Source organism: Telopea speciosissima, chromosome 5, assembly GCF_018873765.1.
Source record: "Telopea speciosissima isolate NSW1024214 ecotype Mountain lineage chromosome 5, Tspe_v1, whole genome shotgun sequence".
Lineage (NCBI taxonomy): Eukaryota > Viridiplantae > Streptophyta > Magnoliopsida > Proteales > Proteaceae > Telopea > Telopea speciosissima.
Genome location: NC_057920.1, coordinates 38,703,753 through 38,775,841, shown reverse-complemented (window position 1 = coordinate 38,775,841; position 72,089 = coordinate 38,703,753). Strand labels below are relative to the sequence as shown.

The following is a 72,089-nucleotide window of genomic DNA, read 5'->3' as shown; positions in this document are numbered from 1 at the left end:
TTTTACATCTAGCTGCTGCAAATCCCATCCAAGGTTGATTGCAGAAGATAATAACACGCGAACAGTATTTAACTTTGCAACAGGTGCAAAAGTTTCCTGGTAATCAATGCCGTATGTTTGAGTGAACCCCTTGGCCACGAGTCGTGCTTTATACCTATCCACAGTGCCATCCACCTTCTGTTTCACCACAAACACCCATTTACATCCAACGGTTTTCTTCCCAGGTGGAAGAACCACAAGCTCCCATGTGTTTTTTTTTCTTCAAGGCCTCCATTTCTTCCAGCATAGCTGCCTTCCACTTTCCATCTGATAGAGCTTCTTGCCAATTATTAGGAATACGAACAGAAGAAAGAGAGGAAACAAAAGCACGAAAGGATGGGGAAAGAGAGTCATAAGAAACAACATGAGATATGGTATGCTGAGTGCAAGTCCTGACACCTTTGCGAAGAGCAATAGGTAATTCAGGAGAAGGAACATTACCAGGTGGAGAGGCAGGTTCTGGATCCGAGTTCGGAAATTGGATGGGTACTAGAGCAACAGTTGATTGAACCTACTTATATTTCCTTGCATAGGTCTTCACAGTACTGTCATCAATCCTCCTCTGAAATTCACTAATAGTCCTCTGGATAGGAATCTGGACCGGGGTAGGTTGCTCCCCCTGAATAGAGATAGTCTCCCCCTGTATAGGAACCTCTCCCCTGACTCAGGGGGAGTACTAGGGGCAGGCTGAACTAGTTCAGACTCGTGGTAAACAAACTGAAGTGGAGGTGGAGAGTCAATAGTCAACACATCTTCACTAACTCTCTCCCCCTGAAGAGGTGGGGACACATAATATGAAACACTTTCATGAAAGACGACATCCATGCTGACAAAAGTCCGGTGGGATGGAGGGAATAACATTTGTACCCCTTCTGTGTAGTAGAATAACCCAAGAAAATGCAGCGGAGACTACGGGGGTCAAGTTTACCAGGGGACCTTGTATCCTTGGCATAACAAACGCAGCCAAATACATTAGGTGGGAGTGTGGGACTATAAAGGAAGAAGAGCCAAGTAATAGCTCAATAGGGGTTTTAGAATGAAGAACCCGACTGGGTAGCTCAATAGGGGTTTTAGAATGAAGAACCCGACTGGGTAGCCTATTAATTAAATAGGCTGCAGTAAGGACAACATCTCCCCAATACAGGGAAGGGACATTGCGAGCAAACAGAAGAGCTCTAGCCACCTCCAAGAGGTTGCGGTTTTTCCTCTCAGCCACACCATTTTGGGCTGGAGTATCGACACAGCTGGTCTGATGGAGGATTCCATGGGCAGTAAGGTATTTTTGGAACTGACCTTCCATATACTCTGTCCCATTGTCACTCCTCAAAATTTGAAGAGTGGCATTAAATTGGGTCTTAGCCAACTGATGAAAGTGCTGAAAACATGAAAAAACTTCATTTTTTGTGTGCATAAGGTAGACCCAAGTGAACCTAGAATAGCAGTCAATAAAAGTGGCATACCACCGATGACCAGAAAGGGAGGCTTTTTCAAAAAAATATATGAGCCTTTCCTACTAGGACCCCACACATCAGTATGAACAACATGAAATAAGGAAGATGATCTTTTATTAGAAATAGGATAATTTGAACGTGTCTGTTTAGCCAAGACACAAGGCTCACAAAAAAAATCTTCTTATTACAGTCTTTAACTAATGCTGGAAATAAAGTTGATAAAGTGCCTAAAGGGGGATGGCCTAGCCTAGAGTGCCATTTGTGTAATTCAGAAGAGAAAGATGCCAGGTGACAAAGCTTAGAAGGTAAAGCCTGTGTAGGTGTAGGATCTCCATCAAGCAGGTACAATCCGCCATGCACTTTACGCGATCCAATCATCTTCCCTAAGTCTAGTTCCTGAAAAACACAATGAGTAGGAAAAAATGTCACTTTACAATTCAGGGATTGGTGATACTGCTAATGGAAAGAAGGGTAGTTGTAAATTTTGGAATATGCAACACAGACGACAGTGTAAGAGAAGGAGAACAACCAGTGGATCCTTTCCCTGAGATGGAGGAGAGGGACCCATCAGCAATTTTTACTTTATCCTTACCAGAAGCAGAAGAATATGTATTAAAAAGACTGGAAGAACCTGTCATGTGATCAGTAGCACCAAAGTCTATGATCCAGGGAGTGGAAACTACTGATGCACAATGACCAACAAAGGAAATACCTGTACGGGCAAAGAAGGAACCGGAATTGGCAGCAGATGTGTTCAACAGACGTCGGAGAGCCTGGAGTTCTTCCTGGGAGAAGCCAATGTCAGCAGTGGGAATTGGAGCTACACTTTCAGTGTGATTGGCTTTGTTTTTAGGCTTAGCACGACCACGTTTGGCCTTAAAATCAACAAGCTTCCCATGTAATTTCCAACACTGAGCCTTAGTGTGATATGGTTTGTGACAATGATCACACTTCACAGGCTCTTTGGCAGTAGCAGTAGCAGTAACACTGTCAGAAGAAGTATCTGGGGTGGAACCAGTAGTCTGTAAGGCTGATCTCTCAACTTTGGGAGTAATCATCATGGCAGCCCTTCGTGTCTCTTCACTATGAACATAAAAAAGGTCTCCTCTGAAGTGGGGAAAGGAACTCGACCAAAAACTTGCACCCGAATAGGATCATAATCATCATTAAGGCCAGCCAGGAAATCACAGACACGAAACTGGTCAACATAAGAGTGATAGGCAGTAATGTCAGCAGTAGTAGTAGGTTGAAACCGAGAATAGTGATCCAATTGTTGCCATAAACACTTGAGGGCAGCATAGTATTTAGTGACATACATCTCCTTCTGAGTAGTATTTTGGAGTGTCTTCCTGATTTCATAAACTTGAGCACCACTACCTGAACGACCATAAGTTCCCTTGACAGCAGTCCATAGCTGAGTAGCAATGTCAAGGAGGAGATACTGACTGGAAAGGTCAGTGGTCATAGAATTCAAAACAAATGACATCACCATAGCATCGTTGGCGGCCCATTTAGTACGGGCAACACCTTCTTCAGTAGGCTGTTTGGTGGTGCCAGTAAGATGGCCAGTGAGTCCTCTACCAACCACGGTCAAGGATAGTGATCTAGCCCAAATTAAATAATTCGTACCATCAAGCTTAATGGCAGCAGCATAAGGAAGAAAGTCATTCCTAGTCTGACCATCCCCTCCAGAAGTAGCAGTAGTCATCTCTGAGTCACCCATAATTCAGCCAGGTAGAAATTGATCCACTAATTTGAAAAAACAGATCTTCAAAAAAACTGAATCGAGTGTGAAGGATGGGTTTTGAAGTTGCAGCAATTTCAGTCGTCAGAATAGGCTGAAAAATAGATCGAGTGCTCCTTTAGTAGTGGGGAAGAAGTCCTCCAAAAATTAGCTCCTTTGGATGAGTTAATAAGAAACCCTAAATTTATCAAAATTTAGGAAAAAACCTGATTTGCAGAGAAATCGCAAGTTGGAATCTGAATTAAGTTTGATCCAAAGCTGCAGTCTTCAATCAAGGAAGGGTGTAGACCAATAATGGCAGGAACCAATCTCCAAAAAAAAATAGAAATCAAACTGTAGTTGAAGAAGTAGCTTGATCTCCAAGGATGGAGGGAATCTGCCGGCAGATTTAGGTCACACCAGTTGTCTTCGATCTTCAGTGAGGTGTCATTGAGGGCAGCAGCTAAATCTTCATTGGATCACCTCAAAGTTGCTGCCCTGAATGAGATAGAGAGTCTGAGAGTGGTGGAGAAGAAGAGAACTAGTAGCCGAAAGAGTTGGAGAAGAAAAACCAGAAAACAAAAAAATCGAGAGGGCTGCTCTTCAGATCAGAGGTGGCTCTGATACCATGTAAGCAGCACTGAATATGAATGCTTGAATGACTAGAATCGATCATCCAGCCCCTTATTTATAATAACCACAAATCATAACCAAAGTATGAATGCCCCCCTAGTCTATTCCTATTAGGAATTCCCACTCCAATTAGGAATCCCAAATAGAGGTCGGATAGATGGAAAAATACAGAAAAGAAATAAAAAATAAAACATAAAACAACTAAAACAATAGGACTAAATTACCCCTATCGGGTAAAGTAGCCCATCTCAGCACCATGCCAAGTGAATCAAAATAAGGTCCTTTAGGGTTTCCAAGGGTCCAAGTCAATGATCATGATTGATGTAAACCATTAAGGTCCAGTTGACTTAGTCAGTCTACACCAGAGCCACCTCTCTTAGGTTTTCCAGTTTAAGTCCATAGGTGATTGAGTTTGAGTATGAACATTTGGATCATTACATCCTAGGATCATCTAGATATTATAGATGAAGCACAAGACCTAGGATACATTCAAGCAAACTATAAATAAATATTCTATTTCCAGCTTGAGTTGCTTGAATCCTCATAGATGACTCAACTCTCTACCAATCCATGACAAAGTCTCTTGAGCAGCTTCAGATATTCCAGTATGATGCTTGGACTCAACGGCATACTTCTTCAATGCTTGGAACTTGTATACTCAATAAAACACTAGGAAGAGCATTACAGTTTTTTCATTACATAAATAGAATGTAATCACCAAAACATAATATCCATTTAATCAAAGATTGTACATATGGCATGGTTTGCCTCAACACCTAGTTGGCCAGGTGGCACCTTAACAACCATCTTGTTTCACTTTACTGTAGTTTCTATTTTTCCGGAATAACAACCTGAAGATTGAAATCTATGTCTTGCCTTTTGTTTAGGTGGTCAGCATTCTTTATTTTCTATCTGCATTGGGACGATTGGCCTCGGGTGCTACAATAGCTTATGCTGGTATGCATGACCCTACTTCCCATTCTAATTTCTGGCATGACTAAAGCTAAAAACTCGCTGACAATATTAATTGCTTTCTATCAGATTTCTCATGCTTCTATATATCATGCAACTGTGCACTAGTAATTGTAGCTCTTTTATATTTTCGTCATATTTATTGAAGCAGTTCTTTTTATTATGTTTTTTCTCTTGGAAATTTGTGGAGCCAATGCTGCTTTCCTTTCCTGGAATACCCATGTCCCTTTTTCCTTTGATGTTTGATGTGGTGATGCTGATAAAATACAGAATTGAGCTTATTTTAGTGGAAATAAGCATTAGGGTGAGTTATATGTGTGTCGGGCCTTTGGTTCAATAGGGTTTCTTTGTAATAGGCCACTTTAATGGGCCTAAATTATGGGTAGAGGGTTAATACTTGATTAACTTTATTAGTTTAGTTTGAGTTGTTTTATTTCATTAATTAATTGTTATTTACTTGGTTGTTAAGGATAGGATAAAATTTTGCCCGAGTAAAACTTCTATTCTTACTTTGGATAGAGTATTATTCACGTGAGACACACATTCTACCTAGTTAAGGTTGAGTTTTAATTATAAGGGATCTTTTCCTATTATTGATAGAGTTTCCTATTTCAAGTAAAATTTCCTTTCGTATTGTAAGTACACTTTTAGTTTCTATATAAACAGTGTATGGCTGAAAGCCTCCCCATGCTTATTGAAAAAAGCTTGGCTTTATTCCTATGTTCTATGTGATTAAGAAGCTTTTGTGAGATTCAATAGCAACCCTTGGTGAAATGCTAAGTAGGGCTGATGTGATTTCAATTAGTTCCAGGTGAGATGCTTGTATCTTTCTTCCATTCTTCTTCATCTTATGCACCATCAAATCATTTCAATATTTTCTGGTTTTGTTACTGTTCTTATGCATACCCTACTTGCCAAGTTTCAATTTCTCCATTGTTTCCATCCGTGATTCCAAATCTGATTTCATATTTGGTAATCGGATTACATTCTATACATATTCAGAGTTTCAAAATTTGATCTTGTTGCTGTTTTCTTTGAGTCCTACTTCAAGTTGGATTCCTAGTTCTTCTCTATTTTAAGATCAGATTTGATTTTCTGTTTCAGATTAGTATCCTTGTATTATTTCTGAAATCTGTTGGCTTTTTCATGCACTTTTGATTACTGATTTGAGCCCATTAAGATCTGCTATTGGTAGTCAACTCTGGAATTCTGTTTTGAAGAATCCTATTGCCATTAGGATTAGTCCATAATTCCATATCTGACCATCTGATTTAAGTCAGATTTTGAGGAGTTATTCTAGACCATTAAAGTGGCATTCAACTAGAATTTCATTCCAGTCTAATTTGTTGATTGTTACTTACAGGATCTCTTCTAAATATCATCTTTTTCCCTTCGCTGCAATTCTGGTTTTTAACTGAGTTTCTGAATATAATCTCTTAAGCTTCTAGAAACCTATCTCATGGATTTAGACTCACAGCATCATAGTTGCTGTATGTCAATCAATTGACGGCTTAAACCTACATAAGCATATTTTGACTTGACCTTGCGTTATAGATACTTTGTTTAATGCCTAAGTGTTTCTTGTTCCCACCATATATATTTTCTTTTGGTTTGTCTTCCTTCTTTCATCTTCTTGTTTTAATAAATTCCTTTCATTGCTGATCAAGAGAAGGAAAATAATCCCTGTTGCACCAAGATAGGGAATTGAAGTCATACTAGGAGTCTCTTGGAAGAACTCTAGTTTTGTAGGATTCTAAGAGTTAAATCTTTGTCCAACAAGGACTCCAATCTGGCTGGCATTTTGTTTGGAGAAATCTTGGTCCTATAAGGGTCGAGTAATCCTTAATCCAAATAGGACTAAGATGAGGAATCCTTATGAAATTAAGAAAATCAATGGAGTATCATATCTCTATTCTGTTAACCATTAGAATAATAAATAACAGCAGATCAAGTAATGAAGATCTATATTGAAAATTCAAATTAAAAGAATAAAGAATTATTGAGTTTCAGGTCTAAGAGTTCAGATAGAATTTTGATAGGAACATCATATCAGATGTTGGAACTAGATTAGTTGCATAGAATTAGAATCAGATTTTGCGAATTTTAAAAGTACCAGATCTGACCTATTCATGTACTGCTGTTCAAGATGAAAATTACGATCAAAACCACAAATATGATTGCTGGAAGTTGAAGCATCAAGCAAGAACTGAGATCAAGAAGAAATATGATTAGGAATCCATCTAATGTGTGAAGAGAATGCACTCTTCCACTAAGGAATCTATCCGGGCTTTTCTTGAAATCCATCCAAGCACACCATAATCCCCATGGCATAGCAGAGAAGAATCTCAACTTTATATTCTTCAAATTTGTCTCTTATGGACTACTTACAAGCCTACATATAGAACTGCTAAAATATGATTCCAAATTGGAATAGAAAAGCCTATTCAAGTACTACTCATAACTAAAGCTTAAAAAGCATAATCCTAACATAGGTACTGCTTCTGAATAGAAACTAAAAGCTAGAAAGAAATAAATTATTTAGATCCAGTGGTAAACTAAAATAGAATTGATACTGATACTCCTAATATAAAATAAATTCTATGTTCATAGTTACTAGCCATAATAAAGGCCCATTAAGGAAGCCCATTAAAAAGAACATGATGCAGATCCTGGCTGAATCTTATTGACCCTTCTGGCAATCTAGACCGAGATGAACTGGGCCCAATTGGGTTTTTGGGTTCATTAGGATATTTTAGTTTGTTCATTTATTTAGATTTTTATTAGTTGGATTTATCTCATAATCTTCTGTTTTAGTTTTAATAGGCTAAGGAGCGAGAGAGTTTGAGGCCAAGTTTTATTTTAGTTTGAGTCAAGTTAGAATGTAGTTGTGGTTAGAATTGTTTGGTCTAGTTAGGCGTCTCTTTTATAACATGCTTGTAACCATCATTTTATTCAGGTTGGAATGAATGAAATTTGGTCTTTGTTTATTGTTACCAGAGTGGTACGATAGCGTAGCAAGGTCGTGTGACCTCTTCTCTCTCCTCCTCTGAGATCTCTCTTTCATCTCTTGATTTTTTCTCTCTCTCATCTCACCTTCTTCTCTCTTCTTCTATTCTCATCTTTTCTTTCTTCCTCCCCTGTTGTGTTCTCTTTCCTCCCTTACCCTCCTGAAACTGCTCTAACAGGTAACAGCTATCTTGGAGGTAACTAAAAAGATTTGAACCAATAAGAAAACGGACTATGAAGAAAACTAAATCTGAAACTTCTGGTAACTTACTTCATGGCTGAGCTGAAGGTAGCTGAATCCACTTCAAATTGAGTTGGCTGACCTGGAGGCCAACTTGGACAAGTAGCAGGACCAGATCCGATGCTATCTCACTCAATTTGGCTTGCTAGAAGTCAAACTTGAAGAGAAGTCACTGGAAGAGAATGTTCTATTTTCTGAACTCAAATTGCCCTTTTTCTTTTTTTTTTTTTCGATTTCCTTTTCTGCCCATGTCTTCTAAATTAAGGAAACCGTGCCATCTACATCAATTGTAATAGGGTACTCTCCTGTATTAATTTTATAATCTTCAAATTCCTCCACTCGATACTTTTTGGGGAACATATAGACATACCATATCAGGTATGACCATGATCACTTTTATGTGCTGTCACATATCAACTTGGGCTGCTTCTATATCTAGATCAACCTGGAAAATAGGACGATTTGAAGCTCCCTGTAGACTATCTATGTTTGAGAAGAAAACAAAACGAAGAAATAGAAATATTGAAACAATAGTCCCAAACTTATGGAGACATTAGTCTTTACATCACAAGCTCATATATGAAATTTTTCCTATTTTTTTCATCTAATTGTTTCTATTAGAAAATGAGCAATTATTCTAGTACTAATTTTACTACAAATGTAACAAATATGAGTCTCTTCCAATTAAATGTTGAACATTCTTCTCCATCCAATAACTGCATGGTCAAATGATCTTATCTTTGTATCTTTCTCGACTGTTCCATGTTATTTTGGTCTCTAAGTGGAATTAGATGGTTCAGGATCATCTGATTAAGCTGATGTTTTGGAATAGGGAGTCAGAAGTTTTCATACCAATAGGAAAATATCTATTGATGAATATGGCAGTAGGAATTAAGGGTGCCAAATTGAAACCGGAACCAAAAATCGAAACTGGATCTGGACCGAATAGCGTTCATGGAGTAGAGCCACTGAGGAAGGTAATGGATTCAAACCACTTTACTAAAGTAAAAGATTGGTTCGTACTACATACACTTTTCATGTGTATGTTAGGAGAGAAATAATTTTTTTTTACTAGAGGAGTGAAAATGCCTTCTCATTAAACTTGATTAATTATAAAAGAAATATTATTAGTACATTTTTCTTAATACTAAAGCTGCTGCTGTCATTTAAAAGTGAATATTTTTTCAATGGAGGGGAAATGGAACTGAAGTTGGAACCCCGGGCAGGACATATGGCATCTCCAACACTTCAGAGAAGTGTGTGATGTTTGCCATTCAATCCTTTCTATTACTTCTGATTTGGGAAAATCTCCCTCTTTACATTATTAGCTTTAAGCATCCTAATATTTTCCCATTTCTTAATCTGAAATTCTCATTTTTGTATTTTCTGAAACAGGGTTATTCTTGTTCTGTGCGTGCATTTTGGCCCAAAGCTCCAAATCAATCAGTGCCTGCACAGTGCAGTTACTTGGTAGAAGAGATGGTGCAGGCCCTTTGCAGAACACCTTGTAGTCATTGTGAATAGTGCATTCCTAGTCAGATTGTACAGATATATACAGGTAATTTCTGTTTCTTTGAGAAACTGCTCTAACCGGCCATTCTTGCTTTAAATGAATATTGGATTGAGAACGTCATCTTTGAACAAATAATTTCAATGCAATTCCAAAATGCGAGACATCTACTTTTTCATATGTATATATGGATGATATATTAGTGACATGTGATGCGGTGTGATATCCAACTCTTGGATTTCACACTGCTCACAGGCCCAAGGATAGGTGGAAAACAGTTCTGAGCTAATATAGAATGTAGAACTGATAACGTAATCCAGATCTAATATCAGAATGTATATATAGTTCTGAAACAGAGTGGAGTTGTTGCAGTTCAGATCTGAAATAGAGAATCTCTTGCTGTGGTCTGTGAAGAATTAACAAAGAAGAAAGTTCTGTCAGCCACAACAGCTGCAGGTATGAGAGAAGAATTAGGATCACGATCTCTTTTCAAAGAAAACAACTCTTCCACGAATTTCATGTTTTTTTTTTTTGGGGGGTTGGTGGTGGGGGGTGGGGGGCAGGGAGGAGTCCGGATCCTCTGCCGTACTGCAGGGTGTGCGGTGCACATCCTGTGGCACAGCAGAGGTCATGTTTGCCAGCATGGCAGATATGGCACACATGGCCTCTGCTGTGCCACAGGATGTGCACTGCACACCCTGCAGTACGGCAGAGGATTTTTATTAGGGCAGGGAGATTACATCTCCATAAATTAAAAAGGAAATAGACTTTCACTTAGTGTGGACTTCCTATAAAACCAAAAGAATTAAAAACAAGAGGCTTTTAAACTTGTCCTACAACTAGGATTGGCTCCAAAATTAATCTAGATTAAAAGACTAAATTTGTGTATCCCATATGAATAGAAAATTTAGGTCTTATAATTGAGTCTATTACAAATAATACATATAATAATATTTAAAATAAAAACCCATAACTAAGTACTGTCAAAACATGCCCTAATGTTGCACTCTAAATGTATTATGCTGTCAATTACTTCAAAATGATTGGCCCCAAATTTGCCCTAGTCCAAGTCACTGGGCTTTTCTTGCAGCCCGTGTGTGCCCTCAATCCCCATCAGTATGCCCATATAGATAGCAGCAGGTACAAGTTAGTGGTGTAACTCCATTCATTTTGGGGATGCCCGAGGACAGCTTGGAATTAGCTTGAAAGTCATGCTAATCTTCTGGTCCTACCGCACTGATTCCAAGTATGAAAGCAGGGTCAAGCATATTTGATGTCCCCAAATTTTCTTGAAAGTAAGAGGGTGGGGAAGAGGAGTAAAGTGTTAGATATTAGCATTTTCGTCTATTCCAATGGTGTTCTCAGGGTGTTCTTCCATACGGCAGATGTGGATGGTCTAAGTAGTTCTATCTTGTTGGTGTGTATTGAGAATAAATCTTTGATAGCTGTTCTTAACCCGATTACTGGGTTTGCTTTGTCTTTTAAATTGTTCAAATTCCATAATTTAAGGTCTCCACCCTATGAGAAGCCCCTTCTAAAGGCCTACAATCTTCATCTAGAGGGCATAGGGATATAGCTTCTTGACAACAAATTTATTTGGCGGGAGCGTTTCTGATCTGGAAGTGTTTTTTTGCCCTTTTATTCGTGGGGAGTACTTCTATGAAAGTGGAAACACGTTTTGTAATAGGGTATAAGAAGTGTTTCTGAATCTAAAAAGCAGAAATGTGTTCAGAAAGAACTTTAACAGAAGCGCAGAAATATGTTCAGAAAGAACTTTAACAGAAGCACTTCTGGCATCACTTAATATGACATCCAGTTTTGATATCTTTTTGATTAATACTAGGTGTATTATTGTAGTTGGATTCACATTCATCACAATCTACTATAATCGTTTAGAGTAAAAAACAGAACATAAAAGGTAAGAGAAATTTTAAATTTCTTATTAAGCACTAAATCATGGTAAATAATGGCTCAAAGCCATGATTTTATGTATCTCTCTATACATCATTGTCTCTATCTTTTCCTTCTAGTTACAGCAAATAAAAAAAAGGTAGATCGCTTTTTCTAAAACTGTTTTGTGGAGCATTATAGAACAAAAACTGTTACTGATGAAGTTAGAAGCAGTGGCTCCACCACTCTTATCATCAATGAGATGATCAAAGAAATCTTCATCGTCATCTGCAGCATCCTTGCTGCTCTTATCAACCCCTAGTAACAGTTTAACAAGAAAATCATCAACTAGAGGAAGGCAGTTCCGCATGAGCAGTATTAACAAAGAGCAAGCTGAATAGTAGCCGTCTATGATTGGCAGAAGATAGATGATATTAAGCATCTTGTTTCCTATTTTTGATGTTTGCGAATTTGCATGTATTCCAAGGGTTGCTAATGAAATGGTAGATACCCTAGCAAGGAGGGCTCAGTCCGTAGTGGGTCTGTGTGGCCTAATTCCGGGACATAGGAGTGTTACTCGTTTTAATAAATAGACTTTTTTCTACAAAAAAAAAAAGCAAGAGCAAGCTGAATAGTTAGTCTTCTATGATTGGGCAATAACATTAACAACACCATTTATTTTAAACCTATCTAGAAATAAACAAGGCCAGATGGCTTTCCATCTCAGCAATTCATTCATTTCCAATTTATTTGAACCCGATGAACCAAACATCAACTTCAAAGAGCTAAATGAACATATAATTTTGAATTGAGGCATGAAATCTATCAGAATCTCTCAAATTGCTTTAACCAGGGTATATAACCTCATGAAATTATTGGAGTCATGGGATCATCTCTTGGTGTAACTCATCCCATGAGGATGAGAAGAGATCAAAGTTAAATTTAATGTTATGATAAAAGTTATCAAAATCATCTCTTTTGTTCTTTCCATATGAAAATTGGGGAAAAAGAAAAGAAAGAACTTCTCTTCCCATCACATGGAAACAGGAAACCATCCCATACTCAAATATGCAGTGGAAAGAAATTGATTTCGGGTTTTTTTTTTTGCATCCCACGAATAACAAAAATAAATAACCGCTAAAGAATCAAATAGAATTTACTAATCTGTTGAGCTTCAAGTGTTGTTTCTCGTCCAGATAGTGGTTCTTCCTCCAATGAGCATACCAGGTAAAACAAACTTGAACTTTCTTTGGTGGTTGCCAAGGTTCTTCAAGTCAATCCAAAAATCTCTTCTATTCTTCAAGTAAAAGTCATGGGTTTCTAAAACCCTAATTCTCAAAACTGGAGACCAAGAAGGAGAGAGAGAGAGAGAGTGATCTTCATCTAAGGGGGAGGGAGAAAAATTTCAACCAGTAGTGCTGGTCGTCCCCCTCCCCCTTGTTTATTTATATGCAAGGCTCTAAAGAGTCCCACTTGTAAATCCCAGTGAGAGTCTGGCACTCTCTCTCCTCCTTGACTTGAACCTGTTTAAACCTAGTGGGCTTCAAATTGGTGAAGAAGAAGAATCTTAAAGGGAATGATAAATTTTATTTATTTTCTATTTAATGGATAAATAAAATTACACCATATCCATTAAATTAAATAAACTAATTAATTAATTAACAAATCCCAAAATTCTCCTTACATAATAATAAACCATTATGTACCAACCCTCCACTAATCAACATCATCATTATAGAATCTAGTGCATGTACACATGTACTGTCAAACCACATTTCATAGTACATGTCCATATCAGAGTGTCCGTGTATCTGATCGGAATCCGCAAAACGCGATCAAATATTTTTAATTAATCTATCATTTTATGTGAAAATAAGTTTTGCAAAAGCCATTTTTAAATCTGTATTGGATTTAGATTTTAATCCGACCATCCATAAACAAACTCTATCTTAATGTTCCCTAACCTGGTAGTGGGGACCATGTTGAGGAACTCTTTCACTCATAAAATGTTTGCACATTCCCAGAACACTGGCTTTGATGCTCTTGAACTTCAGTCATTGATGATCCAAAGAATACGTTCACATTTTGCAGTGACAAGGTCCTCTCAGGTACTGGGTCTCGGTGACCCATGTCTATCCCAATGTTACATCTGACAATAATACATGAGGGAAGCGACAAAGTAGATTCTTCATTAATGCACATCATTAGTGCATTCGCATTCGTACCCTGACATCAAAATGCCTAGGCATACACAATGCGACGACCATATGATAAGGGTGCCCAATCCAAACCCTACTCGTGACTACCATTTAAGTAAAACTTACGAACAAATAATGCTCAAAAATTTTGTATTGCATGTGATAATATTAAACCGAAATGTATAAACAGTTCAATGCACATCATTATGTGCACTCGCATTATGTGATAATATTAGGCCAAAGTAGATTCTTCGCCAATGCACATCCTTATCTTCACTCGTATTCGTACCCTGACATCAATATGTTTAGGCATACCCAATGTGACGATCATATGATAATGGTGCTCAACCCAAACCCTAGTTGTGACTACCATTTTAAGTTAAACTTACAGACACATAATGCTCAAAAAGTTTATATCGAATGTGATAATATTAAATCAAAATGTATAAATGGTTTGATACAATGTAAACCAGAACGAACTGGAACAAACGGGTTTGATGGACACAGAAATCCAATAAAAATAAGGGCTCAAATGGCAATAAAACAAGAGAGAGAGAGAGGCCTAAAATTTGAGAATTTTAGAGAGATCAAGTGACCGACAAATAAAATTTGGATACGAGAGGAGAAAAGAGGTAGTTTGCAAATTGAGATCTGCAACAGTCCTATTGCACTGAGAGAGACTAGTGAAGATCCATAGAAACTAGTAGAAGCAGGGAATTCATCAATATGTGGTTATAATGTTAAGAGCTTCATTCACCAACAAGGAGAGAGAGAGAGAGAGAGAGAGCCACTTGGGAACAAGGTTGTCAAGGCGTCTAGGTGGTTTGTCTTGGGGAGCCTTGGTTGGTGTCGCCTTGTCGCATGCCTTAAGTTTTTTTTCACCCCTCGACTGTCTTGATTTGCCTATCTAGCACCTTGACAACTATGCTTGGGAAGATGCGATGAGGTTCGTGAGGAATCAAGTCTCAATGTATATTTTTATTTTATACTTTTGATTAGGGGTGTCAATGGGCCGGTTCGGGCCGGTTTCGGTTCGGGCTTTTCGATTTCGGTGTGACTTTTATAGAAACCGAAACCAAACCATTAAGAAATGTTCGGTTTTGGTGCGGTTTGGTTTCGTGTCGGTTTCGGTTTATGATAACGGGTTGATATCGGTTTGGATTCGGTTTGGTACCGGTTTTATATAACTAGTAAGGTCCGGTTAGTGCTAAATTTTCTTCTCTTTCTCTTTTAAGTACATAAAATATTTCAAATACAATGCATCTTTGTATCCTATGTCGTATGGCCTATGGATACAATTGGTTGGGTAATCACTAACAAAGGATATGAGATAAAGTGAGAAACTATCACAACACATTTAGGGGGCAATGGGGCATTAGGCATTTATTGATTTACTTATTTATCGGGTTAGGTCGGTTCGGTTTGGGTTCGGGCTACCGGTGCACCGTCGGGCTAGCCCAGCCCAAACCAAACAAAATCGTTTGCCTCTCTGGATCCACAAACCGAACCCGAACCATTAAGAGTTCGGTCCGGTGTGCTCCAGGCTGGTTCGGGCCGGTTTGGGCCGGTTTCATCGGTTCGGGTTGGATATTGACACCCATTCTCCCAAAAGGATCCTGAGAACAAAGAAACAACTCTTTTTTCCTTCTCTATTTGTGTTTCTTTTCCATCGCATGATGTCTCCAATATCGGTCCATACGTCTAGCTCTTGAACGCTATTTCTAAAGTCCCTTGTAGTCATTGTTTGCGCTTCTTTTAAGCATCATGCAATTCCATAATCCATATTGCCCCAAACAAGAATATGATTTAAGAATTCATCCAACCTCTCCATTTGTTGGTGTGTAACTACCTTTGAAAATTATGATCAGGAGATCCTAGGATGGGTATTTAAGAACTCTTGAAAAGATAAAAAATCTTGATTAGTTGACATGAATTTGTAATTTGAGGAGAAAGTAAATGAAAATCAGTAATCCATTGGTTAACATTAGAAATAACACATAGAGGGTTAGGAGTGGGTTACTAAATAAACAATGACACCATTCCATCCAAATGAAACTAAAAATAATTGAGGTTACAACAAAGATTTGATGTAAATGCTTACTTAAAATCTGAAGGATAGACTGAAACAAACGGAAGTGGAATCAGCTTTCTAAACTTTAGTTCGCATACTTAATGGACCTGCAAACAAACCATACTTATTTAGAGAAAGTACAAGATAGAAAGAGATGCCAATTTGATTCATCTACATGTTTACACAATATGCACGTTTGATTGACCTGTATAAACTGATTTATTCTCTTTTTAGTAGGTACTCCGATTATTAAAACTTTCTAGAAAAACAATTTGAACTTGGAGGGAACTCTTTAAGTTTCCAAATAAATTTCCATAGTTCTGAAAAAGATGAAAAATGACCTTATATTTGAAGACAATAAAGAAGCAATTATACACTTAATAGTCGGTACGAATGCTGTGCAACAAGTCAATTAGCAAAATTGGCAACATTTAGCTTAATAACAAAATAGAAGTTACTATTCTTGGAGGAAATACTGAATATATTAGACTATGGTAGAATTTTCCTAATACTATTCCATATCCAAGAGTCTCCTTTAACCTTAATGCTAGGATTTAGAAGAGAAGAAGACTGAAAATACAAACTTTTTAAGTAACTGAGCCCATAGAGATGATGGGGATGATGATAGTAACCTCCAAGCTAATTTAATTATAAGGGAGTGACTGTTAATTGGATTTTAGAAACACATAGGGAAGATATCTAAATAACCCAATCATATCACACGCCATTTCTCACTAAATCCCAAGAATTTTCCTCTTAAATAACTCCATTCAAAACAATATCCATAAATATGCTTTGGACATATCTAATTTTAGAGTCATTAATCAAAGCCCTTTTCCTCTTGCATTTTCTAAGAGAGTGTAAGATATCATTAACAATAATCACATTATCAGTAATCGGCCTACCTTTATTTAGCAATTTAGAAATTATCTTTTAAGAAACTGTACAAAAACTTATGGGTTGAAATTATTATCAGATAAAGATTTATCTTTTCTCGGGATCATAGCCTAACAACATATGGTTAGTCCTACCTAAAAGGCAAGAAATTAGAGGAGAGGAAAATAAATCATGAACAAACCATCCATATTACATCTCAGGTTTAACTTCTTCATTCCCAACAGTGACGGAAAATTACTGCTGGAATCGCATCGTGTCCTTGAGCTTAATCAGCCCCAATACCAAAAACAGTTTCCTTAATTGATCTTTGTTTCTAATGGCATGGATGTAAGAAGTAAATTTTCAGCATTAGTAATCATGGGGTCAAATAAACTTTCAATAAAAGAAGCATCTAAAAGGATTTGAATTTGTTTATATATCAAGCACATAAATAACAGGCAAAACTCTAGCAATTGAGGTGAGAGTATCACTCAACATCAACATCAACATCAACATCAATTAATGTTGATCGAGATACTTACTTGTCTTTTTAAGACTGTTAGCCATTAGATGCCAAAGTCTAGTGTTACAATCTTCATTAGAAATATACAATTCTTCAGCCTCCAATAACTAAGTAAGATTCTTATTATAAACATCATAAAGCAAATTCATAGTTTGAGGGGATTGTTCTCGGGACTCCAAAAAAGTGATATTGGTCAAAATAGAGATTGTTTTATATGAATATGACGACGAAATACATCCTTATTCCAGACTGTAGGCTCTGTTTGGTTGCAAAGGGAATTAAAGGGAAGGGAAGGAAAAATTTTCAAACCTAAAAAAGAAACTTTTGTAATCATTACCCCATGTGATTGTATAAACTACTTTGATTGTATAAACTACTTCAATTTCTTACCATATATAGTAAATATACATTTTACATGTAATATTTATTTTACATTTTAAACCAAAGGGAATTGGATGTAAAGTAAGTGGAATTTAATAACCAAATATGGAATGATTTGGAGTTATTTATATTGTCACATGGTGTCACATGGGGTAATGATTATAACAATTCTTTTTTTAAGTATGAAAATTTCCCTTTCCTTCCCTTTAATTCCCCTTGCAACTAAACGGAGCCGTAAGGAAAATCATCAGACCATTAAATTTAAGTTTTGAGCTCCTAAATTCTCCCATTTAGTTTTGAAAAACTTCCCAAAGTTAGGATGTTTGAACCAAGCATCTTGGAAATTAAATCTTTTCTTAAAGGATTGTTTTGAAGGAATAAAATTCAAAAGCAAATGGAAGTTAGGGTAGTAAGTAAGAGAAGCAGTTGGCCAACAAGAGAAGCAAACTTAATTAGCCATTGCCCGATCCAAAACTTCTTTAATTAGAGAGTGTGGTTTTTGGTTGTTTGTTCAAGTAAAACGAGATCCTTGTAAAGCCCCCAAGGCCCTTAACCCCAAAACTATTGGGAAAAATAATATTTTTCTCACCTGCGTGCAAGTTAATGGAGATTCACAATGATTGCCAAATATATATTTCTACTATCACTTAGAAATTCTGTAAATCTTCCGCTGCATTACTCTGATTTCTTATTGATTTTAATAATTATTAATTGTGAGATTAGACCATTGAACTGAGATATTGGTGATTTTGAGAGTGTCTTGGACATTCAGTCACATGAGCCTGGGTTATTCTAGGTAGGGTGTGACAAACAACCTTGGCCAATCAGCTATTGTCATGTCAATCATGTCCAAGGAGGTTTCTTTGGGGCTAAGGAATGACCATAAAATGGTTCTTAGCTTGCCGAATTGATTCCATACGCAATAGGCATCAAAATCCTTCAAATATGGAACTATAATATTTTGCCAATCTATAAAATTCGACATCGAAAAGGTTCAGTTCAACAAAGAAGAGTTGTTGAAGAACAATCTTCGACGTCGAGTCGAGGCCTCAAATGTCAACGAGAATTTGGTGCATGTCGACATGTGATTCTGATAAATTTGACATTTTGAAGGTTATGTTCAACACTTTAATGAGTCGATTTTGACGAAGTTGAATGTCGATCGACAGTCTCTCTGGTGAATTAGGCCATTTCGATGGCAACATATGTTTGGATGTTGAATGTGCCATTTTTGCCACTTTGGCTGGTTCATTTCTGAACTGGGCTAGTTGATCGTGTAGTTATATAATAAAAAATAAATTCTAATTAGAACTAATAGAACAGTGGTAAATAAAGATCGAATCCATGGGGAACTGGAAGGCTAAAATGCTAAGGATGAAATATAGTCATTTTAGGTTTTGATTAAACTAAACAAAAAATAATAACTTAATTAACTATAAGGGATACTAAAAATCAATTTGAGAGATGAAAGATAGAGACTGTCTTCAGGTTTCGAATCCACATGATTCATTAGTTAATTTATGGTATACACTTACGGTTCATTATAGCTACAACCCTAATGACACCATAGAATGATAAATTGAAATTCGACCTAGTTATAACCTATCTTGCCGATCACTATCGTCTTTCGCTTTTGGCTTAGCACGCTTAGTTTAGTCAGTTATAGACTATCATCGGTATCAATTACAATTACAGGAATACCATTGTTTGAATAGAGAAGATGAATCACAGAAACAAATTTCCTAAACTAAATTGAGCAATAAAATCCATTCAATGAAATAAAATTATAAGTCTTAACATCAAGCAATCAAATGTATCATCCATAAATTTAGTTAACAAAATTCAATGCTTGATCTACACCTAAAGACAGAAGATACTTAGTCACTCATGGGGCAACAATGGTGATCTTTCATGGTGATGAAATGCAGGTGTAGAACTGGAGCGCTGCAATGATGGATGAAGCTGCTGGTTCTTGATGGGGGTTGCAATGGGGTGAAGACGATGCTGCTAAAATGGTTATGGCAAGGCTGCTCTCCACTTGGGCTCCCAAGATAAAACGAAAGAAGAAGAAAGAGATTGAGAAGAGGAGAAGTCTCATCCGTGAGAAAAAAAAAAAGAATAAATAAAAAAGAGAGCGTGAGGGAGATGGAGAGATTAGAGGAGTTGGGATTTGGGGGATAAATAGAATCGTGTGGGTGAGAGAAATGAGATAGAGATAGTTGGGAGAGAGGAGAGTGAAAGGGATGTGTGGAGAAAGATAGAGAGATTATAGGAGATTGGGATTTTTTTTATATTTTATTTTGGAAAAAGATGGGAGAGATAGCGATTGGTGAGAGGTTCTACAAGGAGAGAATTTAGGAGAGAGAGATAAGTGAAAAAGGGAAAGAGAGCTCTCCGCGTTAAGAAGGGAAAAGAGAGAGATTATGGGATGGGAGAAAGAGGGCCATGTGGAGGGAGACTAGAAAGTGGATGGGAGAGTCAGAAATCCTCTTTTTGAAAATATCTCTCCATCCTGGCCCTAGATGGACCCAATCTAAGAATTAAAGTTGCTCCAATTAATGTTCCGGATGATATGACCCCAATATTGGTTGTCTTCTGAAAATTTCCCAATTTTTTGAAATTATGATTATGCCCTTATGCTTGATTTTCCGCTTCCGAATTTCTTGGTCATACTTCTAATTTGAGGTGAAATCTCTTCAATGCCCTTGGGTCTTCAGTGAAACTTCTTCCCATCTCGCCCTTGATCACATGTGAGTCGATCCATGAGTAGACTGGTACCTAGATTGCATCAAATCCTTCCATTCAACATCTTTTATGTGCATGACCTTGTAACACTCTGCAATCACATTTACATAGCAAAATAGAATTAATTAAACCAAAGATATTAAATTAGAACCGACAATTAAATAGAAATTCAATGCATAATTACAGCTCGATGACTAGTTCCAATTAGAATTGGATTGGGCCACGCCCATCCAAGATTGGTCTTGGAATGTTCGAATGCCCATATCTTATTCTTTGCATGTTTGAATCAGATAATGCAAAAGCCATTTTCACATATTCTACATACTTTGATTTGGTATGAAAATTGGGGACAGTACTAGTCAGTATAGATTGCCTCCAGTGTGAGTCTCACTAAACTGGAATAGAATCTTCTCCTAATGAAGGGGAATATGAGCTCGATTCCATACCAAGTTTGGGTATGACAAATAATCAGTTTTTTGGACATACTGGCAAACTTCTGGGATAAATAACCATTGTTCATCATATTTTCCCCTCTAGGTGTATTTTGGTTATTTTACATATAGATGTTTGGTAAACGTGACAATGAGTAAGGGAAACCCTCACAAATCTATAGATAAAAGGTCTCCACACCTTGAGGGAAGCTCATCATTGTTAGAGTGGCCTCGGGGCAAAAAAAAAAAAAAAAGGTGTTTATAGTGAGTAAACAGACCCTCACAAAATTTTACTTTTTTGGGATGCCTTGTACATCACATGGATTTGTCGCTCCATGTACTTGTCCCAGAATGTCCACCAACGGGAGTTTAGGAAGTGTGCACATGGAGGTGGGAGCTTATGTCCCGAAGACAGATCATCGAATAGAGACCAGTGATAACTCTTATACCTTGGTAGGTATGCTAGGAGATACCAGGTCTGCATTGGATGTAGCCCTAGAGGTTGAACCGCCTTCACCAAATTGTGTACTGGTCATGCGAGGGTTGTTGGGTAGGACCTATCTATCACGACAGGGGTTAGAAAATATTGGAAATTGGAAAAGGAATGAAATATTAAGGAACTGAAGAAAGACACTGACCATGGGACCACTGGCAGTCAATGCCAAGCACTGAGCTCCCTTACCATAAAATCCCTATACTCCCTCGAGGATTTTGGGAACACATATGGCATTGCACTCTCTCCTCAGAGTGCTTTCGGTAGGTAGGTCACGTCAAGAAAGATGCATGGGCTTGAGCATTAACTTTGGTGGCCTTTTGGGGATACAAGGTTGATCCATTAAAATCCACTCAGGTTGACTAGTCCTATTTTGGGTTTTTGAAATTTGAAAAATCTAGAAAGATCCTCAAAAAATAAAACTAAAAAATCTGAAAAATTCTAAGGAATAATATTTGTAGACTCTGAATTTTGTCACCACCCCAGCGATGATGACAATTGAACGCAAATGACTGGCAATGTCCCTTGGAAACCATCCTCAAATACCACAGAAATACAAAGAAAAGCCCAAAAGCAACTTCGTTCACCCTGTAAGGCGTATATCGTACATAAGATAGTATCGCAGACAAGCATGGCCTTGCCAGGTGCCACCACAATGGGCGTGGGCCAGCCATACAGCCCCGTGGATAAGACACAGCCTCACCAGACAACACTGCAGTCTGCGTGGCCCCACAAGGACACCCTATGCGGCCTGCATGGCCATGCAAGGCAGCACCATGCGCTCCACGTGGTCTCGCCAGGCAGCCCCACCCTGCACGCCATGGCCTGCACGGCCTTGCCAGGCGGCCTCCCGGGCACCCAGACCCTTTTTTCCCATTTTTCGCAGCCCAGCCATACGGCCCCTCACATTCACCACGACGTTGCGGAGCCCAATTTTTGCCTATAAAAAGGGGGTCCCTCCCCTCATTTGCACCCCCAGAGCTCCAGTTTTCTGATTTTTCCTTGTTCCGGGGCCCTTCTTGAACCCGATTTCGAGCCTTCGAGCCTTGTCCCCTTGTCCTAAGTCTGAGTTATCTGAATCTGGCTTCTTCGACCCTTTTTCACTTGATTCTCAAGAATCTCCTATGGCATAGCCATTCTGTCCGAGAATCGGGGATCCACCCCCAAAATCTTGTGACATCGTTATTTTGCCCAAGATCCTAAGATCCAACACCAGTAAGTCGTTACTATGTTCGACAAAGGATAAAGCCAGTCTTTTGCTTCCACCTGAGCTGGGGGACGCTATCCATCTTGCATAATTGCATTTGTTTAAAGCGTATAGGTATACATTTCTTCCGTTAACTTTTGATTTCGACACAATGTAGACTTTCAAGTAGTCATGTGTAGTGTACAATAGTTAGTATAACATAGGTTAATTTAATCGAATAGTTTGTGCATCATATTTAGCCATACATATGGGTATAGGACATTCATAAAGGGAGAATATTCAAAAACCAGCATCTAGTAGAAAGACCGGTTTACCAAAGCGAGGTGGGTGTCTAATACCTTCCCATTCTCGTAACCTGACCGCTTACCCCGAATCTCTGAGCAGCCCAAATGGAATCTTGTAGCCCTTCACAGGGCTACACCAATGGGTCCTAGGCCCCGATCCTAGGTGGTGACCCCATTTCTTTTAATTGTATGACCCCCATCCCATAATGAATTTCTGAGAAGATGCATTCCTTCGCTTTCACCCAAGGAAAGGGAAAACTAAACCTAACCCTCCCCATCCGACGCGTCACGGCGCTTCTGGGAACGTATCCTCACAGTGGCGACTCTACTGGGGACGATGGTCAAGCTTTCAATACTAGATGCTACCGTTGAATGTAAGAATTTTCTCCCTTATACATTGATGGATTGATGACATGTTTGGCTAACCCCTTTTGTTGTATTAACTGCATCATGCATCGTGTTCGAAGTGAAATCAAACGACGAGGGTACTCCCTATTATGCCTCTACCCCCGGGGAGGTGGGGCACATCATACTAAGTACACTGAGATTGGATGATGGCCGTTTCCTATACCATTATCATGCACACTTACATGGCATGGAAACACACAACCCCGTGGTTAGTCATTGGAGCCCATGTGTAGTCATGGGTAATTCGCGGCGAAGCCACAACCCTTGATATTTACTGTACGGTTTTAGAATCACCGACAAGGGTACTCACTAGTGTGTCATGGGGTACTTCGCTACCCAAAAAGGGCACTAGCTTATTTACTCTGAGATCCTATAACCTATTCCCCAGGTATATCAAAGGAACCACGTACCCGCAATTCACTATCACGAGTGATAGGTATATCGGTTCTGTCAAGGGTGACCTTGTTCTATCCTATCAGCCTACCTATTGCATGCATCATGTAAGAAATTAGACCATATACGACTAGGATACGCCACAAACTAACTTAGTAACCTTTCAAGGCCAAGCAAGGTTCTCAGCAGTATATCCCTCTTAATGTAGTTTATCTGTCGGGGAAGAGAGCTCTATCCGTCCCTTGAATATCCTTCGATAGTCCCTCGATAAAAGCGACATGACTATCAAGGTTACTGTATCAAAAAATGTAGCCTCGATTGTCCCTTGGAAAATGATACACTATCTAGGATGGTATGTCAATAATGGAGTTCTAATCATCCCAAAATGACAGGTACTCTATATTATCAAGAGATAGACCGCTGGTAGGTCCTCGATTAGGCCTCTCTGTAACGATTCTAATTTAACCTCTGAGAACCATTGAACAACAAAAGGATCTATGGTAAGATTACATCATAGGGGTTACCCCTGGATCATCTCGAATCTTGATGTAAATCTCACCATCGACTACCTGAGTGAGATGGAAGTAAGAGGTTAGAAGCGAATCGTTACACTAACCAGCCATGCTTGTATATATATGTTTGTATATTTGTTTGGTAAACAAAAGAACAAAAAAAAAAAAAAAAAAAAAAAAAAAAAAAATAAAATAAATATATATATATATATAAAGATAAAAAAAAATAACAAAAAATAAAAGATAAAAATAATTAGTTTTATTCCTTGAATCCTAAAATAATCTTTCGCCTTCGTAAGGCACAATTCTACGATAAAGAAGATCCTTGTTACCCGTGTGGAACCGTCCGGGCGGCCGATTGACTCGGATCGACCTCCACCAGACTCCACGCTCTTCATCCAATAGAAATTTTAGTCCGCCTCCCAAACCTCTGAGGCAAAGTCCAGTGAGGTCACCTCCTATTACAAGCACCATGGATCCACTAGAGGCTAACTCTTTAGAAGAAGCATTGAGTCAGGAAATGGTTAGCATGAGGCAGGAAATGACAGAGATGAAACAACTAGTTACGGAGATGGTTCAGGCGATGCAAGGCCAGTCTCAAGGAGATGATGCATAAACCCTAGACGAACCTAGGGTGACACCGTCGGTACCTAGAACACAGCTCAAAATCGTGATAGAAGACGAGGAGGTTGTGGTCGTCAACGCCCCACAGAATCTGTCCGAGACTGAGAGGGAAAAGCAGATAAGGGAGAAGGTTGAGAAATTGGAAATTGTCATGAAAGGCAAGGTAGTTGTGAAACCAGAAGATGATCTGGTCTTGTTTCTAACAGGAAGAATACCCAACGACTTCAAGTGGAAGCTCGATAAGTTTGACGGAACTGGAGGCCTCAAAGCCCACTTGAAGATCTTTATCACTATGGCTAGAGCATGGGTTCTTATAGAAAACTAGATCGGTCAGGCTTTCCTTTATTCACTGGCCAGGTCGGCTCTAAGGTGGCACACCCAGTTAGACCAGACTCAAACTCAAACCTGGTTGATAGTAGTAAAAGAGTTCACCAAACAATATTCTTACAACACTAAAGTGGACATCACTCGGCGTGAGTTGGAAACCTTAAGGCAAGGAGCCAATGAGGGGTTTTCTAACTTCATAGTGAGGTTTCACGAGAAGGCATCTAGGATGTGGAAACGTCCGAATGAAGCAGAACTAGTGGAAATGATACTGGAGAATTTGCATGGAGAATACCATGACCGCCTCTACTATCTACACATTAGGACCTTTGAAGCACTCATAGCTTCAGGAAAGCGCATTGAGGACAAGCTCTTTAAAGAGAAGCAAGTTCAGGCTTCGACCAAAGAGGCCTCTATATCTTATTCTTGTAAGAACAACAAAGGTGGAAGAGGGAAAGGCCCTGAAGTGAACGCAGTCACCACCATTCAATACTCTAAAAAGAAGATCGCACCGACGACTACTGCACCTTTAGTGATCCAGGCTGAGCAGTCACCTCCTCCCAGGCAATTCACTTTTGGCAACATGACTCCTACACATCTCTTCTTCAAGCTCAAGAAAGAGGGGATGTTGGATGTTGTGCGACTGCGGCATGTAGATTTGGCCAACCCACCTCTAGGGTACAAGCCAGAGCTATATTGTTATTACCATAATCAGAAAGGTCACCAGACCGATAGATGCATAAACCTCAAGCATGCCATACAAGATTTGATCGATACGGGAAAGATAGCATTGAAGACGGATCAATAACCTAATGTAACCACTAACCCTCTACCAAATTATGGGGTGAATATGTTACAAGAGGATATTCCCTTCGAGGACCTGACGGTTTTGATTCGACCTATGAGACAAGGAAGGAAGTTAATGGACGCTCGAGCCTATAGGGCTATCCTGGCAGCCCGAACTTAGGAGAGCAAGAAGAAAAGAATTAGGGATGTTAAGGCAAGAGCCGAATGAAGGACTCTCCGACTTCGTCAAAAGGTTCCGTAAGGAAGCTGAAAAGATATAACCCCACCTAATGGAGGAAGAGCAAGTGGCGATAATCCTAGAGAATCTACATGGAGTGTATCATGAGTATCTCTACCCCCAGCAATGTAGGATCATTGAAACATTTGCTACCTTGAATGGGTCGTTTGATGAAGATGAACTTTACTCCTCAAGATCGTCCATTAGATCTGTGAATGCTTTGGAAGAAGGAACAATGGGTGTTGACCCCACCTCTCTGATCCAACCTATAAAAGCACCCTTAAAGGAGTTAAGAAAGGTATGGAGGGATGAAGTGTGCCTCATGGGAAAGATGGACCTCCTAGCAGAAGCAAGAACCAATTCAGTAACTTCCTGAAAGAGATGTACAAAGAAGAACTGGTAAAGAGCTAGCCAACACCATTCCCTGGCCGGAGCATGTACGCTCGAAAAAGGAGAGCGAGAAGGAAGAGGGTGTATGCCTATTGTGCAAGACCGAACTGTAACGGAAAATTCAAAGAAGGCGGGCAGCGATGTGACCGAGGAAAAGGCCTGACCTCTAACCATCGAATGATGAAACTTGAATATCTAGAGAATGAGCTAGACAGAAGAATGGTAATTCACATCCAACCCATTGGAGAAGATCCGCCTAAAAGTACCATAAGAACCATTGAAGAAGTCACACCAAGTCTGATTCGGGCCATATCTGCTCTAGCCATTGGCGAGACTCTATCTGGGGACACTTTTTCTGATTTAGATGGGAGCAGATACCGACGACAATGAAGAAGAAGACTTTGAGCCATAATATGAAGATGAGTTCTCCATTTGGATCTGTAATAGAAACTCTACAGTGGGTAAACAACATTGGAGTCGACGATGATGAAATGGAACCAACCGGTCTCATTCAGCCTAACCCTCCAGAAGATGAAGGGAGTAGCAGCAATGAGGAAGTAGGATCTCTGGAAAATCCAAGAAGAGCATGGTTCGTCAAAGGAGAAGATTGACACAAATGGGGCATGAGCATCTCCTACCAAGTGTAAGACATCCTTGAGCTAATAACCACAACCCAAGGCATCATGTACAAGGCTACTTCTAACTTCCCAAACATGGTGTGCAGTTACTTCGCGGCACAATTTGAAGGGATAGAATTGCCAACTGAGGAAGATTTTCATCAAAGAGCACTACATGAGTTGAGGAACATAACTCGTTTGAACCTCGCCTTAGCAAAGGAGTTCTTCGGGAATCCTCCTCAAGACCCCATATTGTACTCAGACAATTGGCCATATTCTGATTCCCCAAGGATGATAGAAGAGTGAGAGAATTCGATTGGTAACATCAATACCGGGGATCCATATTTTGACCCGACAGAAGGAATCCACCCTACTGATAGCTACTGATAAAAAAGATGGTTCAAGTGATGAAACCTCAGAAGAACATTCAGAGAAAGAAGCATTTAACGAGAATCTAAACGACGAAGCAATGAGTGAAGACACTGGCAACGAGCCACCTGGTGAAGCATCTGAAATGGAGGAAAAGCCTCTTGCCAATCGATATGAAGAAATCTGTGGATCGGGAGCTTGGTTCCTTCCATTCAAGGCAAGAAGAATCCTCAGAATGGTGGACGAGATCCATCAAATGCTTTTCAAAGTATCCCCCACAGATACGAGATATCAAAAGACATTGTAACAACACCATCCGACAATTGACGAATGGTCGTTGCCTCGAATCATGACAGAACTGGAGGACTCAGTCAAATTAGTGTTTACACTGGCAAAAGATTTATGTGGGAGCCCTCCAGCATCCCCAGATCAAAGGAGTGAGGAATACTATGAGCACAAGCAAGCACACGATCAATGATTCCACCTCAACAACATCAATGTGAATGAGAAAATGAGTGATCCCACGAAGAATATTCATCCTCTGATCTCCAGTGATGAAGAAACATTGGAAGAGGAAGAACATTTCAAATTCTTATCTGAAGTGCTGAGGTTCCAAAAATTATCTAGTGAAACCTTCGAATTGATCCAAAAGATGATGCCAATAAGCCCACAAAGGCCGGAACATGGCCAACTCATTCGACACCTCTATAAAAAGCAGGAGGCCCTATCTAAGATCCTATAAAAGGCTCAAAAGATGATCATTGCCTTAAAAGAGGCATGCAAGGTCCCTAGTCCTAGAAAGAGGGGTTCTATGGTAGGAACTTTCGTGATAACTAAAAATGACTTGGAAGATGAAGAGTTGTGCCCAGTAGAGCTCATTATAAAAGGAAAAGAACCTGAGGTTTTGAAAACCTGGAGTGGAAAGAATTTCATGGACAAGGGGTTGGTTATGGAGAAGCCCTATGCACTTGCTTTGCCCCAGAGCAAGTATGAGCCAGAAAATCAAGTGTTGAATCAATTAAAGAAAGTGCAGGCTAACATCTCCATCTGGGGGTTGTTGATGGCCTCCCCAGTACATCTGGAAGTAGTTCTAAAAGCACTCAACAAGGTTCAAGTATTGATAGAAATGGGTCCGGAGGAGCTCTCAAACATTGTAGGGGCTACCTACGCCATACAGTCTCTCTCCTTCTCTGAGGATGATCTACCACTTGGAGGAAAGAAGCATAATTGGGCTTTGCACATTACAATAGAATGCAATGGGAATCGGGTCCCTCAAGTCCTGATAGACAACGGATCAGCCCTCAATGTCATACCTCTCAAAGCTACGAGTTGCATAGGGTTGGATCTCGCCCAAATGAAGCCCTCTACTCAAACAATCTGGGCATATGATAATACAAGAAGGAAGATTCTAGGAGTTTTGACCATAAACATCCGAGTCGGACCGGCTCAGTTCATTATGGATTGTCAAGTGATTGACATTCAAACATGGTTCAACATGTTGTTAGGAAGACCTTGGCTAGATTTGGGGGGGGGGTAATAGAGTCAAGCCTGCATCAAAAGATGAAATTTATCTATAAAAGAAAAATGATCACTATCTTTGGTGACCCAAAAATGGTCCATACCTTGGCAAGCATTGAAGAAGGTGGGGAAGCTCCGGTAGATATTCAACTAGGCGAATTTGAGATTGGGGCAATCAGCGTGACGACCTCAAAATCAAAGGAGATAATTCCGCCTAGATATCAATCCACGTGGAGTGAGATAGTTCTGAAAATGATGAATAATATGAAATATTTCTCAGGACTCAGATTAGGAAAGAATTAACAAGGGATTCAAGAATTCCCTGACTTTCTGCCTATGGCAACCATTGCGGACTGGGATATGAAGCATCGAAGGAAGGAAGTAAACCTGGAAGGGTGAACCAAAAGGAGAAGAAACCATCTCCATATTTCAAGACTCTAAAGGAATATGTTTTCAAGGAAGGAGAGACCTTTCCTTATTGCAGCAACATTGACCCATGGTTTGATCATAACACCAGAAGTTTCTAGCCCGGATTTGAAGTCTTCTTTCAAGACAAGATCGACTAGGTGGCGCTCGAAGCGGAGCAAATGGAGCTAAAAGCTACCAAAGAGAAACTGGATGTCAACGGATTGTTCTAAATAGCCATGATTTCTGTAGGGGATGAAGAAGGACCAAAGTCTCATCTGTTAATTCACCCCCTTCAAGAACCAATTGTAAACTGGATTAGTGTCTCTGAAAGGTTTAAGACAATAGAGTCTTAGGGAGTGGTCAGCTCCGAATTAATCTCATCTGCTAGTGAGTCTGTTGTAATCAAAGAAGGTAGTACCTTCCAGTTTGTCGAGTCTGCTTGTACTCCTCTTCTCACCATGAATGAAATCAACCCTTCCAAGTATGTCTCTTCCTCTTCTTCTGATTCGTCTTCTGATGATGATGACATCCTTGAACACTATCATTTAATAAAATAATTAAAATAAAGAAAATCCCAACTAGTCCAGGAGGACATCTGTCTTATCAATTTGAGGACAAAACAATGCCCCCGAATGGTTAAGGTTGGTTCCACACTCGACAAAGAAGAAATTGGTCAAATGACAACCCTTTTGAAAGAATTCCAAGAAGTGTTCGCATGGTCCTACAAGGATATGCTGGCATCAACCCAAAGATAGTACAACATCAATTGCCTACTTATCCAGATGCACGACCCGTCAAACAGAAACCTGGAAGGATGCAGCTTGAAAGTAGTGAGAAGATCAGGGAAGAAGTCATCAAGCAGTAGAATGCATGATTCCTCCAGGTGACACAATATCCTCAATGGTTGTCCAATATTGTTCTGGTTCCCGAGAAAGATGGGAAAGTGTGCGTGGATTTTTGAGACCTCAACAAAGTTTGCCCAAAGGATGACTTTTTGTTACCACACATTGACATACTGATAGACAATACAGTAAAACACGCCCTGTTGTCAATCATGGATGGGTTCTCTGGCTACAACCAGATCAATATGTGCCCAAAGGACAGGGAGAAGACAACGTATACCACACCCTTGGGAACCTATTGCTACAAGGTAATGCCCTTTTGTTTGAAAAATGCCGGAGCAACATATCAAAGAGCAACAACAGCTATTCTCCATGACATGATACACAAAGAAGTAGAAGTGTATGTGGATGACATGATCGTCAAGTCGATCACTTGACAGGGGCACTTTGTGGCATTAAGAAAGTTCTTCGAACAAATCAAGGAGTACAAGCTCAGATTGAACCCTTAGAAGTGTGTGTTCGAAGCAACAGCAGGGAAACTCCTAGCGAAAAAGGGATAGAGGTGGATCCCGACAAAATAAAGGCCATAATAGAAATGCCAACGCCAAGAACAGAGAAAGAGCTTTGAGGATTTTGGGTCGTATTCAATACATAACCGGTTCATAGCTCGTCTAACCATGGTGTGTGAACCCATCTTCAAGCTCTTGAGAAAAGAGGAACCAAAAGAATGGAATGACAAATGCCAAGATGCATTCATGAAAATAAAAGAGTACCTGGTTCATCTGCCTGTCCTTGTTCCACCGATACTGGGTGAACCTTGTTGTTATACCTATCTGTTGAAAAATATCAATGGGGCCAATGGTAGAAACAACGCAATAAGAAGAATGGGGAGGAACACACAATCTACTACTTGATCAGAAAACTGTTGGAGTATGAAACTCGCTACACCCCTTTGGAAAAGACATGCACCGCTCTGGTTTTGGTAACTAAAAGGTTGAGACATTACATGGTTTCACATCCAATTCGGCTCATCTCAAGAATGGATACGATCAAATACCTATTTGAGAAACCAACACTAACAGGAAGGATGGCTAGATGGTTGTTGTTGTTATCAGAATTTGACATAACATATGTCAACCAGAAATCCATAAAGGGACGAGCAATCTCGGATCATCTAGCAGCACACCCAGTGGAATCAGATTCATAACCAGTAGAAGACTTATTCCCAGATGAAGACTTGGCATATATGGAAGAAGAAGACTACAAAGATTGGTGGCAGTTATACTTTGACGGTGTAGCCAACCAAAGGGGATATGGGGCCAAAATATTACTAATAACCCCAGAAGATCTCTATCTACCATCCGCTTTTCGGCTAGAATTCCTATGTACCAACAACATTGCAGAATATGAAGCATGTATGATCGGTCTTAAAGCCGCCATGGCATTGGAGATCAAGAAATTGAGAGTCTATGGGGATTTGTCAATCGTGATCTGTCAAACTCAAGGAAAATGGAAAATGAAGGATGAGAAGCTAAAACCTTACCAGGAACATTTAGAAGGGATAATCAAAAATTTTGAAGAAATCACCTTCGAATATTTGCCAAGAGTCAACAATAGATTTGTAGATGCTTTGGTCACCCTAGCTTTGATGGTTGAGTGTAGCTCGGACACCCAGATCTGTCCATTTTTGGTAGGCAGAAGGTGTAAACTGGCATATGAAGAGTCAGTGAATGCTTTGACAATTGATGGGAGGATATGGCTTGCACCCATAATTGATTTCATCAAAGAAAGGAAGAACCCTGAGTATTTTACAATGGGTGAAAAGAAGTGGTTATGAAAATATACCATGCAATTAATACTCCAAGGAGACCTATTGTACAAAAGGTCTTACGATGGCATACAATTATTGTGCATAAATGAGGAATCAAATGATCATAGAAGAAATCCATCAGGGAATCTGTGGGCCACACATGAATGCAAGGAGGCTCGCCAAGAAAATCCTAAGGTTGGGTTACTGTTGGGCAACTATGGAGGAGGATTGCACCGCATTCGTCAAAAGGTGTCACAAATGCCAAATATTTGCCAACATCATTCACATTCCTCCGATGGAGCTCCATTCATTGAATGCTCCCTGGCCATTTTTCACATGGGGCATTGACATAATAGGAAAAGTGACTCCAAGGGCATCCAATGGGCATGAATTCATCCTCGTTGCCATCGATTATTTCACCAAATGGGTGGAGGCGCAGTCTTACGCTGTTCTGACAGTTGCAAAGGTAGCAAACTTCATCAAAGAAAATATCATATGCAGATATAGAGTACTACATGCCCTCATAATGGATCAAGGAGCACATTTCTAGGGAAAGGGGGACAAATTCTGCACCAAGTTTCGTATTCAGAGGCACCGGTCCATAATTTATAGACCACAAACTAATGGGGCAGTGGAAGCAGCCAACAAGAACATCAAAATCATATCGCAAAAAATGGCTGATACTCACAAAGATTGGGCAGATAAGTACTGTACCAACACCCTTTCTAAGGCCAAACACACATCTAAACAGGTGTGGGCCCCACATATTTGGGTAGGAAAGAGAGTACTTGGAGCTGGAGCTATACATCAGGTTGTGAGCAGTGCAGCTGCATGGGTTTGCAACCCATCTTCTTACAGGTATACTGGATGACATCCTCAGAGGTTCTCCACTAAATTCAACCACTAGGGTGATGCTCCACAGTGTGTTTGGGTGACTGGTCACAGGTTCCTGTGCTTCATTCAAAATCCTAGTCAGTCTAGGGCAGGTTTGACATTTGCTCTCCTCCCCTTTCACCATTCTTCACCAAGTGTGTTTGCTCTGGCCCTCCAAGTGTTTGCTATTTTTCCTTATTGATCAAGTGCATTTTCTTTCCCTTGTCTTCCAAGTTCCAACTGCATTTCTCTTGCACCCCTAGTGCTTCCCATTTTTCCCCTTTGAGAGAGAGATTTTTCTTCTTTTTTTTTATCCGTGCCCGGGGCCTCGCCCTAGTGGCTCTCGTCGCTTGTTGCCCTCGATCGTCGCCTTCAGCTGGTGCCCACGATTGTCGCCAGCCTGGTCGCCCACGCTCATTGCCTGCCTGGTCGCCCTCGGATGGTCACCCGCTTGGTCGCCCACACTCATCGCCTGGGCTCATCGCCCACTTGGTTGCCCTAGGGTCATTGTCCGCTTGGTCGCCCTCGGGTCGTTGCCCGCTTGGTCGCCCTCGAGTGGTCACCCTTGGCTCGTCGCCCGTGCTCGTCACCCTCGGCTCGTCGCTCACCTGGTCTCCCACCCTCGTCGCCCTCGGGTCGTCGCCCATTTGGTCGCCTGTCCTCGTTCGAGTCGGATGTGGACACCCTTCCCCCCTTGCCTTCCCCTAGGCCTATATTCAGTGATGAGGGGGAGGGAGCCACTAGTGTTACACTCGTGCCCAAAAACCTGGGCTAATTTGAACTTTGGTTGTAAGTCCAAAACCCGAACCATAAAACAAATCTGATTATAGATCGAGAACCCGAAGTCGTAGCATCAAGTACGTTATGGAATTTTGGTTGGGTGTTCGAACAGGTAGATGATGAAGAAAGAACATTTATGGTAATGCATCACATACTAGTAAAATGACGGATACCTCCCCGGTGTAGTTGCAAGACCCATCGATAGATGTATGGATCGTGGTAAGTTCCACTAATTGATAAGCATAAGCCATGTTTGATATTTTAAACTTCAATATTTTTGACAAGAGTATGTTAGAGAAAGTGGGGAAGATCCCCAATGAAGAGCCTTAGGATTTCATGAGCAAAAAGCCATAAATAAGGCATCGGAGGCAAGAAAGGATGCAAGCAGAGTCTTTGATCCGGCCTTAAGTCCGATGTGGGCTGAACAACAGGGTACATTGGATCCACGCACGGATTCACACCCAGGCTTGGATTCGGCCTTGTATCCGATGGAAGTCGGATACGAAATTTTAAGAATTCTGTGTAATACATTATTATATGTTATTTAAATGGGTTATATTATAATAATGTTACTATAAATTAAGATGTATTATAATATTATTTTAATATAAGTTATATACAATATAATAATATGGTGTTTATGTTTATATCTATATATATATGTATATTTATGATTTATATAGCACATGGGTTATATTGTATTACTTAAATAAATAGTGAAGTAGGAGGTGGCTAGGGAAGAAGGTGGTGGTTTGGTGGACAAAGCTACCTTGTCCTTTAATGAGATTTGACCATATTTTCCTAACTAGACTAGAGACTCAAATGGTTGAATCAATTCTGCATTATTGAAAGGAAAGAACTTGAGATCTGATTTTCGATTTTGAAGGTAAGGACCCATTCTTTCTTCCAGTTTTATGTAAAGCCCCATGGATGATTGGTCAAACCTATTCTCTTACCCAATTGCCTTAGGATCAAGCTTGAAATCAGTCCTCCCTATTCCTAAGTTCCTAAATGAATCTAACTAAGCAAATTCTCACTAAAACTTAAGATTTAACTATTTTTCAAATTCAGAATTTGTAGTAACTATTACCCAATATCCTTAATAATTCCTTTAGAAATCTATGGAATTAGAGCTAAATCACCTCTATGGGGAGCTTGATGCTCACCTCTAAGACTACTCTTGACTTTCCATTTAACCCCTCACTTGAATCTAGGAATTTTAATGGCAAACCCTAGATTTGGGTCTTTTTGGGTGATTTATTCATTAGATCCAACAATCCCTTGATAAGAGAAGGGTATTATGACTCTAGGTGACTTAATGACCCTTTCCCAAGTCCTTGTGGCTTAAAACCCAAGTGAAATCGAGTTGGGAAGCTCAAACCTTAGGAAATTTGGATCCAGCAGAGAGGTGGACCCAGTGGTGGACTCAGGCCAGAATTCGCATATGAGTCCACACCTATTCTGTTTTCAAGTGAACCCAGAGGTGGACTCAAATCAGAATCCACCCAAGAGTCCAGTTCAGGTTTTTGGGGCATTTTACCCCGGTTGGACCCAAGCACTGTGCCTCCACATAAATGGGCTGAAATTCCACTTCAAGTTGGGTAACATGTTCTGTCTTCTATTCTGGGAGATTGACCCCTGTTTAGCAAAAATGGTATAACTCCACCATCCGAACTTCATTTGCTTTGATTCTAATTTTGTTAGAAACTAGATTCATAGGGCTTTATTTTGTTAGAATAAACCATTGCCCAATTTTGACCCTAAGTGATTCAAAATTTTCGTATAAAATCCCCCCTTTTTCCTTTAAATTTTTTTAACTACTGTTAAACCTAAATTTGATTCTAAACCTATTCTATCCTAACCCTAAGGCTACCCTATGATCCCACCAACACTCAACCATATCCTAATACTTGTGTATGACTTAATAATTATAGGAAATAATCATTTGGTCATCGAAACCTATCGGCAATCGTCTCGAAGACTATTTCAATCTTGTAAACGTAAACATAACAAAGTAAGTGGGGGTAGGCTTTGATTTCTTTTAAGAATGTTTATTTCATTCTTAGATTTATTTGTTAGGAATCATATGCATATTTGGATTCCTATTTTGTTTATGTTATTATTGATTTCATTACTTACGACTTATGGTTATGAACGATATGATGTGGAATGGTTGGCAATATGAATTCTTGTGATAGATTAGATGTCATAGTCGGCTTGAAAACGAGAGGTATGGTGTGCCGTAGTATGGGATGAGGGAGCACTGTACACCTTGTACTATGCCATTTAGATTGCATATGGCTAGGAATGTCATTCCTTGGTGCTACAACTCTTACCAGCAGGGGTTCAGGTGTTGGGTGATCATAGCTCCCTATTACTGAGGAGTGTGATGTACACCGGGATGGGGTTCTGCCTATGATTATCAGGGTCTATTCACGGAAAGGTATATAATACTAATAATCGGTGTGGGTTCCATACAACAGTTGAGGTTATGTCTCGGGGAGGTTACGAAGGAACCGAGAATGTTTTATGAGTTGTTGGCATAGCACGAACTTAGTGACTTAGGCATTTATTTGTTAGGTGGAATTAAGATTTAAAATTGAATCCATACATATAGGATTTTTGCTTTGTGTGTGAATGTGCTTGTGTGTGGTCTCGGTGGAGCTCACCCCTATGGAATATTTTCTTTTAAATTATCTTGTAGGTGGATGTGATGGTAGCAGGAAGGATTAATTCGAGACGGAGGCTGATGACTACTGTGAACGTGCTAATGTGGACCCAGAGGGTTGTGACCCCAATCATGCGGACGATTAAGGTGTCCTTGGAGAATAAGGACTGATGACGTGGTGTTATCTTTATGTTTTCTTTTGCTAAACACCATCCTTTTTGGTGGAAGAGTTTCCACTGTTTATATTTTAGAATAGTTGTATGTTGACCCGATGGTCGTGAACTTGGAAATATCGAGCTGTTAGAACTTTAATGTAAATAATATATATAGGACTTGTAAATATTTACTTTTCGTGCACTCTGATTAAGGAAACACTTGTTATCTCGATATTGTGTTGTGCCTGTGACGTGTAAATACTGCATTTGGATCCTGGAGGTCTTCGAATACTTCGGGTATTCGCGTCAACCATCGAATCCTCCCAGGGGGTGGGTTCGGGGTGTGATAACTAGCCTTGTCCATTCTGCCAAGAGCCCAGACTCGGATGGTAACTCCAATGGAAATGATTCTGGGGTATCTGTCCTTGCTACAAAGACTACTGGGATTGGACATTATCAAAGTTCTTTCACCTCTTCTGATTTGGCGTCCTTATGTTAGTTGTACCACATCTCTCCTGGCATAGTTCTCCATGTCCCTGGGGATAGTGATCTAGCCTTTTCCCACTGAGCCGATGAGATATGCTTGTACAAGATCTCTTTCACTAACGGTCTTCGCTTCCCTATTCTCAAGTTTGACAAATTGGTACTAGACCACTGGAATCTTACCCCTAGGCAGTTATTACCCAATTCATGGAGGGTTATCTTGGGTTTTTTTATGTTCTTTGCTCAGCTCGAGTGTGTTAGTACTGTTCCCCTGTTCTTACATTGTTATGCATTGAGGGGAGGAGGTGAGTGGTGCCATTTTCACCGTCGTTCCCTTAAGGGTTCCTTTGCTAGTTTTGAATTCTTCGAGGGGATGCCCAATTTGGTTAAATGCTGGAGGGATCAATTTTTCTTTGCTTCTATCCCTCAATGGTCATTTCGGCCCATTGGGAGGAGATTGACTTGCAGGGTGCGAACCGCCCCCCGATCTGAATGACTTTGAGAACGAGTCCCTCAGCTGTTGCTTGAGAGGTAATAATTTTGATGTTCGACAATTGGAGTCGGAAGCCTTCCTATTCCTTTGGAAGTTGAGTCCTGGTAAGTTCTTGGTCTGGCTTTTTAGTCACATTTTATACCTTATTTTTCTATTTATTTGTCTTGATGCTGACTTATTTTCTTCTCATGTTATGTTGTCAATGGATCTTCGACCCTACCCTGCTTGTTTCCAAGCCAATGCCGTGAAGAGGAAGGCGGCTTCTAAGGCCTCACGTCCCTATAAGGATGCTTCCTCCATTCCAGTTATGATGACAGATGCCAACGTGGTTGATGTTCCGGCGTCTATGCCTAGCATTGTCTTTGCCGTGGGTGCCAAGAGGAAGGGTGGTCCCGGTCCTCGATGCGCAGGAAAGGGCTCTCTTGTGTTCAAGCTTCCTCGGCCAGCTCCTATTGTCACTTCTCCTCCTGCTATTTCTGGTGTTGTCATTCCCCCCTCCAAGGGTAAGGGGTGGTTTCTTCTGTAGGTGTTGGTGAGGATCTGCCAACCCCTTCTCCCTTGGTCCTTCCATGGGAAATCCACAATGGGAATTCTGTCACGGCCAGCGAGGAGATCACTCAAGAGTGGGTAGACAAGGGTTGGCTTCCTTTCGACCGTGAGCTGCTACAGGGGATGAGCGATTCTGAGTTGAGGAAGTCTCTATACGGAGATATGGCTTCTGTGAGTTTGCACCTCTTTATTTTCTCTTCTCCTGTTTTTATATGTTGGGGGTTGCTGACTTTAATTTGGTTGCAGGTCCATTATCGTAGTACCGAGGCTGTACTACGCTTTGAGAACTTCCAGAATGTTCAGTATGCCCAGCACCTACGGAATTTGGAGAGGGACGTCTTGGAGCAGAAAGCCACGTGTGAAGAGGGTACCGTCTGGGAGAGGAAGATGGCCGAGGAGATTCATGTATTATCTTCCCAAAAGGCTACCTTGGAGGCCGGGACCACAGACTTATCTGCTAGGGTCCAAGCCCTTGAGGATGAGCTTCATGCCCTACTGCAAAAGCATGATGTCGATCTTGTCCACACCCGTGAGCAAGCTGTGGTTGACTTTTGAGTATCTCGAGTCTGTGAGGATATGTTCTAACGTACAGTGATGAGGTTTACACTATGGGTTCAAGTGATATGTCCCTGGTCGTATCTGTTTGGAAACTATGTAGGACCCTTCCCAGTTTATCGATAGTTTCCCTTCCATCCTTGGCTGTGACGCTCGAGCCCTTCTCAGAACTTGGTCTCCTTGATGGAACAGCCTCTCCCTGACTCTTGAATTATAGTACTTGGCTGTTCGCTACTGGTATGCCACGTTCCTGAGTAACACCTTCTCACGAACCTCATCCAAGAAATCCAAATTCGGTCGAAGTCCATCATTGTATGTTCGCTCGTTGAAGTGCAAGACTTTATGTGACAAGGCGAGGACCTCGACCGGTTCTAGAGCTTCGGTTTCGTATGCTAGTCGAAATGGGCTCTCTCCTGTGGGTGTCCTCACTGTTGTTCGGTATGCTCATAGGACACTAAGAAGTTCTTCCACCCATCTCCCCTTCGCTTCATCTAGTCTCCTCTTGATTCCCTCGAGCAGTGTTGTATTTGTTACCTCTACCTAATCATTGGCCTGTGGGTAAGCTACGAAGATGGGTCAGAAGTCGATGTGGTATGTCTAACAGAAGGTCTTAAAATATGGGATTGTTGAATTGCATCCCATTATCCGTGACAAGAATTCTTGGTACCCCGAACAGGTAGATCACTTTGTCGCGAACAAATTTTTCCATCTCTTTCTCCGTTATCTTTGCCAATGGTTCTACTTCGGCCCACTTGGTGAAATAGTCAATCACCACCACCAAGTATTTTCTTTTCCCGAACGCTGGTGTGAAGTCTCCCAGAATGTCCATCCCCCACATGGGGAAAGGTATAGGATTAAGAATGGAAGTCAATTGTGTCGCCGGCTGATGAGGTACTGGGGTGAATAGCTGATATTTTTCGCAGGCCTTATGATGAACACATTTATGTGTTCACCACTAGGGCTTAGTGCATATAATTTCCATACTTCTAACATGCTACCTTGAGGTATTTTTGTTGTTTTTGTTTTGTAGGACTTGATTTTGTATAAGAAAGCATTTGGAGCTAAATGGACTCAAAGTGAGTATATTTTGAGCATACTTTGATGAAGGCTACCTTGAGAACAATGTGTTATGATGCCAAGAATGTGTCTTAAAGATTTGAAGAAGAATTGGTCGAAGAATGCATTCCAGAAAGTGAAGAATCAATGAAGACTCCATTCTCAAAGCAAAAGATTCCAAATAGATTCCTTGGAGATACCATGGTCCACGATTTTCAAAGAGCACCCCATGGTCCACGATTTTTGAAGGGTAGAGTGCGCATTAATTTAATATCATTTTGCAGAAAAAGGAAGATCACATGGAACACTCACTCTCTCTCCACCGAAATTCCAAGGGCATCATGGGGATTTAATAATTGGTGGATATTTTGTGGGAAATATCTTTTCATATTTTGGAAGTTGAAAAGTCAAAAAGGTGGAGCCCTATTCACATTAGAAGACTTGGAGAAGACACCTACAAGAAAAAAAGGAAACACATGGGAATGGAATTTTATCTCAAGGAAAGAGTCAAGTTAGAAAGCTTCCAAAGACGAAAATAGAAGGTGTATTAAATTAGGAACATCTATATTGCACTTTTTATTTTTTTTGTATTTCTTGTCAATCAAGGTTTTAATGAAATTAGAAGTAGGAAGTAGAATTAGGAGTCAAAAAGGGAAAAAGACCAAAAAAATGGAGAGCCTCCCACCTCCAACGAATTTTGGAGGAGGGGTCCACCCAAAGTCGTGGAGGTGCTCTTCTCTCTCCCCTCTCCCTATAAATAGTTATATGGTTTAAGTGTGGGGAGAGGGCTTGCATTCAGATTCTAGTTTTGGATCTTTGGTTTTTGTCTTCTAGATTTTTAGTTTTATTTTTCTGAATTTTTTTTCAATCAATGGTTGTAATTTCCTTTATGAAATTTTAATTCAAAGTTGTTCTTCAATTCTAGTTGTAATTTTTACAAGCCTTCTAGAGTAATTTTTATTTTCAAGCTTTCTAGCTCTAGGATTTCCAATTCTTGTGAGAGGGGTTAGGGGCTCTAGAGAGAGAGTGGGTGTTCTTCCATTCAAGCAACGCAAGGTTCATCAACAACACTTCAATTTCAAATTTCATTCAAGATCAATTAACCCAATAATCATCAACATCAATTGCAAATTTGGTAGAAGGGAGTAGTCGATCCTATTTTCATTTTTCTTTTCATTGTCATTCTCTTTATTTCAAGTTCTTATGTTGGGATTTTATTTTTGATTATTCTCATTCTCATGTCCTACTATGTTCTTATGTTAGATTATTATTTTGATTTTCTGGTTTGGTAGAAGTAGATGCGAATTCAACTTTGGTAGAGAAAGATTTGTCGAATTTGACTCAAGTAATTTCTGGTTGTAATTTCTTTACTCTTAGATCTAGGTTTTCATTTGTGTAATTGTGATATTTCAATCAGTCAATCAATCCCATATTCCACGTTAGCTTTTGGTAGGTTAGATGATGAATGAGTAGGCCATTGGAATCGATAGATGCATGTGTTAGGACCGTTATTTTAGTCTAATTAATCACTGTAATTGGTTCACTCTCGCGTTACTTCAAGTAAGTAAGATAAAGTGGCTTATCTCCCTGAGATCGGCCCGTTAGCTACATTGACCCGTACGCTTGCGGTTATTTTATTTTACGAACAAGTTTTTGGCGCCGTTGTCGGAGAGATAATTGTCCACTTTGTTTTTCTTATTTTTAAGTAAATCAGAGTGTTGTATTTTTCTTAAAAACCTCATCTTGTTCTTATTCTATTTTAAAGATGGAATGCCCAATCCAAAAATTCTTCCTATGCCCAAACCCAGCCAATCTTGGTACTACCTTGCAAGATTTCATCACTTGTGAAGCTGCTCCTTGGTTCGTTTGGATGGTTTGCATTGGCATCGGATCTATTGTTTGGAGGTGTTCAACTGTCTTAACAGGAAGTGAACAGTATGAGATCTGTTTTCTTTTGTTTTAAAAAAAAAAATAAAAAAATATAGGAAGAAGAGTAGGAGACCTCAATTTGGGTCGGGTGAAGGTGCGGCACTCTGAAACAGAACGTCGATTGAGCACAACACTATTGTCTCGTTCGAACGGCACAGCGGGGACAAGCTCAAGGGCCAAAGACATTCCAGGGCTGCGATTCTTTCATAGAACTAGCTTTACTAGTGGAATAGTCCTATCGGTTTCAGTGCCAATTTGTTTTTAGTGACTAACCAAGGTTCTAAGAAGCGTGGTTGGATTTGTGATTCATCATCTGGTAGACTTGTTAGAATACCATCTTTACCTCCACCAACTTTGACCATGGTCGACCGAGCTCAGCCTAGGACTTTTAAGGATAGGTTCTACCCTGCCAGAGCTGCACAGCCTTCCTGCATCAATCTACCAGCTGCTACAGGAAATAATTATGAACTCAAGTCAAACTTCCTTAATATGCTGCCCCATTTCCATGGAATGGCCAATGAAGATGCCTACCTCTTCCTTAGGAAATTTGAGGAGATATGTGTTTTGATTAAAGTATAAAATTTATTTGATGATGCAGTTAGACTTCGGTTCATAACCTTTGCTCTGAAAGATCAAGCCAAGAAGTGGCTCTATGTCTGCCAACCAATTCCATTGCAACATGGGATCAGTTTACGATTGTCTTCTTGAAGAAGTTTTTCCCTCTTCACAAAACTATTAAACTCAAGAGTGACATTCTTCAATTTAGGCATAAACCACATGAGTCCTGCTCTAGATTTATGGAAAGGTTCAAGGATCTCCTGTTAGAATGCCCTCACCACGGTATTGACTTGTGGCAACTTTGAGAAATCATTTATGAGGGCATTGACTTTCAGACCAAGCAGCTACTAGAATTTATGTGTCCCACAGGATTTACATATTTTATAGATGAGAATGAGGCTTGGACGTTTTTGACCAACTTGGCTGATAAGAATAGGGAATGGGAGTCCACCCAAGAGGCTGAAAGGACCACTAAGGGTTACCTCATTGAGGGTGTACCAGCCAAGGAAGCCAAATTAGATAGCCTCATCAAAAGGTGGAAGCCATAGTTCTTAAAGAGCTTGTCCAGTTAACCAAGTCAACCAAGTCTCCATATTTAGTTGGTGCCATACACCTGGTCATCTTATGGAGGAATGCCCTAACACCTTTGTGGGTAATTCCAACACTGAAAATGTAAGTGCTCTTTATCAGAACAATCCATATAGCAACACTTACAATCCATGATGGAGAAATTACCCTAATTTCTTCTGGAATCAAGGGAATCAAGCAGGCCCATCCAACTTTCACCATCAAGGCCAGCCTGGTCCCCAAGGGCCTAATTTTGCACCACCAAACCCAAGTTTGGCTCCTTATTCTCTCCCTCCTCATCCTAATCTAGGATCACAAATGAATTTTTCTAGGCCACCTCTCCTTGCACCTTATCAGCAACCCCCTGGGTTTACTAGCATTAGAGAGGCAGCAAGAATAAGTGAGTTAGAGAAAAGCATGACCCTTCTCATGACAAGCCATAATAATGTGGAGAAGCAACTCATATAGCTTGTTATATTCTTACATGAGAGGGAAAAAGAAATATTGCCTAGCCAACCTGAGCCGAATCCTAGACATCAGACTCACACTCAGCAATGAGCCCTTGTTCCTCAGCTAAATAATGTACAGAGTCAACAACAACAACCAGATCCCTCCAACCAATGTAATGCTATTTATTCCTTATGGAGTGGTCATGATTACTAGCGAAATTTTTACCCGAAATCTTCATCATCTGGCAATCCCATTGGACGTCCTTCTGTTGAGGCAAAATCTAAGCCTCCAGTTCCAGGTTCATCTGAGGAACCTGAAGAAATTTAGGATGATTTGGTTGATGAAACCAAAGATGATTCTTCTAAGAAAGTCAAAGAAACCACCCTTGAAAGAGTGTATACTCCACCTACCCCATTCCCAAATAGATTGGTTAGCAAGAAGTCTCCTTCTATGGAGAAAATACTAGATGTCTTTAAACAGGTTCAGGTGAACATCCCTTTGTTGGATGCTATAGCCCAGGTCCCCACTTATGCAAAAGTCCTCAAAGACTTATGTACCCAGAACAGGACCACCAATGTGCCCAAAAAGGCATTCTTGGATGCTCATATTAGTTCTCTCATCGCACAACCAGTAGCAGCCAAACATAAGGACCCTGGGAGCCCCATCATATCTTGCACTATAGGAAACACCATTATTGATTATGCCTTTTTGGACCCTGGTGCAAGTGTGAACCTACTGCCTTTTCATGTCTACCAACAATTGGGATTGGGAGAGCTGAAACCCACTAAAATCACTCTTCAGCTTGTAGATCGATCAGTAAAAACTCCTAAGGGGATGGTTGAGGATGTCCTACTCAAGGTTGGGGATTTTGTTTTCCCTATAGATTTCATTGTCTTAGATACCCAACCTGTTGCAAACATCAAGGAACAAATCACTATCATCTTGGGTAGACCATTCCTTGCTACCAGTAATGCTTTAATCAATTATAGAAATGGTCTCATGAAATTGTCTTTAGGCAACACATCTGTGGACTTTAATGTGTTTAGGTTGGGCAAGCATCCCAATATGGATGCGGAGGTGTATATGCTTCAGGGATTCCCCGATAACATTGAGACTTTTTTTGAGATTGATTTTGATTAAGGATTTCAGGAGCATATGGAGGAGTTAGAAGGTGTTGATGATACCGTCTTTTTTGTGGTTTGGAGCATCCAACCACCTATGAAGCCCCTTGAATCCCCAGCCACCTCCATTCTTAAACCCTCCATTATTGAGCCCCCCGCATTAGAGTTAAAAGTGTTGCCCTTCAACCTAAAATATGACTTCTTAGGACAAGATCAGACTCTTCTTGTTATTATTACCTCTGATCTGACTTCAAGTCAAGAAAAAGAGTTGATCAAGCTTCTGCAAGAACATAAGAAAGCCATAGATTGGCCCATGTCTGATATCAAAGGAATTAGCCCTACCATAGTTCAGCATCACATCCATCTTATGGAGGGTTCCAACCTTCTAGGGAACCCCAAAGGAGGGCCAATCTTGTCATGAAAGAGGCAATAAAGAAAGAGGTCCTAAAGTGCTTGGACCATGGGATCATCTATCCCATTTCTGATAACCAGTGGGTGAGTCCAGTTCCGGTAGTTTTAAAGAAATCTGGTGTCTCTGTAGTTGCTAATGCCGATAATGATTTGATTCCAACCCATGTCCAAATAGGATGGAGAGTATGCATTGACTATAGAAAGTTAAATGCGGCAACGTGGAAGGACCACTTCCCTTTGGCTTTTATTGACCAGATGTTGGAGAGGCTAACGGGCCATGAATACTATTGCTTTCTTGATGGTTATTCCAGCTACAATCAAATCCCAATTGTCCTAGAGGACCAACACAAAACTATATTCACATGCCCCTATGAGACCTTTGCTTACCAGCGTATGCCCTTTGGGCTCTGCATCCCCCCTGCTACGTTTTAGTGATGCATGATGAGTATTTTCTCTGATATGGTAGAGCACTTTCTGGAAGTGTTTATGGATGATTTTTTCATTCATGGCTCTACCTTTGTTGACTGTTTGCACCACCTTTCATTGGTACTCCAAAGGTGCAAAGAGAAGAACTTAGTCTTAAACTAGAAGAAATGCAATTTTATGGTAAAACAGGGCATAGTGCTTGGACATGTAATATCCAAGATGGGACCCGGGTTGATAGAGCCAAGGAGGATCTCATTGCCAATTTACCACCACCTAAAAGTGTGAAGGATATTAGATATTTTTTGGGTCATGCTGATTTTTATAGAAGATTCATCAAGGATTTTAGAGAGATAGCTAGACCTCTAACTACCTTGTTAGCAAAGGACCATCCATTTGATTTTTCTCCTGAGTATCATAAGAGCTTTGAAAGGTTGAAGAAGAAATTGACCACAGCCCCCACCATTCAAGCTCTTGTTTAGGTCAAAGACTCAATAAATCACCACTGTGATCTACTATGCTAGTAGAACTCTAAACGATGCCCAGCTCAACTACACTACTACTGAGGGAATTCTTAGCTGAAGTATTCGCTTTAGAGAAATCTCGTTCCTACTTAATTGGTTCTCATGTCATTGTCTATACCGACCATTCTGTCATTAAGTACCTTCAAGGTAAAAAGGATGCTAAAGTCCGCCTCATCCATTGGGTTTTGCTTCTTCAAGAGTTTGACCTAGAGATATGGGATAAGAAAGGAATGGAAAATTTGGTTGCAGACCGCCTGTCCCGTTTGCCCAATGCAAAATAGGATGACTGTCCCATTATAGAGAACTTCACGGATAAGCAGTTGATGACTATTTCTAATGAACCATGGTATGCTGACATTGTGAACTACCTTGTGACGGGTGTGACACCTGATCATTGGTCCACCCAAGAAAAATACCAATTCTATTCACAAGTCAAAATTTTCTTTTGGGACGACCCATACTTATTCAAGACGGGTCCCGATCAGATCATCAAGAGATGTGTCCCCGAGCATGAACAGATTTCTATTCTATCATTTTGTCATGATCATGCTTGTGGGGGTCATTTTGGTCCCAAGAAAACTACTGCCAAAGTCCTTCAGTCTTGTTTTTACTAGCCAACCCTTTTAAGGGATGCTTACCTTTATTGCAAAGCTTATAAAGCTCACCAATCTTTAGGCTGAGTAACTAAGAGGAACATGATGCCCCTAAACCCGATTCTTGTGGTTGAAATCTTTGATGTTTGGGGTATAGATTTTATGGGTCCCTTCCCGAATTCTTTTGGGAATCTCTATATTCTGTTGGCCGTTGATTATGTTTCAAAATGGATAGAGTCCATTGCCTGTAAGACTAATGACCACAAGGTGGTTGTTAAGTTTCTGAAAGAAAACATTTTTTCCCGCTTTGATACACCTCGGGCTATTATCAGTGATAGGGGTACGCACTTTTGCAACCGTTCTTTTGAATCTTTGATGAAAAAGTACGGTATCACACATAAGTTAGCTACCCCTTACCATCCTCAAACGAGTGGCCAAGTGGAGGTCTCTAACAGGCAATTAAAACAAATTTTGGAGAAGACTATTAACCCATCCCATAAGGACTGGTCTACCCGGTTGGTTGATGCTTTATGAGCACACAGAACAGCTTATAAGACTGACCTTGGTCAGTCTCCCTACTGTCTGGTCTACGGGAAAGCTTGTTACCTTCTAGTAGAACTTGAGCATAAAGCATTTTGGGCCTCAAAAAGCTTAATTTTGATTTGTCTGAAGCGGGTACCCATAGGAGACTCCAACTATCTGAGTTGGAGGAGCTTAGGAATTATGCATTTGAGAGTGCAAAGATCTATAAGGAGATTACTAAGGTCTTCCATGATAGGCACATTACTAGGAAGTTGTTCTAGGTGGGCGATAAGGTTTTGTTGTACAATTCCAGATTACATATTTTCCCTGGTAAATTGAGATCTAGATGGGATGGGCCTTACATTGTTAAGTCTATTTTTCCTTATGGGGCTGTTGAGATTTTAAATCCAAGTATAGGAGCTGTTGCTAAGGTAAATGGACAGCATTTGAAACCATTTTTGGAGTTGCCTTCTGATAAAGTTGAAGAAGGCATGGATCTCCATTAGCCTCTTTATCTCGATGATTGACACTATCAAGTATATTCCCTCCCTTTTCTTTGTCCTTCATTTTCTACATGCATTAGGGACATTACATGATTTTAGTGTGGGGGAGGGTGTGAGCTTAATTGGTAAATTTTGATTTTGGCTTGTGGTAGTATGTGCATGTTCTTTCTGTTACTTTGATGCGAAGCGAGAGAAAGAGAGAGACTTAGGTACCTTAATCTGAGAAGTAATAAAAATCCTATTGAGAGGAAGGTAAATAGTATTTATCTTGAGGTGGGATTTGACTTAGATAATAAAAGCACCACCTTATCTGAATGAACGGACCTTCTATTTTTTTGTGTGGTTCCTTGAGCCTCTGGTTAGGAGCTGAGACCAAATTATGGCATGGCATGAGAGTGAAAAAGAAGAAAAAAGTAAGAAAGTCAGAGTTGAATTCCTTGGAACTAGACAAGGCATTGATGCCTCAAGAAGCGGGGTGACTTGATCGAAACTCCCTGGAAGGAAACTTTCTGAAAAGACCTCTAGCATCACTGTCTTTATATATGCAAAAAGCGAAGCTACCAAGTACTCGAGCGTCTGGTGTATGCTCCATCATGTCATTCAAGGAACTGTAGTGGAGTAGAGATGGGGTTCACTACTAAAAAAAAATGAGAGTTATTGCCTTATTGCCTTGATAAATGGTGTGGTCAAAAAATGCCCCAAAAGCTAAGTCCTTGGTTCCCTTGATGTCACAAGTGGTCTTGCCTTAGGGTGAAATGGTGTTTGGAAAACATGAGGAGAGTCCCTAATTAAGATGTGTGCTCATTGCTAGAATCAATACGGGGTAATAAAGTTCAAGTGTGGGGGTCCCTTTGCTTTCTTAATCATAAGTGGAGTATCATGGTTTTCCGAATTTGGGTGCACTCTCTTACCTCTTGCCAAGGTTAAAATCTACATAATTTTTTGAATCATGAATTTTAGGTGTACATTCACTGCAAACACCCACGAGACAAAACTCGTCCACTAGGGGTAACCTAGTGGTTTAAAGGCTTATTGCACATGCTAACTGCAACCGTGATTCCTACGAAAGTGAGTTAGGATTTTTCTTTGTTTTACTTTTTGTTTTTGCTTTGCTTGAGGACTAGCAAAGTCTAAGTGTGGGGAATCTGATATGTGTTCACCACTAGGGCCTAATGCATATAATTTCCATACTTAGAACATGCTACCTTGAGGTGTTTTTGTTGTTTTTGTTTTGTAGGACTTGATTTGTACAAGAAAGTATTTGGAGCTAAATGCACTCAAAGTGAGCATATTTTGAGCTTACTTTGATGAAGGCTACCTTGAGAACAATGTGTTATGATGCCAAGAATGTGTCTTAAAGATTTGAAGAAGAATTGGTCGAAGAATGCATTCTGGAAAGTGAAGAACCAGTGAAGACTCCATTCTCAAAGCAAAAGATTCCAAATAGGTTCCTTGGAGATACCATGCTCCACGATTTTCAAAGAGCACCCCATGGTCCACGATTTTTAAAGGGTAGAGTGGGCATTAATTTAATATCATTTTGCAGAAAAAGGAAGATCACATGGAACACTCACTCTCTTTCCATCGAAATTCCAAGGGCATTATGGGGATTTAATAATTGGTGGATATTTTGTGGGAAATATCTTTTCATATTTGGGAAATTGAAAAGTCAAAAAGATGGAGCCTTATTCACATTAGAAGACTTGGAGAAGACACCTACAAGAAGAAAAGGAAACACATGGGACTGGAATTTACGCTCGAGGAAAGAGTCAAATTAGAAAGCTTCCAAAGACGAAAATAGAAGGTGTATCAAATTATGAACATCTATATTGCACTTTCTTTTCTTTTTCTTTTTCTTTTTATTTCTTGTCAATCAAGGTTTTAATGTAATTAGAAGTAAGGAGTAGAATTAGGAGTCAAAAAGGGAAAAAGACCAAAAAAATTGAGAGCCTCCCACCTCCAACGAATTTTGGAGGAGGGGTCCACCCAAAGTCGTGGAGGTGCTCTTCTCTCTCCCCTCTCCCTATAAATACCTATATGGTTTAAGTGTGGGGAGAGGGCTTCCATTCAGATTCTAGTTTTGAATCTTTGGTTTTTGTCTTCTAGATTTCTAGTTTTATTTTTCTGAATTTTTTTTCCCTTCAATGGTTGTAATTTCCTTTATGAAATTTTAATTCAAAGTTGTTCTTCAATTCTAGTTGTAATTTTTACAAGCCTTCTAGAGTAATTTTTATTTTCAAGCTTTCTAGCTCTAGGATTTCCAATTCTTGTGAGAGGAATTAGGGGCTCTAGAGAGAGAGAGTGGGCGTTCTTCCATTCAAGCAACGCAAGCTTCATCAACAACACTTCAATTTCAAGTTTCATTCAAGTTCAATCAACACAATAATCATCAACATCAATTGCAAGTTTGGTAGAACGGAGTAGTCGATCCTATTTTCATTTTTCTTTTCATTGTCATTCTCTTTATTTCAAGTTCTTATGTTGGGATTTTATTTTTGATTATTCTCATTCTCATGTCTTACTATGTTCTTATGTTAGATTTTTATTTTGATTTTCGGGTTTGGTAGATGTAGATGTGAATTCAACTTTGGAAAAGAAAGCTTTGTCGAATTTGACTCAAGTAATTTCTGGTTTTAATTTCTTTACTCTTAGATCTAGGTTTTCACTTGTGTGGTTGTGATATTTCAATCCATCAATCAATCCCATATTCTGTGTTAGATTTTGGTAGGTTAGATGATGAATAGGTAGGCCGTTGGAATCGATAAATGCATGTGTTAGGACCGTTAGTTTAGTCTAATTAATCACTGCAATTGGTTCACTCTCGCATTACTTCAAGTAAGGAAGATAAAGTTGCTTATCTCCCTGAGATCAACCCGTTAGCTACATTGACCCGTACGCTTGCGGTTATTTTATTTTATAAACACCTTAACATAGTTTATGGCCTTTTCTTGCATCTGCGGCCAATAAAATCCTTGACGTAGGATTTTATAGGCTAGATTTTGCCCTCCCATATGGCTTTCGTATATTCCTTCATGGACCTCTGCTAAGGCATACTTAGCTCCCTCGAGTCCTAGGCACCTAAGTAGCGGTGCCATAACCGCTCTCTTGTATAGCACTCCATCAATCAGCATGTATTTGGCTGCTCGGATTTTCACCTTTCTAGCTTCGAACCTATCCTCGGGTCATACGTCATTCTGTAGATAGTTGACGATGGGATCCCCAGCTTGGCCCTTCCTCGATCTCGTTGATTTGTTTTTCCTTGTATATTGGTTCATCAAGTACCTCGATGTATACCGCACTAGCCAAGTTCTGGAGTTCATTATTTGTGAGCCTTGATAAGGCATCTGCTGCAGCATTCTTGATCCACGGGACTCGAACCATCTTGAACTTTTCAAACTCGGCCACTAAATCACGAGGTCGCATCAAAGTAGGCTGCCATGCGCTCATCCTTTGCCTCATACTCTCTGTTTACTTGGTTTACCATGAGTTGGGAATCACTTCGGACGGCTAGGTAGGTGATCAGGATTGCTCTTGCGACTCATAGTCCAGCAAGCAATGCCTCATACTCTGCCTCGTTGTTTGAGGCTTGGAAGGTGGATCGAAGTGCGTATTGAATCCAGAAACCTTCTGGACTGGTGATTATGAACCCAGCCCTGCTCCCTGCTGTGTTACTCGACCCGTCCACAAACATCTCCCATGATCCTTGATTATGCTCCTCATGTCCTACCTCTTTTGGCTCTGTCTCTGAGAAAGTGCATTCGACGATGAAGTCCGCTAGGGCCTAACCTTTAATTGTTGTTTGAGGTTGGAACTTGATGTCATACTTGCATAACTCCACCGCCCAGGTGATCAGTCGCCTTGATATGTTTGGCTTATGTAACACCTTCTTCAATGGTAGGTCTGTGAGTACGACGATCATATGGGCTTGGAAGTATGGCCTTAGCTTTCTTGCCGCGATAATAAGCGCATAGTCTATCTTCTTTATCTTGGTGTACCTGGTCTCTGCATCGATCAATACGTGGCTGATGTAGTAGATAGGCTTCTATCGTTTGCCTTCTTCCTTCAGTAATACTGCACTTACTGCTACTGGGGTTGCCGCCAAGTAGAGCTGTAATTCCTCATTAGGTTCTGGTTACTCCAACAACGGTAGAGTCTCCAGATATTTCTTTAATTCCTCGAAGGCTCTTTGACATTCTTCCATCAATATGAAGTCTTTGGGGCTTCTTAGGTTCTTCAAAGTTTTGAAGAATGGAAGGCACTTGTCCCTAGCTCACGACATGAACCTCGTCAAGGCCGCTATCCTTTCATTCAACCTTTGCACCTCTCTTACTGTTCGGGGTGGCGACATCTCTTGGATGTCCTTGATCTTCGCCAGATTAGCTTCTATGCCTCAAACCGAAACCATAAAGCCTAGAAACTTTCCTGATGTCACGCCAAAGGCGCACTTTGCCGGGTTCAACTTCATCTAGTTTTTCCTCAATACCTCGAACACTTCTTTAAGATCGGCTAAATGATCTTCTGCCTTGACGCTTTTTACAAGCATATCATCTATGTACGCTTCCATGTTGCGCCTGATTTGTGCCTAGAACATTTTGTTGACCATCCTCTAGTAGGTTGCTCCTGCATTCTTTAGCCCAAAGGGCATGATGCGGTAACAGTAGTTCTCCTGATCTGTCCTGAACGCCGTGTAGGTCCCATCCTCTTCTTTCATGAGGATCTGGTTGTAGCCTGAGTATGCATCCATAAAGCTTAGCATCTCATGACCTGCGGTTGCGTTGATTAGCAAGTCGATCCTTGACAGGGGGTATTCATCTTTGGGACATGCCTTGTTTAGGTCAGTATCGTCCACGTACATTCTCCACTTGCCGTTTGGTTTGGGAACCATTGATTGCAGCTTGTCTGTCAAGGGTAAAATTCCTCCGCTTCTATTGGACTAGCTTCTTAGTTGGATCCACATGCAGAATATGTTCGACAATATGCCAAGGTATGCCTAGCATGTCGGAGGCCAACCATGCGAAGACATCCGAGTTCTCCTTCAAGAGTCGCCCCAACATACCTTTTTGTTCTTCGTCTAGCAACGATCCAACCTGCACTATCTTGGTGGGTACATCCTTGCTAAGAGGGAATGGGACAAGGTCTTCCACCTGCTTTCCTCTTCGTTCTGTGACCTCATCCCTCTGATCGCTAATGAGGTTCTCTATGCATAGAGCCATCCCCCAAGTGTTGCCGTTATTCTTCTAGACAAATAGTGCATAACACTCCCTAGCTTTCTTCTGGTCCCCCTTGATCTCGCCAATGCCATTCTCTATTGGGAACTTCATCTTCAAGTGTATTAGTGATATAATGACCTTCAGGGCAGTTAGGGATGGTCATTCTAGGATGCCGTTAAAGGATACGACTGACCCTACTACCATGAAGGTAACCATGATCGTAACTTACCGAGGGTGGTCTCCGAAGGTGACTGGCAATTTGATTGTTCCTCTAATGGAAGAGGAGGCTCCTAAGAATCCGTGGAGGTAGGTTACTTCAAGCTTGAGCTTATCATCACTGAATCCGAGCTGTCTGTAGGCCTCTAGTGAGATTACGTCTACGGACGCTTCGGTATCAACCAACATCCTATGTATGGCTCGATTAGCTATCTCCACCTGCACCATGAGGGCATCTTCATGCAGTAGGCTCACTCCTTCTAGGTCGGCATCCAAGAAGGAGATTACCTTTTCTGTCTTGGCTACTTTGTTTGGCATCTCTGTTACCCCTACGAACCGAGCATGGGCTTTTGCCTTTCTTGTAGACTCTTGTCCTGGTCCCCCTACTATAGTGAGGATTGGGTCTCCTCTGGTATTGCTTGGTCCTGGAGGATCCCTTCTTTCTTCGTGGCAGCCTCTATCCCCGTCATGATCTATTCTCCTCTCCTCTTGTCACAGCTCCTCTCTTCCCTGATCATGATCTCTACCTCCTTGACCCGAACGGCCCTCACGACCTCCCTTTACATGCTTGTACAGGTTCCCTACTTTGATGAGTTGTTCAATCTCCCTCTTAGTTGAATGCACTCTTCTGTGTCATGTCCTATGCCTTTGTGGAAGAGACAGTACTTGTTTGGATTTTGCTTCTAGGGTCCTGCAAGCATGGGTCGGAGCCAATGGAGCAAGCCACAGTCTTGAATCTGCATAAGGATCTATGACCTTGTGGTGTTCAGGGGAGTGTAGTCAGGTCTTCCAGCTCGATCAGTCCTCTCTGGGCGATGCTCAGTTTTTTTCGATCGGTGATCACCCTTCTCTTGTCAGTGCTTAGTTTTAGTCTGTTTGATTTCTCCGCGATCATCTGATGCCGATCTCTTATTCTCCTGTGGTTTGGCTTTGATCACTTTCTTCTGAGCTTATAGTACTTCGACCATGTTGGCAAAACCATTGCACCGCTCCAGTAGTTCTCTTATTGTCCTGGTCTCCTGTTGTGCTAGGTCCTTGATGAGGTCTAGGTCTCTTATGCCCCGGCTAGGGCTGCATGTTGAGTTTGGTCATTCAAGTCTCTAACCTCTAGGGATTCCTTTGCAAATCTTGTGACATACTCCCTGAGGGACTCCCCTGGATTCATTACCACGTTCAATAAGTTGACTGTGGATTTCTTCTGTTTGACGCTGCTTTGGAAGCGGGTGATAAACTATTTGTAAAGTTCTACGAAGGTGTTTATTGATTGAGGCTTAAGCCTTGAGAACCAGGAAGTAGCCACACCTTTGAGGGATGCCGGGAAAGCTTGGCAAGAGATGACCTCTGATCCACCATACAGGGTCATCATCCCATGAAAGTAGTTGATGTGATCATTGGGGTCCATGGTTCTGCTATAGAGTTCGAAGGTAGGTAAACTGAATCTGGAGGGGAGAGATGCGCTCACGATTTCTGTCGAGAATGGATGTTGGCCTGGTATGGAGTGTGTTTCACCTTTCGTTTGCTTCTTCAATCCTTCCAACTTCTTGTCCAATTCTCAGAGTCTTTTATCTAACTCCTCATCATGTAACTCCTGGTTGCACATTCACTGCAAACCCGCTCTCGACCCCTTCTTGATGTTTCCTCCCGCTGTGAGTTTTGACGTGATGGTGAGAGGTTACGACGTGATGAGCCTTGACGTGAATGTGAGGGACTTTCTTCACAATATGTCTGACTTGGCCTTGGTGTGCGACTTCCTCCCTGTCGCCCCTAGAATACCGATCTTCTGATCGTACCATCCTGATTAGGTTCCACCGACTTGTGTGTCTGGGATGCAACATGTTCCGATCGGATCGGCAGATCCGCAGTCCTCACGGGATGATATGAAGGATTACCTTAAGGATGGACTGAACCTGAGTGTCTCACGTGTCTCTCAGATCTTTCACCTTTAGGGAGCCACCTCCTAGAGTTTTGCTCTTGTCGAGGGACTGGTCTTATCCTTGGCAGTGGCATCACCCTTATGAGGGAAGTCGCCCGCTGCCTTAGAAAGTCATAAAAGAGGTCTTGGTCATGTAGAATTTATCTCTGTAAGTCATTGATTTGACCCACAGTTGCCGGCGCATTTGGGTTAGGTACAGCCTCCATGGCTACTTCGTTATTCAGATTTACTTCTCTTGCGTCGACGTGATCATTCTCTGGGTTCTCCCTCTCTTGAAGTTCATGATTATTGGCTCTCCAATGAGAGCTCTCCGGTGGTGGCACCTCATTCCTCTCCCTCGGAGCATTGGTAGAGGGAGCGGCCTTCTTACGTAGTGCCATTGAGTACTTGAGGAAGCGAGCTAGTAGAAATGTTGGCTAGCGTCATTCCCACAGACGGCTCCAATCTATTGCATCAGGAAATCTCCGGTAGGTCCTTCGAGTGCCACAACCTACAAAAGGACGTCAAGGACAAGGGAGAACCGATGTGGTTCCGGCCTAGGACTCTCCGATGCCTAAGTTAGATCTCTCTTAGCAACAAATGAATTACTGGAATTCAAGATAAATAATGGATTGGAATACCTGAGTATTTATAGTTGAGTTTGGCGGTATGGAGAGTTCTCATCGGTGATGAATGTCCTACGCAGGGTAGATCATCACGTAGTAGAGTTGTACTTGGAATGGTTCCTCATGAGATGTAGAGTCCTAGTAGGGAAGAGGTTCCCTAAGCATCTTCTTAGGGATAGTCCTCCCTTTGGTATACATCCAGTTGTGACCTTTTAGTGATATGATAAAGTAGATCTTGTCGGTGATGTCATGGTTGTACCCCGTCGACTTGCATGGTAGACTTAGCCTTTGGGGTGACCTCTTGGGTCCTATTCCTCTTGGGTTACCAAACTGGTTCTGTCACGGCCGGGCTTGAGCTAGCCTCCCCTTCGGGTCAGGACATGTGGCATCTCGGGACTGGCTCGTATATTTTTGGTTTATCAGATATTTTTAGTAAATATAGGCTAAGTGTAAGGTAGTGATAGTAATTGCCCCGTTTTTGGGATATACTAATAATCCATTTGGCTACTTTCAGCATGTTATATTTCCATAGTGTGGGTGCATTGTGTATTTACTAGGGATGTAGAGATTCCTTCCAAATTGATGGTAGCGAGAGCACCCCCTCCAGCTTTTCATTTTCCTTTTTTTTGGTTTTTCTTTTGGCCTTTGCGTGTTCTGGTCATCTCCAAAATTGTAAGACATTAGTAGCATACTGCATATTTTACGTACTATATGCTGGTCGTTCTCGGATTCAGATCCTCTACTGCCTAGCTATCCGACAAGACGGTACTGCCGAGACACAGCAAGGCAGGAAATGACCTCCTTACCCCTGCCCAAGCGCCTTGCCTGAGCAGGGGTAAGCTGGTCATTCACCACCTTGCTGTGTCTCGGTAGCACGGTCCTCTCGGGCAGCTCGGCAGTAGAGGATCCAAATTGGGTCGTTCTCTGCTTTCCTACTTATATGGTCGTTCTAGAAATATTGTTATATATGTGTTTATGTGCCTTGAGCTCCGTTCTAGTTTTTATCTCTCACAAGGCTTGTCCTTGAGCTTTGTATTTTCCTTCTAGTTTCCTCAACTTTGATTCCTTCAATCAGATTATCTCTTTGATTTCTGCTACCTCACACCCCAGCGCACCTCCCGGATTATTCCACAGCCATCCATAGCTCCTGAGGATCCCTCTTTCTCCTCTACCACTCACTTAAACGTGATTTCTTGATTTCTCAATTTCCATAGTGTTCCTCCCAAGCCCTGATTTCTTCTCTCAGCCACTAGCTATATCGACAGCATTTTTCTCGACCCACGATTTCCTCTGAATTTGCTACAGTACACTACTACGCTGTAGTGTTTAGTCTGAAATTTAAATTGTGGCTTGCCTTTCCGGCAAACCTGGTAAACCATTTTCTACTCTATACTGGGTAGCAAACTCTGATACATGTTGGCCCTGTTACAGCTGTGAAGGGTCTTTGTTACTTTACCCTGTTTTGCTATATATTACCTTGCTCTGATATATATTGGCTTAATCCATTGTGGCTTATACTATTACCCTGTTCTATTACATATTCTAATGTACATTATTTTTACATTGTTGCTATATAATATTCTTTCTATTGTTGCCTTTAATTCCATCAATGTGCTTTATATTAGTCTAACACCCTGGCTGTTGTTTACTGTTTATTGGTTCTATTACCTTGTTCTATTACCTATTTTATTATACATTGTTTTTACATTGTTGCCATATACTATTCTTTCCATTGTTGCTTCTAAATCCCCACCCTGATTGTTGATTATTGCTTACCCCTCATATTTATTTTTTTTATTTTCTTGGGCTTATGTCGTGCTTATCTTTACTTTGCTTGGATTTAAAATTTTACCCTATAAATCATATTTCTTTTTAAATTACACCTTTATATTATATAGTAGTTATCTTATACTAGTGCGTTAGGTAGGCAGCCGGCACTATATTCTATACAGCTAATCCCTTTTGCATGGATCCTACTATCTTTTGATTATCCCTTATCTTGTTTTATATCATGTCTTTAAGTACTAATCATGTTCATAAGCGTAGGATTAGGTTTGCATCCTGGAACATCGGATCTTTGATGGGTAAGAGTATGGAGTTGATTGATGCTATGCGAAGAAGAAGAATTAATGTGGCATGCATTCAAGAAACTAGATGGAAGGGTCACAAAGCGAAGGCATTAGATGATTTCAAACTATGGTACTTGGGAGATGAAAGTAGGAGAGGTGGAGTGGGCATAGTTGTGGACAAAGACCTTAAGAACGAAGTAGTGGATGATAAAAGATTAGGGGATAGGATCATATCTATCAAGCTGGTGCTAGACAACGAGGTTATCAACATTGCTAGTGCATACGCACCCCAAGCAGGTTTGGATGAAAGTGTTAAAATACAATTATGGGAGCACATGGATGGATTAGTATAGGGTTTTGGTTCGGGAAAGAAAATTATTATTGGAGGAGATCTTAACGGACATGTGGGCAGGGATCGTAGAGGCTTTGAAGAGGTTCACGGAGGATACAGAGTTGGAGAGAGGAATGAAGAGGGGATATCAGTGTTAGACTTTGCGATAGCGTTTGACCTGTGCATTACAAATACCTTTTTTAAAAAGAGAGATGAACATTTAATTACCTACAAGAGTGGGCAACATGCAAGCCAAATAGATTTTTTCCTAACAAGAAGGTCTGACAGACCTTTATGTAAGGACTATAAGATTATACCAGGAGAGGGCTTAATCGCCCAACATCGACTGATGGTCTTAGATATGTACCTTAGTACGGGACAACGTAAGAAGGCAAAACAAGTTTGCCCTAAGATAAGATGGGGGCGACTCCAAGGAGTTCTCTTAGAGTCATTTTCCGATAAAGTAGCTCTACAAGGAAAGTGGGATTCTGAGGGAGATACCAGTGAGATGTGGACTGAGATGACGACTTGTATTAAGAAGGTTGCTAAAGAAGTCCTAGGGATTTCAAAAGGTATGTGTGTGGCCCCTAAAGAGACTTGGTGGTGGGATGACAAAGTTCAAGCAGCCATTAAGACTAAGAAAGCTCATTTTAAGACTTGGCAAAGGACTAACGAGGTAGATGATAAGATGAGATATTATGCAGTCAAAAAAGAAGCTCGAAAAGCTGTGGGAAAAGCAAGAATGAAAAAATATGATGACCTCTATAAAAAACTTAATACAAAGGAAGGGAAAAATATAATTTACCGGATAGCCAAAGTAAGAGAAAGGAAGAGCAAAGATTTGGATCATGTTAGATGCATTAAGAGTGAGGAAGGTTGAGTATTAATACGAGATGAGGACATTATGGAGAGATGGGGTGAATATTTTTACAACTTACTTAATGGAGCTATCTTGACCGATAGGATGGATTTAGAAGTGGAGAGGATTAATCTTGAAGCCAATACATGTCATGAACATCTACAACAAGTTGGTGAGGCTGAAGTTAAAGAGGCCATGCGAAAGATGAAGGTTGGGAAATCACCAGGACCGGATGAGATCCCAATTGAAGTGTGGAAGAGCTTAGGAGCACCGGGGATATCTTAGCTAACCAAGTTGTTTAACAAGATTTTGAGTACAAAGAAAATGTCAGATGAGTGGAGGAGAAGCATTGTAGTCCCAATTTATAAGAATAAAGGTGATATCCAGAACTGCAATAACTATAGAGGCATAAAACTAATGAGTCATACCATGAAACTTTGGGAAAAAATCATTGAAGTTCACTTAAGAAGAGAAACTGTTATATCGGAGAACCAATTTGGTTTTATGCCAGGGAGATCCATGACAGAAGCTATTTACCTTTTAAGGAGACTTATGGAAATATTTAGATCTTCCAAAAGGAACCTCTATATAATCTTTATTGACTTAGAAAAGGCCTATGATAGAGTCCCTAGAGAGCTCATTTGGCATGTCCTAGAGAAGAGAAGGAGCTCAAGTAACTATGTGGACATAATCAAGGACATGTATGAGGGCATGGTGACAAGTGTCAAAACTGCAGAGGGCCAAAGTAGTGAATTCCCTATAACAATTGGGTTACATCAAGGATCAGCTCTAAGCCCCTATTTGTTTGCACTCATAATGGATGATTTAACCAGGCACATTCAAGATGAGGTCCCTTGGTGTGTTTTGCTGATGATATTATTTTGATGGATGAGACAGTGGAAGGGATTAATGCAAAGCTAGAGTTATGGAGATCAAACTTGGAATCGCGAGGCTTTAAGTTAAGTAGAACAAAGACAGAGTATTTGATGTGTAACTTCAGTCAAACCAGGAGAGGTGATGAAGTGGTGAAACTTGAGGAGCAAGCGCTACCACAAAGTGAATGCTTTAGATACTTGGGGTCAACCATTAACAAAGAGGGTGATATAGAGGATGATGTTTCCCACAGAATTAAAGTAGGATGGATGAAGTGGAGAGGTGCATCAGGAGTGTTATGTGACAAACGCATGCCTATTAAGCTTAAAGGAAAATTCTATAGGACAGTTATAAGACCAGCCATAACTTATGAAGCGGAATGTTGGGCAGTTAGGAAGAGTAATATAGAAAAGATGAGTGTAGCAGAGATGAGGATGTTGAGGAGGATGTGTAGCAAGACCAGGAGAGATAGAGTAAAGAATGATTGTATTAGAAACAAATTGGGAGTTGCACCAATCCAAGACAAGCTTCGTGAGACCCGCTTGAGGTGGTATGGTCATGTCCAACGGAGACCTATGGATGCACCAGTAAGGAAGAGTGACCAGATTCAGTTTGACGGAGCTAAAAGAGGTAGGGGCAGGCCTAAGATGACTATTGGAGAAGTGGTAAGAAAGGACATGCATGCGGTAGGGCTCAATCCTAATATGACCGTAGATAGAGTTGTTTGAAGGATTAGGACCCGTGTAGCAGACCCCTCGTAGGGGAATGTTCTTGGGATGCTGTTTTGACCTTTTTTTTCCTTTACTTATTTTCTATTCTTCTCTCTTTTACTTCTTGTACTTCTTTTTACTTCTCTTATTTGTTTTACTATCATAGCCTCTTCGGATCCATGTAGCCGACCCCATTTAGTTGGGATAAGGTTATGGTTGTTGTTGTTGTTGTATGTGTTTATGTGCATGTATAAATCCCTACTTTCTCTTCTGCAAATAATACTTCGTTATGCTGCCAAAATTTTTGTTGCCATGTAGCGATAAGCTAAACCATTTTAGAAAATCAAACAAACCCCCAAAAGAATTTTAAAAAGTGACCTTTGTCACTAATAAGATATAAAATGAACAGACACATTCTGACGGCCAACCTCGACCCCCAACTCGGATTTTCACATTGTGGACTTCTCAACAATGGTCCCCACATTTTGATTGGCCTGCATCTCATGCAAATCCCATGTCAGTATAATGTTTTATGGTCTAGAAAGACAGGCCATTGGCCAGGTGAGATTGGTTAGTTACATCTTCCCAGTACGCAACCTAATCCTTACCCAGCCTTTGGAGCTGACCTTTGCCTTATCCATCCTGGGAGTCACATTTTCCCCTTAGGAGGTGGAGGGTATTTAATGGTCCTAGGACACCCTAAACCCTTCCAAAAGAATAGAAAGGTGCTCCAGATTGGCCATATAGAGACCGATATCTCGATCGTCGGCCACCAGGATCGCCTAGGTGATTACCGTGGCAAAAAGAGACCTCTCTCCCCCCATACCCCACAGTCTAGCAACTCTGTTGAGGACTTTAGAATCAGACTTTCATTTAGACTATATGAATATTTATTTTTTATGTTTGTGAATACTTCTATATATTTGAATGTCATGTGAATATTTATGAATATTAAAATGCTAATTTCATTTTCATGAGCAAACACTTCTTGCATAGCATGTACACAACATGTTTTCCTTTGACCCCTTGTCATACCCGTTGGGTACCTTATGTTGATTTGGGCTGCCCACAGTGAAATCACACCCCTTGATCTTGTATTAGATGGTATTATAAAGGGATACACCACGTGTCAAACCCTGCCCCCTGACTGGCTAGAATCTCACTGAAGTGCAGGAACCCCTGGCTAGGCCACCAGGATCACTGTGGAGCATCACTCCACTCAATGAGATCAATGAAAATGCTCTGAACAGGTTTCCCTATATACCTGTTAGAAGATGGATAGCAGACCCCTGCACTTGCACAACTCACAGACTAATGTATGATTTGGATCCCAGGTAATCTCTCTCCTCCCTAAAATGGTGGGACCCACCTCTAAAAAATCATGTAAAAACCCATGGTGGGCACGTGGGGACAATACCCTGACCTAGGGTCAAACCCCTGTGCAATCCCCCTTTGATTTCAGTTGCTGGAATTCACTGGGTCATGCATTGGGCGATGCAGCAAGGCCCAGTGACATTGCCCAGTGGCTGTTTTTGCATATATTTAATTATTATAATTTTGGGGACCATCCAACTTGACCATGGACACTCTCCAGTGATAGAGAGGACTCTGAGGGACCACCTCAAACCCTTGGTTCAGTGTGGACCCCACCTGTGCACCCAAAACTGAGCAGAATCAGTTTAAAACTGAGTTTTTAAAAGAGACCTAACCAAACAAACAGACCTCAATGGGCCTTAAATCTATAAATAGGAGGCCATTTGGTTCATTTAGAACCCTTGGCTATACCTGAATTCGAAAGAGAGAAGAGAGGGAAGAAGAGAGAGAAATAAGAGGAAGGAGAAGGAGGAAGAAGCATTGCTGCCAGCTCCTCCCCTAGCTCATCCGAGCTTCTTCTCAGCTCTGTTTCAGGTATAAAATTCCATGCATACCTGCTGTTCACCATTCTTTCCCTTTGCATACAGTGTTTTTCAACCCTGGGCAGCCCAGAACAGCTTAGGTTTGCCCAGTCTTGGTCCAGATCAGCCATGCAGACCTTGTGCATGGTGAATCTGTGATCTATGTTGAAAAATAAAAATCTGATATGCTGTTCCCTTGGCCGAATTCTGTTCATGCATGCATACACAGCCTTGATCCCCTTCTGGCTGCTGGATTGAAGCCCAGACTGCAAGCCAGGGCTGCTGAGACCTAACCCTAGGTGGGTACAACCCTGAAACCCTGTCTGGCATATTGTTTCAGCCTTGCATGTGGCTGAAACACAAGATTTCAGATCTGCAAAAGCCTGTGCACTATCCATCAGGGTATTCTGGCCAGTCAAATACAGCCAGCCTCGAACCCTGATGGTGAAATGGATTGGACCATAAGGTAGACCACCACTAGGGCTACTGGACCATCCCAACATGTAGAGGATCCATTAGACCCTTGGCCCTGCAAAGCCCAGCCTTGGAAACTCAGCTCTGCTATCGATTGCAAGCACTGGGCGATGCAGCAAGGCCCAGAGACATCGCCAAGTGAAGGAATCTTTTGATACAAAAGGGCAGAATTGTAATTTCCTATGGGATTTGATCCTTGGACACTGTGGGATGTGGGAAATGGCAAAAATGACCTTCCCCCACATCTGTCCATATGTGAAAATTGGTTGGAACCCTAAGTGGGCCCTGTAAATGACTGTGCACTGCTGTGTTTGGTTTTACTGTACTGTCCTGAGTTGGACAACAGTATGTTATAATGTAAAATGTATTATGAACTAAATCTGACTTACAGGCAGGTGTGGGCATTGTAAATGACCAAATTGCCCCTATACCCTAGGCTTTGGCCCATGCACCGGGACATGACCTAAGACCTAGTGTAAGGCCTAATGTTCCAAATGAGATCAACTAAACCCTAGGTTAACCCAGTAAGTTAGGGAAACCCTAGGGCATTGTTTGAGTTAAAATAATACCGCAAGTGTACGGGTCAATCGTAGCTACGGGTCGAACACGAGGAGATTTACGCCACTCTATTTAACTAACTTAAAAGTAATGTAAAGTGAACCAAATTAAAGTATTAAATTAAACTAATTAAACTAATGAAAATTAATGCATCCTAACTCATAAGCATCTAACAAAATTAAGGGATTAAATTGGCGTCCTAACACATGAGCATCTAACCCATCAAACTAAAGCGAATTGAAAGGAATAACAAAAACGCAACCACACTTCATAATCACATAAAAAGAAATAAGGGAATAAAAGTGCATCCACATACCACAACCATATAAAAAAAATAAAAGAAATAGAGGGAGAAGAAGAAGAAGATAGAGAGAGATAGAGGAAAGGGAGAATGAGATTGAGAGTTTAGATAGTAAAACCTAGATGTGCTTGCATGAATGTAATTGAAAAGCTTGAATACTTGCATAAACTTACCATAGCCTCCTCTTCTAAATCTTCAAGTCTTGTCATCAACTTAAGAACTTAGACTAGAAGGCTTAACACCTAAACTAGAATTAAGAAATTACAACCCAATTGAAGACTTAAATTGAAATTAAAGCATAAACTAAACCTATTACAACCATTAAATAAAAATAAAAAAGCAAACTAGAACTTAGAAAAGCCAAAAATCACAACTTCAAAGGAGAAGAAGAAAATAAATTTTACTAAGTGAATGAACTAAAAATTACACAAAAAACTGAATTAAAATTGAACTAGAAACTAACTAAAAACTAACTTCTTACAACACAAAGGGTAAGGGGTATTTATAGGGGGAAGAGAAGAGAAGGGAGAAGAGGGAAGTGTAGGAGAAATATTCCCTAAGAAAAGAGAATATTCTCTTCTCCTTCCTCTTTTACAATGCCTTGAATCCTAAGAAAAAAGAAAAAAATAGAAAGAAGAAGAAGAGAAGATTGTTTACATAGACCTTCTATTTCTAGAAAAGTAAACTTCCAATTCTAACAAGTGCTTCCTTTTCTTTGTAGATATCTTCTCCAAGCAATAAAATCAAAGCATCTTTGATTTTTCAACTTTCCATACGTGAGAGAATATCTTTCAAAATAAGTCTATCCCAAGTAGAATTCCAGAAGTGCCCTTGAGACGTTGGAGGAGAGAGAGAGTAAGGGTGATGACTAGGATTCCTTCAAGAATAAATAAAATACCTATTCTGTCCTTCAGGAAACGTGGAGCATGGGGTGCTTATATAGGCCTCACCATTGTGTTCCTTGCAAAAAATCACCCAAAATAGACCCAAATTTCGTCCAATTTGGAGTTCGGGAGCCCAAGATATCTCAAGTTGAAGTTGGACTGTCCAGAGCCCTCCAAATGGAATCTTTCGGGTACAAGAAATATAACTTCTAATAATTTTGTTAAGGCCCCTGCAATCTGAACTTTTGCTTCACTTTGTCCCCAGCCGACTGTCAATAATTACAAATAAACCTCTATAGGCCATTTTCGTACTTCGTTACGGAAACGGCTGTAACTTCTTTGTTTCAACTCGGAATCATGTGCCGTTTAAACCATTGTGAAGCTGACTCGATGGGCTACGCATCCAAGCCATTAACACCTTTAAACAGCTTAAAAACATTTCTTTAGCATCATCTCCTCCATTTTTACAAGAATTCACCTAAAACCTGAAAAGCACAAGAAAGCACCGAGTAACTCTGTCTAATATGGTAAAATGTATGCTTTATGCCCTAAGATTTCACACATAAATGTGCTCATCAGATTCCCCCACACTTGAACGTTACTTGTCCTCAAGTAAAGCAAAAACAAAAACTAACCTAGAATGCAGAAAATCCTAACTCACTTTCGTAGGAATCACGGTTGCACTTAGCATGTGCAACAAGCCTTTAAACCCCTAGGTTACCCCTAGTGGACGAGTTGTGTCTCGTGGGTGTTTGCAGTGAATATAGACCCAAAATTCAATTGTAAATAAATGCTGCAAATTTTAATCATGGCATAAGTAAGACAGTGCACATAATCCCAAAAAATGTTCAACTAAAGATCAAGGGGCCAAAGGTTCCCCCACACTTGAATTTTATCACCCCACATCAATTCAAGTAACAAGCATGCATCAAGGTCAAGGGATCTCCTCATATTTTCTGAACACTACTCACCTTCAAGTAAATCACTGATAGCATCGATGGAACCAAAGACTTAGGCATTGAGTATTGTTGACCATACTTTCTTTTTAGGCATTAAGGCAAAAGCTTGTCTTTTTTTTTTTTTTTCTTTCTTTTTCCATAAACTCTATTTCTACTCTACTATTGTTCTCTGAATGACATGGTGGAGCATACACCAGACACCCAAATACTTGGTAGCTTCGTTTTTTGCATATATCCATAAAGACATTGAGACATTGATGCAAGAGTTTTTTTTGAGTTTCCTTCCAAAGAATTTCGATCAAGTCACCCTGCTTCATGAGGCACAGTGCCCTGTCTAGTCCCAAGGAATTCTACTTTTCTTTTCTGTTCCTTGTTTTTTTTTTTTTTTTTTTTCATTCACTTCCACTTTCATGCCTTGCCTTGCCACAAACAAATTGGTCTCAACTACTAGCCAAAAGATCAAAGGGTCCATAAAACACATAAAGGAATCTAGCCATCAAATGAAATAACGCTCATATTTTCCAATTCAATCCCTCTCACCGGATACAAACCAATTACCGTCATTGAAAAGGGATTTTTTATTATTTCGCATGCTAGGACACCTAATTTCCTCTCTCTCTCGTTTTGCAATCAAAGAGACATATGCACAAAACCAAACTATTGCCACAATCAAAATTCACCAATTAAGCCCAACATCCCCCCCCACACTTAATTCATGCAGTGTCCTCAATGCATGCATAAAAGAAAAAACATAAGGACAAGGGAGGAGATTAAGGGGCTTACCGGATATAATCAACAACGAGGATCATGAAGAGTCATGAGCTCTATAAAAAGTGCTAGGAGCAGCAACAGAAATCTCAATCCATGGCCAGTAAATGGAGAAATAGCTTCAGACCCAGAAAACACTTGACCATGAATTTTAGTAAAGCGAGAAATAATATGGAAGTTAAGCACAACTGAGAAATATCCAATAGAAAAATCTATCCTCATGGGATAGTGGAAAATGAAGGCTTTAAAACTCAGGCCATAAATCCGTCCCTCCTCTCCCGTTTGCAATGTAGAACACCTATCATTATTTGAAAAACCAATCAAAAACGGATCACAATAAGCATAAAAAGGATTATGAATAACCTCATCTAAATAATCATAAAAAATTGGAGGTTTACTCAAATCAATCCTAGCAATACAACTATCCCCTCTTTGCATAACTTGGTTTGCCAAATAAGGATCATGAAAATATGCTTGAAAGGCATTATGACTAACATTGTCCTCCTTAATAAAATCGTCAAACCTAGGAGGTTTGGACAAATCAACATGTGAGACAATGAAATCCTCAAAATGACAATTATCTAAGTTTTTCAAAGAGAGAGGGGGAGATCGAATCTCCTGGCTTTCTATGTTATCATGAAAATCTGATTCTAAATCAATAAATTCACTAGGCTCACTAAAATCAGAAAATTTAGGCAAAAGGTGGACTTCCCCAGGTAGCTCATCAAACCTCGCTTCACTAATATCTTTAGGAGACTCAATCTCAACAAATAAATTATCATGAAAAGCATCTTGTTGGGAGTGACTCTCATTAACCTCAAATTGGGGTGGTGGACTTTCAATATCATTAAACTGGGGATGAGGCGGTTCAGGCTGACTAGGTAATGTACCCGTTTCCTCCTCTTGCACCATGGTTATCAATTGAGAGAGTTGCTTCTCCATGGTATTTTGGCTTGTTGTGAGAAGGTTTATGTATTTCTCAAGCTCATTCAGTCTGGCCTCCTCACCCATGTTTTGAAACTCAATGGGCTGGTGATATGGTTCAAGGAGAGGTAGCCCATTGAGATTTAATGGAGGGTTGGGCATTGGAGGACCAAACTGACCATGATATTGGAAATTGGGAGGTCCAGCTTGGTTATTCCATTGATCCCACGAGAAATAAGGATGATCACTCCACCCGTGATTGTAAGTGCCAAAAGAATTGTATTGAAATTGAGGACTCACATTCTCATCACCATTGCTACCCCCATAAAGATTAGGGCATCCTTCCATAACATGGATAGTCTCTGGATGTGACCAATCAAAATTTCCCGAAAGCCCATAGTTGGGTTGGGGAGCAAAATTGTACTGGGGTGGTGCAAAATTATTCTCTATCTCACTACTTTTGGCTTCCCTAACCTGTTTAAACATTTCCTCCAAAATCATGGTTGCCTTAGCATAGGTCCATCTTTCCCCCAAAGTCTTATATGGAAGTGTATCTCCCATTATTCTAAATTAACCACCTATCCCAAATTGTGGTCTCCCATAAAAAAAATTTTAAAGAAAAATAAAAGACTAGAAAAAAAAAATACTAAAAACAAGAGGGAGCCCAAGGTAGATAGTGCATCTATCCCTCAGAAATCGAAACAATGGTTCCAAAGCTGTAAGGTTGCCATATAGGTTGACATCAAAGGAACCCGTATAGTCTTCACGAGCCACCTACGGGCGACTCCAAATGGATTCTGATATAGGGTGGAGGACTACTATACGTTTATGTTTCCAACGCTCTCACTATGTCGCTTTCCTGTTATCAAGAGTGGTTACCTCCAAAGATAAGTCACATGCCAATCCAAACCACCCAATGAATCAAGGGGCACCAAGATTGACTGGGTTTGGGCATATGAAGGACTTTAGATTGGGCGCACACTATTTGAAATAGAAGAGAAACAAGAAGAGGTTTTCAAAAACCTTTTTTTTTTTTTTTTTTTTAAGAGAAGAGGAGAAAGAGAAGAAACTAAAGCACTTCGAATTACTTAAACATCAGAAAAATAAAGTGGTCAGTAATCTCCCCGGCAACGGCGCCAAAAACTTGTTTGAGTTAAAATAATACCGCAAGCGTACGGGTCAATCGTAGCTACGGGTCGAACACGAGGAGATATACGCCACTCTATTTAACTAACTTAAAAGTAATGCAAAGTGAACCAAATTAAAGTGTTAAATTAAACTAATTAAACTAATGAAAATTAATGCATCCTAACTCATAAGCATCTAACAAAATTAAGGGATTAAATTGGCATCCTAACACATGAGCATCTAACCCATCAAACTAAAGCGAATTGAAAGGAATAACAAAAATGCAACCACACTTCATAATCACATAAAAAGAAATAAGGGAATAAAAGTGCATCCACATACCACAACCATATAAAAAAAATAAAAGAAATAGAGGGAGAAGAAGAAGAAGATAGAGAGAGATAGAGGAAAGGGAGAATGAGATTGAGAGTTTAGATAGTAAAACCTAGATGTGCTTGCATGAATGTAATTGAAAAGCTTGAATACTTGCATAAACTTACCATGGCCTCCTCTTCTAAATCTTCAAGTCTTGTCATCAACTTAAGAACTTAGACTAGAAGGCTTAACACCTAAACTAGAATTAAGAAATTACAACCCAATTGAAGACTTAAATTGAAATTAAAGCATAAACTAAACCTATTACAGCCATTAAATAAAAATAAAAAAGCAAACTAGAACTTAGAAAAGCCAAAAATCATAACTTCGAAGGAGAAGAAGAAAAGAAATTTTACTAAGTGAATGAACTAAAAATTACACAAAAAACTGAATTAAAATTGAACTAGAAACTAACTAAAAACTAACTTCTTACAACCCAAAGGGCAAGGGGTATTTATAGGGGGAAGAGAAGAGAAGGGAGAAGAGGGAAGTGTAGGAGAAATATTCCTTAAGAAAAGAGAATATTCTCTTCTCCTTCCTCTTTTACAATGCCTTGAATCCTAAGAAAAAAAAAAAAATAGAAAGAAGAAGAAGAGAAGATTGTTTACATAGACCTTCTATTTCTAGAAAAGTAAACTTTCAATTCTAACAAGTGCTTCCTTTTCTTTGTAGATATCTTCTCCAAGCAATAAAATCAAAGCATCTTTGATTTTTCAACTTTCCATACGTGAGAAAATATCTTTCAAAATAAGTCTATCCCAAGTAGAATTCCAGAAGTGCCCTCGAGAAGTTGGAGGAGAGAGAGAGTAAGGGTGATGACTAGGATTCCTTCAAGAATAAATAAAATACCCATTCTATCCTTCAGGAAACGTGGAGCATGGGGTGCTTATATAGGCCTCACCATTGTGTTCCTTGCAAAAAATCACCCAACATAGACCCAAATTTTGTCCAATTTGGAGTTCGGGAGCCCAAGATATCTCAAGTTGAAGTTGGACTATCCAGAGCCCTCCAAATGGAATCTTTCGGGTACAAGAAATATAACTTCTAATAATTGTGTTAAGGCCCCTGCAATCTGAACTTTCGCTTCACTTTGTCCCCAGCCGACTGTCAATAATTACAAATAAACCCCTATAGACCATTTTCGATTGCCTTACGGAAACGTGTAGAATCGCTTCTGTTTCAACTCGGAATCATGTGCCGTTTAAACCGTTGTGAAGCTGACTCGATGGGCTACGTATCCAAGCCATTAACACCTTTAAATAGCTTAAAAACATTTTCTTAGCATCATCTCCTCCATTTTTACAAGAATTCACCTAAAACCTGAAAAGCACAAGAAAGCACCGAGTAACTTTGTCCAATATGGTAAAATGTATGCTTTATGCCCTAAGATTTCACACATAAATGTGCTCATCAGGCACCAGTGTAGGGCCAATAACTGAATAAAACACTGTTTGATTCTTATGTTTAGGACTTGATCCTGTGCTCGAGGACAACAATCAGACAACAGCTGGAATTAAATCAGTGACTGAGTACCTAGAGCCAAGTACTGGTGAGTGAATAATACTATCGTATGTGCAAATGTAATTGTGATCTGATGCCGGCTTTTAGTAATTGAATCTTGTCTGTTATGCCATTTACATGCTTACAATCAAAGTTACTCAAATTAGTGCATAATGGCTGTTGTTGATCAACACTATGAAATGAATATGATGATTGTGATTGTTAGAATAGATGCCGTACTCAGCTTGGAAATGAGGCCTGCGGTAGCCCGTACTATGAATGTGGTTGACACTGCTTGACTCATACTATACCATATAGACATGGGGTTAGAGTTTCATCACCCGTGCTACAAACCCTTGCAAGTAGAGGTTAAGGTCCTGGATGCCTAAGAGGCAATTATCAGGGAGTGACTAGGATCGGAACACCGAAAGGTGCAATTATTAGAACACCGAAAGGTGCATATATCGGAACACCGGAAGGTGCATATATCGAAACACCGGAAGGTGCATAGATTCAGAACACCAATATGGTGCATGAGGGAAGAAACGGTTGCTTGCCAGGATAATCATCAGAGGACTGGTCGGGCTGACCTAGGAAGGGATGCTGGAGCCGACTGGTTTTCTCCAATAACCCCACGAGTGTATCGCGGGAAGAGGTAAGCAAGCCTACACCAGGGATACATGCATTGGGATTGTAGTAGCACAGACCTGACTTAGTTGTAATGATAGGTGGCTAATAATAAAACTGGACTTGCATATCATGTAGATCATATGAATCTGTGGATTGTGGTTGCATATGCATGCATGATGGATGTTATTTGCTCACGAGCTCGGTGGGGCTCACACTTTGTTATATGTTGCTCTTTTTTTAGATGATCCTGCAGGTGGATGCTGTTGTGGCATAGCGGGCTATTTCGAGGAGGAGAGTTTTGGTGATTATGACGATGTTGGTATGGACCCCGACGGAGGTCATACCAATTCTACGTACTTTCTCGGTGGTCGTGGATGAAGACCTTTGAGGAGCACTTCTGATGTTTTGTGTTGGGAACTCCTTTTTGTTGTGTTAGGAGGTTTCCTATTTTGATCGTGGACCGGTTTTAGTTGTTTTTCTTTCTTTCTTCTTTTGAGGTTGGATGCCCTAACCCTGACTATAATCATGTATGTTTTGCTGCGCCTATCAGCTTATGTTTTCTTTTGTTGTGGGTTGTGTGTGCTGGGGAATGTAATAAACAAGTTTCTATATGTATATATTATCACCATTTCCCGTATTGCTATGCTTTCGTTTATTTTTGATAAATTGTAGATGTCCTGCATTACTCTGATCTTACTTGTGGTTAAGGTGTGGATTTTGGTTCATGAATGTAAGCACTGCTTCTAGATCCGTGGGATTTGGCAGATTGCGGTCGTGCAATTCGGGTCACCTACCCAATCCTCCTAGGGGGTGGTTTGGGGTGTGATAGAGCTTGGTATCAGAGCATGAGGCTCTTCTTACATTCGTGACGTGAAGACTAGGATTAACAAGATATAACTCATAAAACACGAAATAAGTAAAAGCTACAGGGGAAGTAGATGCAATTAAACAAAGACATGGAATTTTCATTAAATTAATAAAACTTACATAAGATTGACTGCATAAACTGCAATTCAACAAGTGCATAAGCTAAAAAAAAAAAACCTAGACTAAGTACACTAGGTAAAGGATTAAAATACATAAATTACTCAAAAAAAAAGAGATGAGCATAATCATGTAGCATCAAGTGTCTGGAAGATGCTAGGAGCTACTCTGTAGGAGGCAGGTCATCAGTAGGAAGCTAAGGCTGGCGTGAGTCAACACGGAAGTAGCGGTCCCAGAAGTCTACTCTCTACTCAACTGCACCTACTCTGCCGCCCAAAGAAGTGAAACCTTGATCAACTCTAGACCCCAGGTCAAACATCTGTGTGCCAAGGCTCTGAAGCTGTGTCATCACCTGAGCCCAATTTGGAGGCCCTGGAACCTGTGAACTGGTGGCACCGATCGTCTTGTAAGCAGGTAAGTCCATAAACTATGTGTCAAAACCCTCGAGATCATCTGGACCTAACCCCTGCTCCTCTGTGTACATGCCCTGAGCGCCACCCCCGATGTTACCCTGCTCCTCTCCAATCTGATCCACATCCTATGCATCACCACCCTATCCCTCGTCCTGCTGCATATCCTCAGCCATCACCTGCTCCTCATCCACTACTGGATCTTCACCAGGCACCTTCATCTTCAGAATAGAAGTCTTGTCTATAGGCCTGGATCGAACCCTATCGATGTACTCGCCCTCTAGTGGAACCCCAAAGTATCGGAAGACCAAGGTAAGAAACTTCCCGTAAGGAAGGTTACCATCGGCTGGATTCCACGCATGGTAAA

The 72,089-nt window shown here is 40.4% G+C and overlaps 1 protein-coding gene and 1 long non-coding RNA gene across 2 annotated transcripts in view; one reads left to right on the top strand and one right to left on the bottom strand.

Moving 5' to 3' along the window:
• Nucleotides 1-9,802, top strand: part of LOC122660834 (reticulon-like protein B22) — a 24,530-nt gene extending 14,728 nt beyond the window's left edge. The window contains exons 3-4 of the mRNA XM_043856080.1: nt 4,734-4,803; nt 9,461-9,802. Of these exons, the coding sequence (XP_043712015.1) occupies nt 4,734-4,803; nt 9,461-9,576 (186 nt within the window). The 3' untranslated portion in view covers nt 9,577-9,802. The remainder of the gene's footprint in view (nt 1-4,733; nt 4,804-9,460) is intronic.
• A 38,432-nt stretch (nt 9,803-48,234) lies between these two features.
• Nucleotides 48,235-71,753, bottom strand: LOC122662593. Its single transcript, XR_006333059.1, has 4 exons — nt 71,741-71,753; nt 61,872-61,875; nt 60,775-60,785; nt 48,235-48,271 (listed from the first exon to the last, which is right to left on the bottom strand). It is a non-coding gene; the product is annotated as an uncharacterized LOC122662593 (long non-coding RNA).
• Nucleotides 71,754-72,089: the final 336 nt, after the last annotated feature.